The sequence below is a fragment of the Pituophis catenifer genome, unplaced genomic scaffold, assembly GCF_029215685.1.
Source record: "Pituophis catenifer annectens isolate HBS135680 unplaced genomic scaffold, rPitCat1.0.hap2 SCAF_1, whole genome shotgun sequence".
NCBI lineage: Eukaryota > Metazoa > Chordata > Lepidosauria > Squamata > Colubridae > Pituophis > Pituophis catenifer.
The window spans coordinates 43548801-43609748 of NW_027256881.1; the positions used below are offsets into that span (position 1 = coordinate 43548801).

At 38.6% G+C, this 60948-nt stretch overlaps 1 protein-coding gene and 1 non-coding gene across 2 annotated transcripts; one reads left to right on the forward strand and one right to left on the reverse strand.

Annotated features, from left to right (window-relative positions):
- Window positions 1-20574: 20574 nt before the first annotated feature.
- Window positions 20575-20668, reverse strand: TRNAI-UAU (transfer RNA isoleucine (anticodon UAU)). The gene is made up of 2 exons: window positions 20631-20668; window positions 20575-20610 (listed from the first exon to the last, which is right to left on the reverse strand). It is a non-coding gene; the product is annotated as a tRNA-Ile (tRNA).
- Window positions 20669-24301: 3633 nt separating this feature from the next.
- Window positions 24302-60175, forward strand: HAAO (3-hydroxyanthranilate 3,4-dioxygenase). The gene is made up of 10 exons (XM_070948467.1): window positions 24302-24470; window positions 27097-27175; window positions 33847-33930; window positions 41265-41371; window positions 43936-44025; window positions 44773-44816; window positions 50846-50991; window positions 54858-54926; window positions 57530-57612; window positions 60044-60175. The coding sequence occupies exons 1-10, from the start codon at window positions 24388-24390 to the stop codon at window positions 60120-60122; spliced, it is 864 nt and encodes a 287-aa protein (XP_070804568.1). The 5' UTR covers window positions 24302-24387; the 3' UTR covers window positions 60123-60175.
- The last annotated feature ends 773 nt before the right edge of the window (window positions 60176-60948 follow it).

Consider the following 60948-nt stretch of genomic DNA (forward strand, 5'->3'; position numbering starts at 1 on the left):
ATGATTAGGGGACTCGAGGATAAAACATATGAAGAACGGTTGCTGGAACATGATATGTCTAGTTTAATGAAAAGAAGGAATAGGGGTGACATGATAGCAGTGTTCCGATATCTCAGGGGTTGCCATAAAGAAAAGGGAGTCAAACTATTCTCCAAAGCACCTGAGGATAGGACAAGAAGCAGTGGGTGGAAAATAATTAAGGAAAGAAGCAACTTAGAACTAAGGAGAAATTTCCTTACAGTTAGAACAATTAATCAGTGGAACAACTTACTTCCAGAAGTTGTGAATGCTGCAACACTGGAAGTTTTTAAGAAGAAATTGGACAACCATTTGTCTGAAGTGGCATAGGATTTCCTGCCTAAGCAGAGGGTTGCACTAGAACAGTGGTCCCCAACCTTTTTATCGCCGCGGACCAATCAGCCTTTGATAATTTTACCGTGGCCCGCTGAGCGTGCGCAGGGGTGGGAGCTTTGGGCCACACGTGTGTACCTACGCGGGGCTCTCTTCCCTGGAGCCTTTGCGCACGGCCCAGGAGCTTTTGCGCACGGTCCAGGAGCTTTTGCGCACGGCCCAGGAGCCTTTGCGCTGCAGCGTTCATGTCCCCCGGCCGCTGCGCGGCCCGGTGCCAGGTACTCCATGGCCCGGCACCGGTCCGCGGACCGGGGGTTGGGGACCACTGCACTAGAAGACCTCCAAGATCCCTTCCAACTCTTGTTATTCTAAGAATAAATCGCAAACATGTATATCATCTCTAACAATGCTTTATGCAGTAAGAAAAGCCATCAAATCAGTGAAGCACCTTGAAAGACCATTTGATTCATTTTTCTGCTTTGTATGTAGTATGATTTGATCAAAATTTTAACCTTCTCTTTTAAACTGTGTACTGCTTTTATTTTTTTTTAAAAAAAGATAGCAATGAATACCATAAAAAGCATCTGGTTTGCCTTTAGCAATTTCTTCATACCAGCAGTTCTGTGGAAACTATGAAACCATATGGACTGATTACAAAACTACCATCTTAAAATTGAGTGCACTTCCATAAAGGTTTGTTTTATCACTCCAGAATCAGCTCTGTACACATTTGGTCTCACCCATTGTTTGCATTTGGCAAGTAAGTCCATTTATTACCAGCTCTGGAGCACTGTACTAGAAACTATTTTGAATCATTATCCTGTAGTGCTGTGGAATTTGTGGACAGGCTGTTTCCCAATTGGTAGAAACTCTTACCTTCTGGGTCCTAATTTTCAGCTGTCTAGCAGGTCTTCCAACGGGAAGGATAGCCTGATGGTTTATCACCTTCATGTCATGAGAACTGCTTAATTTAATCTAGTAAATCTAGTCAATTCTAGATTAATGTCAGATGCAAAGGATCAGAACATACATTAAATTACAGTTCAAAAGATTTATTGCTCAAGCCTATAAACAAAAATGTAGCCAACTAAAATTCAGTACTAAATTGATGTCAGATAAGGGTCAATGGAATTCAAGAGGGGTTGAATTTGGATCATTTGTGGGAACATAAAGACTGTAAACTGATGATGCACTTAACTCCACTCACCAGCTCTGCTTGCCCTTCCCCTACAGATACTTTGTAAAAAAACATGAGGAACATGCTATCAAAATGATGAACATTTCAGAAGCCTTGGCATAGACAATCAAAGATTTTCATAGAATAATAGGATAGGATTGTGGCAGACAAAAACAGCAGTTTGAGATGATGAGACTAATAAAATAGAAATGACAGTATAAATATCTGCTATTTGCAAAATGGTAACTTTATTACAAATATAATTCAGCTTTCCGATTCTACCTTGTCAGCCAGGCACAATGGGAAATTCAGAATCAGAATATGATTTTTGATGTCTAAGAAGGCTGAACAACCAAAACTCAGTAGGCATCACAAAATATGCAGAAAGCATGGAAAAGTAGGACCCTAAGATGAATATTTATTTTATGATTCTATAAAGTCATTTTTATGAGATACTTATGAAATATCTTAACGATATGTGGCACATGTAAAAACAGATCATCAACTTTTGTATCAACAGTATCAACTTTTTTTTCTTGTCAACCCTCTCTCTGGTATCAGACAAGATTTGCTGATCTATGAATCTTGATCAGAGGAAACCATACTGATTGTTGCATGTAATCCTTTGGTTGCAACAAAAATTTATGGTTTATATTTATTCACATGAATGAATGAATGAATGAATGAATGAATGAATGAATGAATGAATGAATGAATGAATATCCCATTGATTTTTTTTTATGGATAAGAGTGTAACCTTCATAAAATAAGAATTGTTTTCTGGCATGTTATATTGTTTTGGAGTATGTGTATTCATGAAAAAATTACTTCTATTATTCTTGTAGTGAAATTCAGTTCTAAACTCTAGTTTCCATTGTCAGTTGCTATCTCAAAATCAGAGGTTGTTCAACATTGACTGAGATTATGTTGAGTTGATATGAACACATCTCAATTCAACTCCAGTCTACCTGGACAAGGTGTGAATCAGCTGAAACTAAAAAAAAGCTTTGCTTTTCCTCATATCCTTTTGAATCATCCAGCTTCTTATTTAAAATGTTAGATTTCATATGGCCCTGTTGACACTTACTGTATATAAAGTGCTATTCCCATCTGGCCCATGAAATCTAACTTTAATCCTGTAGATATGGGAACTAAAATGGGCTTCAGGCTTAATTCAGAGAAGATAAAGCATATCTCAGTCTGATTAAAATCAGCCATCATAATAGCTGCCATCATGTTACAACTACGGTGCAACTTTAAAAAAAAAAAATAGTTCTGGGATGGATTTCTTGATTTCGGTGATATGAATTCTTTTTCAATATTTTTTCGTTTGTTTGCTTGCCTGTTAAAGTGTGAGCTCCTTTTCAAAGCAATGTTAGAAACCTTCTTGTTTTGCCTAATGAACTGAACCACCATTTGCTCTGGCAATGCCAAAAGATACTCTGATCCAATTGTCCAATCTTATGCTTGACTGTAGGGTAGCTATAAAAATGCCAGTCACCTTTTTTTCTGTGGGTTTGAGTGTCCTGGGGGCCAGGTAACTATGTCTCTACCATCTGAGGCCTTCCAAAACTCAATGGGCAGCTTGCAGATAAAAACTGATCAACGTTTTTATAAAGCAACTGCCTTTGTTCCAGTTGAGTGTCAGCCATCATACACACAATAAATATTCCTACATTTGTAGCTCATGTTTTAACCCTTCATAATTAGAACAGCATTTTCTTGGTTTTATTTTCACAATAGTATCATTAAGCAGGATAGGCTGACATATTTTAGAAAATAAGGAAGATGATCTTGATGGAAATATTCAAGAATCATTACCTAAGCAAAAGGGGGGGGTGAAACATTTTTAAGTCTGGGGAAACAAAAGAATATTCAGAAGCAGTTTAGGCAGATGTTTCCGTATTTCATAGTTCTATAGTGCAGAGGGAGGAACACTACAATCACATTTGCAAAATTCTGTTATTATAGCCAATATGAATAAAAGAAGTTCTAGGCTTCTTGTGGAGTTGATTCTGGAAACTTAGTGAGGTTGGCAATGAAATTGTCTGGCAGTCAATCAGTAGAAATTCCACAGTACTTTTCTGACTATCGCATACAATATGACTCCCTTTCTCTTTCCTTTGTCACATGGTATTTGCCATTCCCTGTCAATTTTATTCACTTGTGTTCACAGTCCTTTTCATGGCACAGAATGATTTGGTCATTTGCTACAGACCTTCATATATACAAATACATTAACTCCATGATAGCCAGTTGGTTCAGCAGAATGGTTTGGGCTATAGGATCACATCCTAAATACTGTTAAGTAACAAAAGATAGCGGCGGGCGGGGGGGGGGGAGAGATGAGAGATGTTTGTTCAGGTTCCTATTGACTCCGTGTTTTAGCTTAAGCCACCTCTTTTAACAAAACAAATCAGGGGTGGGACTGATACTTGAAAGAGCACAGAATGCAAGAAAATCTGTTCCACTAATAGGCTTTCAACTCAGCCCATTTTCTTTCACATATCATGAATAGCCTATTGACAATAAAGGGCTATTGGAACAGTCAAGGAACTGTATGAGAAACAAAATGATTTATTTTGCATTTTAATTTTAACTTGAACTTCCTGAACCCATGCATGAATACACACTTACCTTTTCATAATCACATTAAAACTGTTTTTGCAAAATGTGGACAGTTGGGAAAAAGCACACCCTGATTGTGCGTGGGTGTAAGGGAGGGAGGGAGAGAATAATATACTGAAAAACATTATGAAGAAAACTAGTCTGCTAATATATATATATTAGAAAAGGTTCATACTGAAGTCACCATTTTAGACAAAGTACACATAGAAATGTATATTGATACTGGTTTTTTTTCTTTTTTAGAAAGTACAAAAATAAGAAGAATGTCATATTTAAAAAAAAAGAGAGAAGCAGGGTGAAAGGAAACTTAGTACATTAATGCAGTGTTTCTTAACCTTGTAACTTGAAGATGTGTGGATTTCAGTTCCCAGAATTCCCCAGCTGGCATGTTGACTGAGAATTCTAAGAGTTGAAATCCACACATCTTGAAGCTGCTAAGGTTAAGATATACTGTATATTCTGATGCACATTCTGCAGGGAGTGTATCTTTGCTCTTATCACCACCAAGATCAGGGTCAATACTGCATGGACTGACTACCTAAGAACAGACTTTGTCAGTGGCACCTCGCAACTTTGGGGTGTCCTCCCAGTGAGATATGCCTGGTACTGTCTTTACCATCTTTCCAGTTTCAGAAAAGATATGATTTTTCTAGGCCTTTAAATAAGGAATTGCTTTTTACACACCTGTGATATTTTATATTTCTTTTTTTTTATAAAAAAAAATTTATTTTTCAAAAACAAAAACAAAACAGAACATAAAAAAACATTATCATTCCATACAATCAAAGACAGTGTTTCAGTCGGTGGCATTTTTTTGTGCTCCTCCTCTCTTCAATTTATCACTAAACATTTCCAAAGATTTCAACATCCATTTATATCATAATTATTTCCTATTCTTATTCTCTATCCATTGGTAAAATAAATCCCATATCAAACAATATTGTCTATCTTCCTGCTCTCTTATTTCAAATGTCAATTTACTCATCTCAGCACATTCCATCATTTTCATAATAATTTCTTCATCATTAGGTAACTTTTCTCCTTTCCAATTTTTAGCAAATACAATTCTGGCTGCTGTCAAAAGATTCACAATTAAGTATTGCAGTTCTTTATTATACGTCTCCGGTATGATCCCTAAAAAAATATCTCTGGTTTAAAGTCAATATGTCTCTTTATCATTTTTTCCAACCACGTGTGTATCTTAGTCCAATATCTCCTTGCTTCTACGTATGTCCACCACATGTGATAATAGGATCCTGGGATCTGATGACATTTCCAACATTTCTCCAATTTATTCTGGAACACTGGCTATTCTCGACGGGGATAGATGCCACCTGGATATTTTATATTTCTTGATTGTAAACTTAATTCTCTGTTGTGTTGTTAAATTTTGCATGGGCATTTTAAATAATATTTTAATTACATCTGTTTGTTTGAACTCTTGAATTTTTAGAAAACCCCTCCCCTCCAAATCCCCAATGCCCCTGAGGGTGTAGTGTTCATTTGGAATATGCTAATGACAAGCCACTAATAGCAAAGTTAAAATGATGTTTCTTCTTTGCCCGCTCTTATGTCATAATTTTATCCTTCCAGTAGATACTAATTTCCATTTGTTTGTTCTCTTTCCTGTGCTGCTTGCTGGAACTGAGAGGAACTTTTTTAAGAGCCACACCAGTGCTCCAAATTTAGCAATAGGTCTCTCCATTAGATTTACCACAATAATGCCTTGGCTCTCTGCCAGCACAGAGTTTAGAGCAGCTGTGCCCTGCCCTTAATCACCCTGCTTTCTTTTCCTTCCTTCTATCTTCAACATCTGCATCTGTAACTTGCTTTGTTTAGCTGTTTATTTAGATACAAAACCTGCCTCATCCTAAAAACATGGGTTGGGCAATCAAAAGGTGTGTGTAGGGGGTATAAATAAATCCAAATAAATAAAAAACAAAGCAAGTTTTGTCCAATGCTATAAAGCTGCCTGATTGTTTTACAATTGATGGCCATAGCAAACATGTATGAAACATGCAAAAAAAATTTAAAACGTATAGCGCAAACCAGGACATTTTATGGCTCCCGGGCCACATCTGGCCCTTTGGCTCTCCCTGTCTAACCCACATGAGGTCAATCGGAAGTTAGAAAATAAAATGTAAATAAGTGTGCTGCAGGGGGCAGGAGAAGAAGCCAAGTGTGCTCCTTTAGTTGGCTAGTGAGAGAAAGAGACCCTAACTCAGCATGTGGGCATTTGTAGCAGATTAAATTCATCCTATTGGTTCAGTTCTCCACAACAGTCCCAGGTTCTCATGTGGCCCTTGGGAAAATTAATTGCTCATCCCTGGTGTAGAACATGAGACGTTAATGATTATTATATCTGCGGTAGATATATAATATGGTCCTAAGGGAAATCCCTCTTTAGGAAGGACCCAGGCTCAGCCCTTCAGGTGGGAGGGCACTACTTCAGGTGGGAGTGCTAGTCCCCTGGCTTTCCACCCACCCATTCTTTTCTGTTGAAGGGCAGATTAATAAAAGTCATAGAACCTGATCTGGATCCCCTCAAAACCTTCAGTAGTAGTCGCATAGCTCAGCCAACTTCCACATGCAACACTATCTTGCACTTTGCCTCAGGCAAAACTCTTGGACTGGCCATGTCAGACCATGTCAAGAGATGCTGGCATGGAATTCTCCCTCTATGCTTACAATCATAGAATTGTGGCATTGGAAGGGGACATTTAGGTTCTCAAGTCCATTCCTGCCAAGCAGAACTCCACTTTGCCAGTTCCTTTTCTCCACTGCCCTCCCTCATGCCCAGTTGAAAATATTTACATTTCTTTGAATATTTATACTTCATCTCCAGTTGTGCTGCCTGGTCCTTCCGCAATAGCTACATTTATCTGATGGGAATGCAAAACTTCACTGTCAAGCAAAGTATAAAACACAACTCCCCCCCCCCTTTTTTTTTTTTCATTTTTCTGCAAACCAAGAGTTACTTTTGGGGGAGGCAGCTGTTTCAAATATTTAGCTTTTGCCTTCTATACCTAGATTTAATTTAATTACTGATTTTGCTGAAACTATAAACACGTGATTTTTGTGCAACATGTGATGATGCTACTTCTAGACTAACAGTGGATTATAATTCTTTTCCCTTCTTTCCCCAAACATTTTTCATAGTCTAAACTAATGATGAAGAACTTATGGCATGTGTGTCAAAGGTTTTGGGCCCACAATGTTTTGGGTCATATGCCATTGTTCACAGGGGTGGATTCTACTTACCTCCTGTTCATAATGGGAGCGCGCATGCACAGAAGCTTCTGCACATGTGCAGATCATTCATGATGACATCTGAGTGGGTGGGCGGAACCTCCTGCCGCCATTACTACTGGTTTGCAAGAACCGGACTGAACTGGGAGCAACCCATCACTGATTGTTCACCAATACCCAACAACTATTCTTGAATGTGCATGCTGTTCTCACATGATTTCAGAGGCTACAGAGGTGATGCAAGAATAGGTAGTGCACTTGTGCTCTCACGTGGCTCTCCAGGTTCTGTGGAAGTTGCATGGTCTCTGCAGTCTCCAAAAATTGTGCAAGAGCAAGGCATAGTTTTGCACTGTTTTTGGAGGCTGCAGAGGCCACGGAAGAACATTATGTGAACCTACTTCAAGAATCAAGGCCCATGCGGCTCAGAGCAGCCTTAGGTAGACCACAGGGATCTGTTAACAGAAAAGGGACATTGCCTGAAGATATGTGGCATGTGGCAAATCCCAGGGGACAGCACAAGGCACACTTTTTAAGTGGCAGCAGTGGTGCTACGGCTGAAGTCAAGGCTCAGCATAGGTTCTACTGTCGAGTGTTGTTGTTTAGAATGGCTTAAATAGTGGTGGGTGGAGAAAGAGATGTTTTTCTCTTTAGTTTGTGTCTCTGTGTTGGAGGGAGTGAGAGAAAGAGAGAGAGAAAGAAAGAGAGAGAGTCAAGTTAGACATTTTCAAAATTTTTGACACACTGCGCTTAAATGTTTTGCCCTAAGGGGTCCAAACATTCTAGGACAGTGGGCTTGCTAACCGGGGCATTCTGGGAGTTGAAGTCCACACATCGTAAAGTTGCTAAGGTTAAGAAACACTGTTGTAGACAAAGATAGTTAGTGATAAATCTACTTACTTCCACAATATTCAGCAAAGGAAGTGACTTGCACTCTTTCACATATGATCTTAATTTTGAATATTCACATCTATGAGAAAGCTGGAAAAGGGGAACGGCACCAGGAGGAACATTAACACTTTACAGATGAGAGTATTCTATCTAAATCTGCTATCTGCCATAGTTTCCTGTGCTCCAAGTAATTTTTCAGACTTTTCATGTGCAAACTTTGTTTTCAATTAAACTGTATGACCAATTCCAGTTTTGCTTTTTAAGACTCAAATGATGAATTTCCAAGATGACAACTGGGGAGTTTTCCCCAAGCTCCAAAAGATACAATTAGCATAATCTGTAAAAATCTGCTTTGCAAAACATTTTTCAATAAAGTTTGGATTATTTTGATTTAGCAGATTGCTGCTATTTTAAACAGTAATGGAGGAGTTAAACAAAGGGGCCTGATTTAGCCACAGGAGATAGTGCAGAGTGCAATATTGCCATCTACTGCCTCTTTTTAGATGAAACCAGATTTCCAACCCCCCTTTTTAAACAATTAACCTCCTGTTTCCCTAATTGGGTCCTTATGAGATTTGAGATTGTGGATTGCAACTCTGTTATTTCCCATGCATTTTGGTCATACAGCAAGAAGTTATGGGGTTCTAACCCAACACCTCCAAAGAGGTGGAAAAAGCCAGTCTCACTACAGTTAGACAAATATGGCTATTGGTAATCCTTGTCATTATTGTATGTCTTGCATCTTGCAAAGGAAAATTGATATATTATCGTGTTCAGCATTTTCCCATTCCCAGCAAGAGCGATCAGTGAATGCTGGACACAATGAATCACTTTCTTTTTAAATAAACGGGTGACTGAAGAATGAAATAAAGTAAGATCGTCTCTGCTCAGAAATGCAATCAGCCAATAGGTTTCTTCTCTTCTGATGCACATGGTGTTCAGAGACTAGACGGGCCTCTCCTTTCAGCATGCTAACTCTCCTGTGTTTCAGAGGGAAAGAGAAAATGGAATTATGTATCAACCACAACCTCAACCTATCTTTCAACACAGAAAGTTTTTTCAAATATAATCATTATTCCCCAAAGTTTGCAGCCAGTTTTCTTTCTGGAACAGCTATATTTTAGGAAAGTGCTAGAGATGGAACACAGTTAGCTCACCTATACTAAATTAAGTTTCAAATTTGGCCCATGCAAATTCCAGGCCAGCTTTGGCTCTAAATTGGTTTCTTGAAGAAAATGTTCCAAGCAAGAAAGAATCCAGATTAGGATTTGATGTTATAAAGCTGGGGGAAGCATTTTATGACACATTTTTTTAAAAATTCAGTTTACCTAAAGTGCTTAAGTATATTGAGGTTGGAGATATACTGTGCTTTTTCCCTGAAAACCATGTGGGAGTTGTTGCAGATGTAATTTGCTTTCTGCTAAACTTACTGTATAAGATTGAAACCCTATCTACATTTATTTTGTGAGTAACTCTTACTAAATCAGGACAGACTTTTTTTGCATATCTTCATGGATATTATCTAGTTATTCATGTAATCATGCTTAGTTGCACGTGAGACCAGACTGCATGTGAAATTATATCTATGGATTTATGTCACTGTGGTAGGGTTTCACTTTTTTTCACAGCTTCAGAAAGCAGTGATCCGGATTAAAGCAAGGTGTATAGGGAAAGGGTTCATTGGTATTTGATTTGGGAGGGCTGGTTTCATTGATAGACAGCTTCCTCCCATAGAACATGGTGAAGGTATTTTTATGAGAACCAGAACGCATAAGGAAAATGTTCAATTTCCCATTTCTAGACCCCAATGAAAACAAATTACAAACAATTGTAATGCTAGTACTGTACGACACTTTCCCCCTTTAAAACGTCCTTGAAAAGGGGTAGTGAGTTTTTTAGTAATTTTTGTGAACAGAGAGTCTTATTTGAGGTGCTTTGTTTGAGGATTCCTCTGAACACTTAATCAGTGGTCACTTAGCATACTATCTCTTCATTGGAATGTTTGGGGTCTTATATCACAGGTTCCCAAGGTTCTTCTAAAGTTGTTAGGATTTCTTCTGAGCAGATAGTTAGACTGGGAACACTATTAATATATGCATTTCTCTCAAGACAGAATAGGGTTTGTGGAATGTTTCCCATCCCACCAGTTTAGCTTCAACAAGTTGCTGTATTACCTCCAAACTGTGACCTATAATCTGGGCCTTACTCGAGAGAATTTCTCCACCAAGCACTAGCTTACACTAAACCCCATGAGGGTTTGGCTCTGCATGGAAAACAAAGGGCGTAGCTTTCTTCAAAGGAAAAAATTAATCCAAACCACTTCACCCAAGAGCTTATTGTTCTTCATCTTCTCATGTTAATCTTGTTGCTGATTTTTCTGGAGCTAACTTGCTTTTTATCTTCCATGGAAATCAGTTAAAGTAATACAATCTAAGATGACCCTCTAAATCCTTCTTGTCTAACCCCAGCTCGAGGACTTTGGGAAAAACACCTTTACACATAAAGCTTCAATTGTGTATTAATTACTCTGCATAATTTTTTAGTTTATCCTTTTATATTTTATTGCTTTTAAGTTGAGTATCATTTACTGTTGTTTGGGAAACTTGTTTTGTGCACTGCTCTAATGCTTTTGAAGGAATAGTAGGAATAAAAATAGTAACATTTGATATTGTTCATGTTTGAAAATTAACTATAGTAGAATCTTTTGCAAGATAGCTGGCATTTTACCCAATGCTGCTCTTATATTAAAATATAATTGAATATAGAGCTGCTTTAAGCCATGCATGAAAACAGGCATTTGGAAAACTATTATTTTACAGTTATAGTTCTATTATTATTATTTTTTAAAGAAGGGGGAGAAATGAATTGGTCTCCATAACATTTGGGGTGACAGGATATGTTTGTGAAAGATACTAGGAGTTTTTCTTTATTCCTGAAAGATTGTGAACAAGAGCTTAAAAGATAGCCCATCCTATCTTTTTCTATAACTTGGAAGGAAGTTCTGGTGAATACTGTATACAGTATAATTTGTTTTCCACAAAGGACATCATTATGCTGAAGAGAACAAGGGTTTGTGGTGGAGATGAATAAGATATAATTTGTAAAACACATCCATATCCAGGGTGCAAAAGTAACAACAGAAAAGTAGGTACATTCAACAAGGTGTGTGCATATAGTTTCACATATGTTCAGCACATAATTGGAAGCAGCTTTTTCTGCCTCTCTATCAGCAATTTGTAATCCAGTACATTTCATCCATGTAAAGGTCTGTTTGTATTCATTCTAGCAGGACAAAAAAGTACAATGTAAGCAAATAATAAGAATCCACAATGGTTATGAGCCAAACCTGACTTGAAATATTTTTAAAAGTTAGAGGTTGTTCTTTGTCTCTTGATCATTACTAAAAACATAGAATCATAGGGCTGGAAGGGACCTTAGAGGTCTTCTAGTCTAACCCACCTGCTCAAGACAGGAGAACTGATACCATCTTGATCAAATGATTGTCCAGTCTATTTTCGAAAACCCCCAGTGATAGGACAATTCACAATCCTGGGAAGCCAGCTATTCCACTGATTAATTGTTCTCTGTGTCAGGAAATTTCTCCTTACTTTTAAATTGAACCTCTCTTTAACAAGCTTCCACCTGTTACTTTTCCTGCCCTCAGGTGGTTTGAAGAATAAGTCAAGACTCTCTCTCTTCTCTCTTCAAACCCCTCAAATACTGGAAGACAGTTATCATATCCTTCCTAATTCTTCTCTTCAATAGGCTCCCTCAACTGTTCATCATATGATTTAGCCTCCAGTCCCCTTATCATCTTTGTCGTTCTTCTCTGCACTTGCTAGGGTGTCAGCATCTTTTTTGTATCGTGATGACCAGACTGCATTCAGTATTCTAAATATGGCCCCGAAAATAAGACTGGGTCTTATATTTTGTTTTGACCAAAAGACCCATTAGGTCTTATTTTGGGAGGTTGTCTTATTTTGCGGCTGCCCATCCGCTCCCTCCCATCATCTGCTTGCCCACAGCCACAACGGCTTACAGGGCTTCCCAGGCCAGATGCACTTTTCGCCTAGACAGAGAAATGACAGAGACTGGAAGTTTCATCTGCTTGTAAATGGGGTGCTTTGAAACGGAGCAGTTAGTTTTGTTTCAAAACACCCCATCTGCAAGCAGACGAAGCTTCCAGTCTTCCTCTGGGTGAAAAGTGTGTGGTGAAGCCAGACGGAGGCAGAGGCACTGGGGAGAGGCAGGCGATCTGGATGTGCTTATGGGAGGCTCGTAGGAGGCTTGCACTGCGGCACCAGCAGCAGGCAGAGGCAGAGGCACAAGGGGAAGCAGGCAATCCAAACGTGCTGACTCCATCCTGCTTCTTGGCTTGCCCGTGGCCGCACTGGGGCAGGCGCCTGTACGGGCGTCAGGATCGCCTCCTTCCCTCCCGTTCCTCTGCCTGCAAGCTTCTCGTGAGCCAGGTAGCCATGCAGCATATCCAGATCACCTCTCTCCCTCCCCGCCTCTGCCTCCGCACTTGGATTTATCTACGCTGCACCAAGGGGCTGGTGAGCTGAGGCTGCTGCCAGTAACCATCAGCCCCTGCGCACTCATCACCTCATGTGCTGGCCATACCCATCTCCTGGGCTTATTTTTTGGGATAGGGCTTATATTAGGCCCACCCCAAAAAAATCAGGCTAGGGCTTATTTTTGGGGTGGGTCTTATTTTCAGGGAAACATGGTGGTACAGTATAAAGTGGTATTGTCACTTCTTGATCTTCTCCCTCTGGATATCAGAATTTGCATTGGCTTTTTTGGCAGCTGCAGCATATTGCTGGCTCAGCTTAAAGTGGTAGTCCACTAGGACACCTAGATCTCTTTCAGTTACTACTGTTGAACCAGTACCATCTATTCTGTACCTATGCATTTGTTTTTTTTCTGCCTAAGTGCAGGACTTTAATTTTCTCATTACCAAACAGCATCTTGTTGCATAGGTACAAATGCTCAAATCTGTCAAGATCCTTCTGAATCTTAAGTCTATCTTAGCTATTCCCCCAGCTTCGTATCTTCTTCAAATTTGATGAGTTCCCCTTCTATCCCCTCATCTAGTTCATTTATGAAGATGTTGAAGAGCACAGGGTCCAAGATAGAACCTTGAGGTACCCCACCGGGTGCTTCCCTCCATGTAAAATAACATTGTTTTACTTAAATCTCCTTTACAAGGTACTGGCAGAAAATATGGTCAATAAAAAGCATCTATTTTACATTATAATGGTCAGAAAGGTTTTGTTATCTTACTTGTTGAACATTTAATTGCGGACATAACAATTTTCATTTCACTTCATTTTCAAGCTGGATTCATTTGCTAAATACATGCAGAAATAAAACAAATACCATTCAAAATTATAAAGCTTCCAATCTTGTTCAATTCTAACAGTTCATTTTTAAAACATTGGTTCTGGAGGATTTTTTTTCTCTCTTTCACACACAAGCATACAGGCATATACAATCCCTGTGGTCCATCCAATTATTGCTATAGTGTTTTTTTTTTCTCTAACCACTGGAACGCAGGCCTATTGTTTTTTTGCTCTGAGGAACAAACATTGTAAATGCTTGGCAAGCAGCCTGTATTATTTTTAGAAACTTTGGAACAGTTTTCTCCTTGTTTTGGGGAGGGTGGGTGGGTGGGGGGGAGGGTGAATTTCCTATCCATCCATGTGATCACACCGCCATCTATTGTCCAAATTGTAGAAAGCAGACAATATCAATTCAAATAATTGCCATGTTGAAACACAGTCCCAAGATTTATGGCAAAAGCAGGTTTTAACTCTTCAGAAGCCATACTTGCTTTGATGAATTATTAATATGCAGATGCACAATAACGTAAGGAAACTGGATAAATCGCTTTCTGTATCAGTGATGAATAAAGAAGGCAGGCCAGTTAATCCTGTGAATTCACTATTGCATATTTTTATTCTGGGCATTCAATAGAACAAAGAACTTTCCTCTCACCTTATTTGCAAGATAAACATTAAACACCACTCTGTAAATGCTCTGTAGTTCATTTCTGCTCAGGTATCAAAATTGATACCCATTTTTTCTGGGAAAAGATGAAAATACATTATTGAGGAGCGAAGAAAACACAGAAGGATACCACTCTTAACTTCTTCTGCAGTTATTTTTACCATTTTATTTCATCTATTCTTTTTAAAGAAAATTTGAGGTTGTGCTGTGGATGTCTTAAAATATTGAAAAATTAGCAAAATGCCAAGGACAAAAGAAGCAAAGCTTATACAGGTAGTCCTCAACTTATAACAGTTCACTTAGTGACTGTTCGAAGTTACAATGGATTAAAAAAAGGAATTTATGACCATTTTTCACTTAATACCTTTGCAGCATTCCCATAGTTATATGATTTTCATTCGGATGCTTGACAATTGCTTCATATTTATGACAGTTGCAGTGTCCCAGGGTCATATATCTCCTTTTGCGACCTTCTGACCAGCAAAATCAATGGGAAAGCCAAATTCACTTAACAACCGTGTCACTAATTTAACAATTGCAGTGATTCACTTAACAAATGTGGCAAGAAAAGTCGTAAAATAAGGCAAAACTCGCTTAACAAATGTGGCAAGAAAAGTCGTAAAATAGGGCAAAACTTGCTTAACAAATTTCTCACTTAGCAACATAAATTCTGGACTCAGCTTGTGGCCATAAGTCGAGGACTACCTATACTTCTGTTCCCATGTTAGAGTAATGTTATGAGCGCTATCCAATAACAATGGAACAAAAGAGCACAAGACAAGAAAAACATATAAATATTTCAAATATTAAAATTTTATCATTAACCTCTTCAAGAATGGTTATGTTTCTCACATTTCTATTGGGAAAACATAAGGATTTGTGCACAACCACCAAAAATCAGGGAATGTGTGCATAAATAACTTCAAGATAACTCACAATTTCCTTGCATGGTTTTTCTAGGGCAATGTTTCTCAACCTCAGCAACTTTAAGACGTGTGGACTTGAACTTCCAGAATTCTCCAGCCAGAGAAGACCACACTTCTTAAAGAAGTTGAGGTTGTGTTCTAACGAATACAAGTAGTCCTCAACTTACAACCCAATTGAGCCCAAAATTTATCTTGCTAAGCGAGACATTTTTAAGTGAATTTTGCCTCGTTTTACAACTTTTCTCGCCACAGTTGTTAAGTGAATCACTGAAGTTGTTAAGTTACTAACACAGTTATTAAACGAATCTGGCTTCTCCATTGACTTTGCTTATCAGAAGATTGCAAAAGCTGATCGCATCACCCCAGGACACTGCAACTGTCCTAAATATGAACTAGTTGCCAAGCTCCTGCTTTTCCCCCCGATCATGTGACCATGGGAATGCTGCAACGGTCATAAGTGTGAAAAATTGTCACCTCACTTTTCAGTGTCATTGTAACTTGGAACAGTCACTAAACGAGCTGTTTTAGGCAGAGGACCACCTATGCTAGAAAATCTGGATTCAATCAGGAGATGATGTGCGCGGCTCGCTGTTTTGTCTTAAGCATGTTGATACATATTTCTAAGCCATCCTGAAGAGTAGGCCAACCTGACCTACCTAATATTGGTAGGCGCAAATATAGCCAAGTTTGCGAATATTCAACTGGTTCTTCATTTCCCAAACTGTACAATACGAGCGCATGCAGAAAGTGTGTGAGCGGGGAGGGGGAGATAGAGAGACTGCCTTAAGCCACGAAACCCTCCGAGACCACCGAGCTCCCAGTCTCCAAGGAACCGGGGGTGGGGTGGGCGCGGGGCAGTGAGGCAAGGAGTTCCTAGCTCACGGCTCCTTTCTTTCGCCGCGCCTTGGGAAGGCTGCAAGCTGCAATGTGCAGAGGCCTGTCCAAGAAAAATGTCTGGAAACTCCCCTCCCTCCGCCTCCCGAAACTGGGCAGAAACGAATCGGAAGCACTTCCCGCCGAGGCGATGCGTTCACCCAGCCGAGCCCGGCCTGAGGATGCGAGCTGGGCGGAGGCGCAGCCCGAGAGATCATGGAGGGAAGGGCGGGTCGGGAGGTCGGTGGCAGAAAACGCGTTAGGAAGGAGGCCTACGAAGAAGGGGGAAATTGGGAGACAAGCAGGGCGAAAGAGTGAGGAGGCACAGTGGCGTTTCTCCTGTTGTCTGTTTTTCCCACTCATTTCATCGCGCGCTTTTATGAGCTGCACGTCGAAGTTCCCGGGGTTGGAAGGAAGAGCGAGGGCGGGATGAAGGCAATTCTTCATTTTAAACCAGCGGGTTTTTGACAGGAGTTGCATAGGGGAAGAAGGTGGTGACTTTTCTACCCGTGTGGGGAGCAATTCTGATAATGAAAATGTCATTGTTTCCCTAGTATCTGCCATTGTTGCATTTCATTTCGCCACTAACTTTCTGCCTGAGAAAAGTCAGAATTGTTTACAGTGACCATAAGTCCTTTATTACAATAGGTAGCCCTTTCTACAATAGGTAGCCCTTTATTTCAGAAAATTGCCCTTTAGATTTATTTGTTTTTCAAACGCTCACTTTTGTCCTTAAGTTTGGTCATTTAACTCTTATCTTAAAAATAGTGCCACTTAATGCAGGCTCACATTCGTGTGAAAAAAATATAGAAATTGAATTGCTTTTTAAAAATAAATATACATGTGCTAAATCTGTGCACTGTCCACTGTGCTATCTCATTTACTTCTGATAGTCCTCGACTTAAAACAGTTTAGTGACCATTTGAAGTTACAACGGCACTGAAAGTAATGACTTATGACTTTTTCACAGTTGTGACAGTTGCAGCCTACCCATGGTCACATGATCAAAACTCATACCCTTGGCAATTGACTCATTTATGATAGTGTCTTGGGGTCATCTGATCGATCCCCTTTTGCGACCTGACAAGCAAAGTCAATGGGGAAGCCAGATTCACTTAATGACTGTATTACTAACTTAATAACTGCAGTGATTCACTTAACTGTGGCAACAAAGGTCGTAAAATGGGGCAAAACTCAACTGTCTCACTTAGCAGCAGAAATTTTGGGCTCAATTGTGGTCGTAAGTCGAGGAATACCTGGAGTCACTTAAAAGAAAAAAAAATACATTTTCTTCTTCAGTTTTGTATTTAAAAAAAACATTGCTATGGATGATTTCTGTTTTTATTGGATGGGACTTTTTCTATCTTTAGATCCTTTAAATAAGCATTGTGTACCTTATGTTTCTTTGTGGCTCCTATGAACTATAAAGAAGTTAAGGGCATCTACGTCTGCACACCTTGTAAAGGGGAAAGAGCCATGTTGATAAATTTAAAATAATCACAGGCCACAAAAGAACAGCTAGTGCACTTAATAGCTAATAGGTGGTACAGGTAGTCTTCCATTTATGACTGGTTGTAAAATGTTGCATCCCATGATCGTAATCTGGAAGTTTGGCAACTTTTTCGCACTTACTGGCAAGACTGGCAAGTTCCCTGTGATCATGTGATGACTATTTGCAGTCTCTGCTAACTTCTTGAGAAAGTCATTAGGGAAGGTTGTATCAAACTGTTATCACCTGCCAAAATATTTCTTCATGCACCAGGCAGGGGTGGGGCAGAATTCATTATTGGACTGAAGAAATAAGGGAGGGGAGAGGATCCTATGCACTGGGCTGGATAAACAAAACAAAGTTCTTCATAATCCCTGCTTTGTTTCTCCAGCTCAGTGCAGGAGTTTCCCTTCTGCACACAAAGAGGACAGATTGAAAAAACAAGATGGAAATCCATTTCTCCAGCCCAGCATATGAATTCCTACTGCACACAGATGGAAGTTGTCTGTCCCCCTAAGGCAGGCAACTATTTCACTCCATCCGCTAAATGACAAGCACAACTGCTTAATCACATCACAACCTGGAGAATTGGGATTGTGATTGTTAATTGAAGAAGTCATGTGTTTGTTTAATGACCACTTTGCTCAAACAATTGAGATTCTGGTCCCAATCGTGGCTGTGGATTGAAAACTACCCGTATAGCAGTAATGACAGTTGGTGATGTTAGCGAGGCCTGAAGCAGGGGTGAAATGCTCCCGGTTTGGACCGGATCACTCGATCCGGTAGTGATGGCGGCAGGTGGTTCGGAGAACCAGTAGCAAAAATCCCTGCCCCCCCCCCCGCCCCACCATGCCCAGCTGAGCTGCACAATCATCAGAGGCTTTTTTTTTTTTTTTACTTTTAAAAGCATTTTTTCTACAACCTCTTCCGATGAAAAAATGCTTTTAAAAGAAAAAAAAAGCCTCTGATGATCGCACGGCTCAGCTGGGATCATCAGAGGCTTTTCAAAGCATTTTTTAGAAAGCCTCTCTGATGATCCCAGCTGAGTTGCCTGATCGGCAGAGGCTTTTCAAAGCATTAGAAAAAATGCTTTGAAAAGTAGAAAAAAAAGGGGGGGGGGAAGTTGGCCACGCCCACCCAGTCACATTACCCCACCAAGCCACGCCCACAGAACCGGTAGTAACAAATTTTACATTTCACCCCTGGCTTGAAGGTGTTGGAGATGCTCCGTCATTTGTTTTTTGAGGAAGCAGTACTGTTTGGTGGTGATAGATTTATTGAATTTTCCAAAAACACCAACAGTTTCACAAGGCTGCTTGGTAGCCACATGTTCATGTTTTTCAGGCCTGCTCTAGGCAAACTTGATTTCTGACTGCATTCACACAATTATTTTGCTACACATAATGCATATTTACATATCTTAATGAGAAGCATGTTCAGGTAGTCCTTGATTTACAACCATAAATTGCCTGGAATTATGGTCTTCAGGGGGTGGTTGTCATTAAGTGGATGACTATGCCTGAGTTTGCAATCTTTTTTGTAATGTTAAATTGTGGGTTTTTTTTTTTTTTTTTATTTATATGCCGCCCTTCTCCGGAGACTCAGGGTGGCTTACAATGCGTTAAGCAATAGCCTTCATACTTTTGTATATTTTTTATACAAAGTCAGCTTATTGCCCCCACAACCGGGTCCTCATTTTACCTACCTTAGAAAGGATGGAAGGCTGAATCAACCTTGAGCCTGGTGAGAATTGAACTCGCAGTAATTGCAGGCAGCTGGAAGCTAAATACTTTTTTAACAGTAGCATTAGTCTGCTGTGCCACTCAGGCTCTGAGTTGTTAAGTGAACGCTATGACCATTAAGCAAATGCAGTGGTTATTAGCAAATGAGGTGGTTGGTAAGCAAACCCATTTTCCCCAGTGGGCATTTTTGGTCAAAAGCCAGTAAAAAATCACAGTCACAAGACTGTGGGACACTGCAAACAACCCTAAATGCAAGCCGGTTGCCAAGCGCCCAAAATACAATTACATGACCGTGGGCAGGGGGGAAGTTGTAGCCGTTGGAACTTTGAAATCAGGTCATAAGTAGTAGCTCTGGAGAGTCCACTGTAACTTTGAATGGTTACTAAGCAACTAGTCATTAATCAAGGATTACCTGTACTTGTATCAATATTTTGAGTGAATTGGTTGACTCTGAAAAAATCCACCTACATTAATACTTGTTGCTGAAAATACCCTTTCATGATAGGCTGAAAGAAATGGTGGCAAGACCTTCAAAACTTAGATACTCTATGGATAACCATTTTTAATTTTTTTAATAATTATTTTTTAAAAAATAATTTTCCTTATTGTTAATGTTTAAGGAGACATTTATGAACATTTCTTCTTCATGAATAAAGTACTTGTTTGGCAACTGAAACTGAATGGATGCAAATCTACCAAAGGAGTAACAAGTATTTTTTCTCAAATGTTGACCATAGATTGCTTGGGAAACACTGAAGTACGTAGCTTAACCATTACTACCCTATGTTATTATTTTAACTATTCCTGTAACAATTGTAAAATGAACACACAAGGATTTCATTGGGGGAAAATGCATTATTCAATATGGGTTTAATTTTGCCATTGTCATGTTCAACCTAAAATTGTAATCTAGCTATGAGATCCTATGTAATATCTTTTTAAAAAAAAAAAACAATTAGTTATACTATGAAATCAAATCACATGAATATTTCTCCTCCAGAATAATGAAATAATGAAATACTTAAAACATACAACTACTGCACTTATACTAATGAAAAGATTCACTAACAATAAGTTGCAGTTTGATAAGCAGTTTTAAAGTTGGTGCCTCTGCAATTGTCATGACTTGTGTTCGCCTGGTAGCTCTCCGCGTAGAATGAATCCGTGATAGGACGAAGCAAGCGAGCTGCAGATAAATGCGGGGAAATATCCCAAAAGCGAACGGTCCCAAAAGACTTGTGCTCCAGGTGAGGCTCGAACTCACAACCTCGGCATTGCTCTGCTGTGTACTGCTGTATAAGTACCGCGCGCTAACCGATTGCGCCACTGGAGCCCTGACATCAACTCTTCCCGAACGCTTTATCAAGGGCTCAACTGCAGCGGACGCCATTTCAGCGCGCTTATTTTTTCGTTTCTGCCCGTTTCTTTCTTTGCTCTGGATTTCCGGGCCACAAGAAGTCCCGCACTAGAGAGGCAGAAGCAACGAGTTCTATTTGTTGCCGGCCGATCGGCTTTCTCTCTCCCCTTCCTCAGCCGTCGCGTTGTTTCAGCGGTGACGGCTGTTACTAGGCCCTGGCGCGGCCGTGACGCTGCGAGACTCCATTGCAGCGCGGGATGGGGCCTGTGATTGACCACCATCTCCCCGGTAGGGGAGAAGAGCAGGACGCGAAATAGACCCTAAGTAGCGAAGGCGCGCCGGCCGGTGGGACTGGCGCTGAAGAAAAGCCTCAGTATAGGCTCCAGGGGACTCGCGTCTTTTGGGGGAAACGGGTGGAGGTCGTGGCCGCGAAAGAAAACTCCGCTGAGGAATGGGGGAAGTTGGGCTTCTCCCCAACTGGTCGGCACGAAATCCCTAGAGGGGCGCTGCCTTTTGCCCGTGACCGGCATTGACTGCCCTCGATCCAGCGCCTTTGGGGTGGGTGCGTTAGGATCGTCCCCGGGTCTGAGCACTTTGTCGCAGGCGTTCAAAGAAGTAGGAGCAAAGGAAAGATTGAACTTTCCTCTCAGATTAGAAATTTCTTTCATTTGGAAAATAACAATGAAAACTTTTGTCCCTCAAGATGCCCAAGAAATTTAAAAAATGCATCTATGATCCACCGTCCACCCCTTATTTCTTTTAACAATACAAAACATAATATAGGCATCTTTGGCAGATAAGTGAAAGTATTCATAATTCAAACTGTTAACAGGTTATGTTCACTTTTTTTTAGAATAGAATATAATTCTTTATTGGCCAACACAAGGAATTTGTCTTTGGTGCATGTGCTCTCAGTACATTTTCAGATTCATAATTCAGCTTTTGCTCCCCACAGTAAAGGGGGGAAATCTTTCTTTGCTTAAAGACATTCAAGCCCAAACAGCTGCCAAAAAGTTTACCAAGAACCCCAACCCTTTGGCTTTGAGGGGGTTACTGAAGCACTTATGCTGATAATCTCTAGTGAAGTCAGGCTCATCACTATGCAATGATGCCATTTACTAGTTTATTTACCATTCTGGTCTATGAATGGAGGCGTGGGTTCATATCCCACTTCTGACACAATTCTTTTAAGACCACACCTAGAGTACTGCATCCAGTTTTGGTCACCACACTCTAGAAAAGTTGTTGAGACTAGAAAAAGTGCAGAGGAGCGCAACCAGGATGATTAGGGGACTGGAGACTAAAACATAAGAAGAACGGTTACATGAACTGGGCATGGCTAGTCTAGTGAAGAGAAGGACCAGGGGAGACATGATAGCAGTCTTCCAATATTTGAGGGGCTGCCACAGAGAGGAGGGGGTCAAGCTGTTTTCCAAAGCACCTGAAGACCAGATAAGGAATAATGAATGGAAACTGACCAAGGAGAGATTCAACCTAGAAATAAGGAGGAACTTTCTGACAGTGAGAACAATCAACCAATGGAACAGCTTACCCTCGGAAGTTGTGAGAGCTTCATCATTTGAGACTTTCAAGAAGAGTTTGGACTGCCATTTGTCAGAAATGGTGTAGGGTCTCCTGCTTGAGTGGGGGTTGGACTAGATGACCTATGAGGTCCCTTTCAACCAGTGGTGAAATCCAAATTTTTTTATTACCAGTTCTGTGGGCATGGCTGGGGAAGGATACTGCAAAATTTCCATTCCCACTCTACTCCAGGGGAAGGATACTGCAAAATCCCCATTCCCTCCCCACTCCTGGGGGAAGGATATTGCAAAATCTCCATTCCCATCCCATTCTGGGGCCAGCCAGAAGTGGTATTTGCCGGTTCTCCGAACTGCTCAAAATTTCTGCTACTGGTTCTCCAGAACCTGTCAGAACCTGCTGGATTTCACCCCTGCTTCCAACTCTGTTAATCTAAACTATCAACTCAAATAGCAAACTGCTCTCTGAATAGGAGTTTTACACTCAAAATTTACTGTATAAACAAAAATACTAAATTCTTAAAGCTTGATCTAAAAACAAAGTCCAGGTGACCAGACATTACTGCTATAAGATCCATTGAGCTAATAAATGAAATCAGATATTGTCAATAATCAGTGGGGAAATAGAAAAGAAATCAAATCAGTTCGAAATCAGTTCTATTTTAGAATAATTTTGGTCATATTAGATGGATGTGAGACCACTTGGGAGTATCAGATTGACTAAAAAGTTTTTAAAAATCCTAGAAGGAAAATACACTTCTATAATACGGCCCAAAAAATTGAAATTGATTTAGCCATTTGGAGTCAAGGTTGGTTTGAAAATATTTTTTTTTTTTTTTGCTGTATATGTATTTATTGCTACAGTACTAACACTTTTGTACAGCACTCCCAAGTTTTCCCAAGAGGTATAGGCCAAAGATAAGAGTATGGGAGGAATTAGTAACTCTCTCATATGCATAATGTGCCTGTCATCTTTTCACAGTGAAATGACATCTTGGTCCCCTGCCTACATCTTCATAGAAGAACAATGTATAATTTTTCTCTGAGTAATAGTTGGTCTCTTCTATAAATTTGCTTTACCTGTTATACTTGAGTAAGCTTACAACAAAAATGTGTAACTGCAGCATGTTCTGCAACTCAAACCCATCTATTTAACAATAGCATCAGTCAAAACAATAACAACATGAACTCACACTTGGATCTTTCTGCTATTCGGATTTATTAATTTAATTGTAAGAAAAAGGAATAAGGGAGGGAAGTAACCAGGAGTGAGAGGAAAAGAATAGTAAATGCAATGTGGTACTTATGGGGATTCACTTATCTATGCTCTACAAGTTATTTCTTCTGCATTTACAATCAAATGTGGCTGTTTGCAGTGTCAACCTTGAAGTTTCAAGTAACCTTGAAACCTCAAAGCAAGAATTGTAATGTTGCTCAGTTGTAATGAAAGCTTTTGGGTACATTCCAGGATGACAGAGGATCCATCATGAGAAATGAAACTATTAGTGATAATCATTATTAGTAGCTCCGAATAATTTTATCCCGTTACTTATTTAATTTCCTTTTAACTATCCAAGTTGGTGGCAATTGCTATAAATGTTTCCATAATCATGTTCTGTAAAGTCAGTTGTAAGATTTTGTAAAACAAGTTTTCTTTACTTGCATAAAATCTAAATCTGAATTGGTATGCTTTTTTATCTGAAAATGTATATTATACACACACACAAGTTCCAGAAAGCTATATTTTATAGAGATAAAAATGATTTTAAAAATACTTTATCTTGAAATGTTATGTTACACATAGGTCAGATATTAATGATATAATTATATGTGACAGTGAGTAGAGGGCACAAAAATAATTCACTCTACCAATGCATTCTCTTTATTAAAATTGAACAAATTTCTGTGAGGAAGATATCTTAGACATACGGTACTTTTTGGTGTGTGAGTTGATCATTGGCTAAACTGTGGAAAATGCCCTTCAGCTAAGTAATCAGCTAAATAACCTTTTGGATCTTAAACTCATCAGCTGAGGAGAGTGCACTGTCATACACCCATCATTCCAGTTATACAGAGACACTCATTTGCAATAGCCTATAAAACAGTTGCCAGACCTAGTAAGTTTGTGTACCAATTCCTTTGGAGCATATTGCTATCATGGAGGACACACTTGTGAATGTAAAGGAATGGGTAGAAGAAAACAAAGGTGCTTTTCTGCCTCCAGTATGCAATAAGCTTATGTAAGTGATGGGTACTATTATTATTACTACTATGACTTATTTTTCCAAGATTTGAACAAGTCAATTGCTATGTTTCTGACAAAGCAATTGATGTTTGGCTATGGTCTCTTTTGCTAAGCTAGCCTAAAGGTTGCTTTATATTTGGAAACTTGTCAATCAATAAATGACAACTCTGGATTCTAATTTAAACAAAAATCTATAGCCGTTACTCTCTAGAAGTATTGTTTTAATTCAAAAGCTGTTGGCATTTCTCATCTCAAAATAGCCTGTAAATTGTACGTTATCTTAATTTATAAGTAAAGTATGCATGCATCTAGACTTACAAATTTAGCTGTGATGATGCAAAAATTATTATTGAGGTTCCAGAGCAAAACTGCCCTTACATACTTGTATCATGACATTGCACATACTTAGGTTTCATGTATTGTATATACAGTATGTTAGTGTCTTCATCACTTCCCATTTGCCAACTCCTAAGTCTGCCTATGTGCATGTTTGCAGTAATTCTTTATCTCCAAATCTATGTCTTCTGCAACTGTTTTCCAACTATTTGTTAGAAAAGTTATAAACTAGAGTGGGGTATGGAGAAGATAATAAGATGGTATTTAAAAGGTACAAAAACAAATAGGAAATATCTGAAGTCAAAAGCCTTGAGTTACAAGCTTCTCCTGCCAAAAATTCATATGTTGTCTTCTTTTTTTCCCTACTCTTGCACAGCTTACATATTTTATTTATTTTAAACAATAAAAAAAGAGAACATCCTGTATAAAAATATAATCTTATGTACTAATCAACCTGTGTTACATTTATTGTCATATGAAGTTAGCAGTTAAATCAGTTTATTTAATGGGAGAAAAAAGTAGGAAATTAAAAGAACAAATTAGTATATATTGTCTAAAGATCTAATCAATCAATGATTCTTCCAGAACAAATGAACATGGAAAACAACTGTTTTGAAGGGAATCACTAAAGCAAACACACACAGAGAGACATTTTATGTTGCAATATTGTATTCTGATCATAGCATGTATCATTTCCTAAAAAGATATACAGTATAGGTTCCAACAACCAAAAATATTTTTTGTTGAATTAATGAACTTATAAAACTTGCCATAATAGCATTTGTGTACTACAGTCCTTACCCTTGAGCTGACAGTAACTGCTGTTTGGTTTGGACAACATGGTTAACTGTAGTTAATCAAAAACAGACACATAAGTTTTCCAAGTCCATACAATTATGCCAAAAAGTTAGTGGCATAAAAAATGCAGAAACTAGAAGAAGCATAGGAATGTTATAGCAAAAAACTATATATTTTGCATTCTATCTGAATGAGCCTCCAATGGGAATTCAATCTAGGTTGAATTTTGCTTGTAGATTATATGATTACCTCATTATCTTCACTTATTTGCTTCTGTATTCTTAATAAGGGTAATACTCCATTAATGCTCAATAGGCTAAAACAAAAGAAACAAAATAAGGTAGGTAGATCTGAAGATGTCTTTCTCCCCAAGGAACGTAAAAGCAAACGGCTGTAACCAGGGGGACCTTTTGTCAGGTTTGCCTGATTCGCCAGTTGCGGCCCTTTCTTGATCGGGATTCCCTGTGCACAGTCACTCATGCCCTCGTCACCTCTCGCCTTGACTACTGCAACGCTCTCTACATGGGGCTCCCCTTGAAGAGCACCCGGAGGCTCCAACTGGTCCAGAACACAGCAGCGCGGGTAGTGACGGGAGCAGCATGGCGCTCCCATGTAACACCGCTCCTGCGTGAGCTGCACTGGCTCCCGGTGGTCTTCCGGGTACGCTTCAAGGTGCTGGTTATCACCTTTAAAGCGCTCCATGGCATAGGGCCTAGCTATCTTCGAGACCGCCTGCTGCCACCGACGACCTCCCATTGACCCATGCGCTCCCACAGAGAGGGCCTCCTCGGGGTGCCATCAGCCAAGCAGTGCAGGCTGGTGACCCCCAGGGGGAGGGCCTTCTCTGTGGGGCACCTATCCTCTGGAATCGGCTGCCCCCAGAGATAAGGAGAATCCATGACCTCAGTGCCTTCCGCCGTGCCCTTAAAACCTTCTTTTTCCAGCAAGCTGGGCTGGCCTAATTTTTTAAGTGTTTTTAATTGTTTTGTTTATCATTTTTAATTAATGGGGCCAAATTTATATATATCTTTTAACTGTATTTTAATATTTGTATTTGATGTTTTTACTTGGCTGTTCACCGCCCTGAGTCGTCAGGGAGAAGGGCGGTATACAAATTCAAAATAAAATAAAAATAAAATAAATAAAATAAATAATTACATATTGCAAGTATTGTTTTCTTCAAGTTGTCCATGAAAATACACTTCAGGATGGAAGTTACTTCTGATTTGAATGAAGCAATGCACCATTAGTAAAACAACCCACCCACCCACATTCTTCACTTTTCTGCACAGTTTTTAAATACTTTAATCCTTTTATTCCTTAATTTTTCAGTGTTTTATGTGGTTGCTGCTGTCTACGGTTATTAACATTAAAGCAAAATACTTGTATTGTTATGTGCCACTTTTTTCTTTACTATGAGAAAGGGACAGCAATGAAATTGAATGAAGTCTTCAAAAAGTTGATGCTTAAAAAATATTGTTCTGCAGGCATCACCGACAGCTCAATATAATGTTTGTTGGTGGACCAAACCAACGGAAAGATTACCATATTGAAGAAGGAGAAGAGGTAATGAAATCATTTGGATTTATCTCTTGGTTATGCATACTTTTTAAAGCATAATATTCTTTCCTATAAGATTAGAAAAAGCTTTTTCATTAGAAAAATATAAATTAAAAAGTTCTATGGTATGAAGTACACAGTTTGAATGTGTATTCAAACTGTGTACAAACTCTGTACAGCCATTATTTTTGGCTAAAATAATTCCAAATATTTCACATTAAAGAAACAATAAGCAAATTATTTACTCAACTTCACAATGGAGATTTTATCTGGATTGGTCTGAAAGATTTGAGATAAAAAGGAAATGAGAGCAGTAGACAACTGGGAAATATAGTATGTTCAAAATGTTCAGTTCAGCAGAGCCATTCTTCAAATGACTCAGATTTTTTTAAAAAAATCATTGCCAGTTTTGCATGTTACTCTTTTGCATGTTATTCTTTTCATTGCTCTTGTAATCCTATTTCCCCATAATCCCACATACTGCCAACACCTTCACATTATTTATTATCTCTTACAGCAGCTCAGTCAGGCAGTTTATAGCTCAACAATTTTGGGGAATAAAAATAATGCAATGGTATCAGCATGCTCGTTCTCTAAATCTAAATAAGAACTTCCTATCATCTCATGTACATGTGCTTTCTAAATATGTACTTAAAATGTTTATTTTATCATCAATCATATAGTAGTAGTCCAGAAAGTGTATGAAATATAAAATAGGGTTAAAAATTAGTTAAAATTTTAGTTAAAATGCATATAATATAAATACCCATAATATCCCATGACTAAGTACATAAAATATTATAATGGCAGCCATAACTTGCATTGTATTCATCAGGAGCTCTCAGATGCTAAGGTGTCTTAAAAGGCTTAGGCCTTCAGAACATGTTTGGCTTCAGGGACAGAACGCACAAAGGGAAAGAGAGAAAGAGACAAAGCTTCAAAAGTACATGTAGGCCAGGGGTGGGTTCTACTTACCTTTACTACCTGTTCGCAACAGGGCTGTGTGCATGCGCAGATCATCATTTATGATGTCCAGGCGGGTGGGCGGAGCCTCCCGCCAATTTTACTACCGGTTCTATAGAACTGGACACAACCGGGAGCAACCCACCACTGATGTAGGCCTCCAAGATTGGCTTTGCACCCCTTTCCCATTTTGAGTGTAGAGTAGCCAAGATTGATCCTTTGTCCATCCAGGTTTCTTTGATATTGTGATAAAAAATTCTATTCCCCCCTTGTCAAATCATCATAATTGCCTTTGAACAAGGTAATCAGACCATCTTTCTCTTATGACTAATTCTAAAGATCTGTACTGGAATTTTTTTTTTTTTAATTTGATTTATATGCCGCCCTTCTCCAGAGACTCAGGGCGGCTTACAATGCGTTAAGCAATAGCCTTCATACTTTTGTATATTTATACAAAGTCAGCTTATTGCCCCCAAAAACTGGGTCCTCATTTAACCTACCTTAGAAAGGATGGAAGGCTGAGTCAACCTTGAGCCTGGTGAGATTCGAATTTACAGTAATTGCAGACAGCTGGTGTTAATCACAATGCTTTTAGTCTGCTGAGCCACCAGAACTATTGTTGTCCTCCTTCAGTTGCTGGGCAGCAATAGATAACAGTATTCGCTTGCAAACTGCCTCACCTGATTTGCAGGCAAAAGTGACTTTTCTGGCTGCTGTTTCTTAGCCCATTGTCATCAATGAGTATCTTCTTCATGTTTTTAAAAAAATAACAAAAGAAATGAATAATAGGTAAGGCCACCAGTAATATTTAGATTTGCTTGTTTTAGAATATAGAATTCAGAGACAAGCAGAAATGAGAACTATTGATTGTATATAAACTCATATGCTTTTCATGAAAATCTGAATGGCTTTTTTAGAATAAGTAGAGTTGGAGTAGATCATCTTTCCCCAATTTGGTATGACTCAGTTACATTATATACCATCTCACCAATTAGTGAGATGGGAATTATGAAATATTGTATATAAAGCAACAGATCAGTCCAAATTGGGAAAGGCTGATATATAGATAGTCCTTGACTTATTCCTTTAGTTATTCATTTAACACTGGTTCAAAGTTACGATGGCCTCAGAAAAGTGACTTATAACCCATCCTTGAAGTTATGGTTATTGCACCCGTGTACCACTCCCATAGTCACATGTTTGCAATTTGGGCATTTGGCAACCAACTTACATTTACTACGGTTGCAGAATCTTAAGGCCACAATTCACTACCTTCCCAGTTGACTTCCATCAAGCAACGACAATTGGAAAAGGAGGATTCACTTAATCACCATAGTAAAAATGGTCTTAAAGTTGGGTTGGTTGGCACATGATTACTCACTTAGCAACTGCATGTTTTAGCAACCAAAATTTCAGTCCCAGTTGTGCTCATCAGTCAAGAACTACCTGTACAGAAGATCAATTGTAGACAGATCCAGCAGGTGACTGATACATTCATCATATGTCTGTACATTAAGCACATATTTATCCCATCATTAACGATTAAACTAAAATAATGTTATTTTTATTTGTGTCAGACAGATTATTTCAGTGGTTGGGTTGCCAAAAATCTGGTAGCATTTGTTATTCATTATTGCACATTCTTAATAATTGAAGCTACTTATTTGAATAGCTGAAGCTCAGCAAAATGCTTGCCAAATCAGATTTAGTAACTCAATATGTTATCCTGACTAGCCATATGGTTAGTTATTTTTTAAGCCATAAACAAACAAACAGGAACAAGCATTTAGTATATTGCTAAAGCATGATTTGCCTGCAATTTTCTGTGTATCCCATAGATGTCAGTATATTTCTTTCTATCCCTTGAATTCTTAAAAACATAAATCAGTGCAATAATGAAATCTAAGACTAAAATCGAATGTTAAATTAAACATTTACAACGAAGACAGAACGGTATACAGGGATTTAAGAAGTATAAAGGACATAAACATCAAGGCTAATTAAATTTCATCACAAATAGGTCAATCCTCATGAAATCATAAGCAGAAAAAAAATAGATTGGTTAAGTTCAAAGTATGTTTACTTTTTCTAAAGCAGATATGAGAAGCCAACTCTTACAGCATTTCTATATAACAAAATGACCAGGATCCTGATCTTGTACACAGATTTATTTATTTATTTATTTATTCATTCACTATTTTTTATTTCTTAGATTTTTATCTCACCTTTATTATTCTTTATAAATAACTCAAGATAGCAAACTTACCTAATATTCCTTCCTTCTCCTATTTTTTTCACAACAACCCTATAGACTGAGAGAGATTGACTGCACCAAAGACATCCAGCTGGCTTTCATGCCTAAAGCAGAACTAGAATATACAATCTATGTAACATTTGATATAGTTTAGGTTTTTTTGGTCAATAACACACATCATCTGCATCCAAAAGTACAGGTGTATTCATTTCGCCAACTAATACACCCCTAATGTCATAAGGATTCCTGATACATTTATCCATAAATGCATTCAACATCCAAGAGCCATCATCCAACCTAAACAAGAAGAGACAACCATCCCCACATGGTTCTTCCTATTTTGATTTAGGAACCGATTGTCCAGATTTTAGCTTTCTTCAATGATTTTGGTTTTAAATGATAGTCTGGAATACTACATTGACACAACTATAGTTTGACCAAACTTACCTTTTTCAAATTTCTGCAGGAAACCTGGAACAAAAATGAGTAGCAGCTGGCATTCAATAATAGCTGTATTCACATATCCATTAATGTTGCATCTATTCATTTTTCCATTTATCTTAGGAAAAATCATAAATATATTATTCATAAAGAAGTGTTTTATTAAGTCCTCTATCTTATGATAGAAGGCCAAATTCAATTATCATTAAAATTAAAGTATAATACAATAAAGTATAAAACAATAAAGGTAAAGGTAAAGGTTCCCCTTCCACATATGTGCTCGTCGTTCCCGACTCTAGGGGGCGGTGCTCATCTCCGTTTCAAGGGTGTAGAGCCAGTGCTCTTCAAAGACGTCTCTGTGGTCATGTGGCTGGCATAACTAAATGCCAAAGGAGCACAGAACGCTGTTACCTTCCCACCAAAGGTGGTCCCTATTTTTCTACTTGCATTTTTTATGTGCTTTCGAACTGCTAGGTTGGCAGAAGCTGGGACAAGTAATGGGAGCTCACTCCATTATGTGGCACTAGGGAATTGAACCACTGAACTACCGACCTTTCGATCGACAAGCTCAGCATTTTAGCCACTGAGCCACCACGTCCCCTTTTAAAACAATAAAATAAAACAATAGAAAACCATTAACTACGGCAATAAAAAGCACTAAATAATAAATAGTACACCTCAACAAATTTAAGAGGAACCGTTTTAAAATATTCATGCAAACAGGTTTATACTAGACAATAAAATTTTAAAACACTGCCACCAGACATACCCAAATTTAGGTTGTTATACAACTGGGTCACCATAAGAAAAAAAAGTTCCTCTTTCTTTGTAATCCATATAATTTATTCTTCCTTTATAGACCATTTTTCCTCCAGTTATCTCTATATTAATGTTACATTTTCCTCTAAATTTGTTATCTAATTTGCCATTTTGATTAAATGAGGTTTTTGCTATAATTAATTTTACCCATTCTAGTTTTGAACAAACATTCAGAAAAATGATGGGTGTATTGACAGTGATTTAAAGGTTTGCATTCTCCTGAATTTATGTACAGTATAATTGGATTTGAACTACAATTATTAATTCCTGTGGTCTTGTTGCAACAGAAATATAAACAACATGACTAAAATACGGTAATAAATTACACTGTGGAGTTCTATGACTTGAAAGTAATCATCTTGAAAGCAAAATATACAGACTTATAATGTGTACAGTATTATTATCTGTAATAAAAATAAGACAAAACATTCACTGCCAAACATCAAGGAAGCTTGAGCATTGTCCAAGGCTTTCTTCCTTAAATGAAATGAATTTGGCACAACAAATTCATCAAGAGTTTGACACTTTGACATAAAATGAAAGTTATGCCAGGCAGGGCCGGATTTAGATGAAAAGAGGCCCTAGGCTATTCCACTTATGAGGCCCTTTCACCTATAGTGAAAGTGTAATTTTAATTTTGCTAACAATTTGAATGTAGGCCCCTCTTGATCTTGAGGCCCTAGGCTGAAGCCTAGTTAGCCTATAGGAAAATCCGGCCCTGATGCCAGGTCAGTTTTCAGTTTGGAAACAACCTTTTTTTTTTTTGAAATGTATTTACATTGCAAATTTAAAACTCAGTCCAAAAACCTCACACTGAAGAGTAAACGGGAGTTTCAGTCTGACCATCTTCTGTTCCCAAATTACACTGATTATTTTCGAAACAGTGATTCAACTATGCATAAAACATTAGCACATATATATTCTAGTTTATTATATTATAAACAGATTTTCATTCATCATGGCATCTCCATCTGAAGATATAGAGGAACTACGAAACATATTGTTAAAAGGAGTTATTTGAGTAGAACAATTGGATTACTGGCCCTGCCTCCCTTTCTATGCATCAGTGAAGTTGTATTCCTGGCTACACTTCAGCTGGTTATAAATAAATACAATATCAATAATTTATTTAGTGGAGAAAGCAAACATGCATGCAAATGTTATATTGGACTACTAAAAATGACTTCATATATATATGAAGTTCCCCTACGTAGGGAAAACCTAGCCAGGTTTTCCCTACGTAGCCAAGGTTTTTTTGTAGCTCCAGCTCAGTAGAATCACATCTACTCGGTTCTGGGCTTTTTTTCTTTTCTAACACCTAGCAAGCTCTAACTGCTAGGTGGGAGACCTAAATAGATCCATTTCTAGATCTATTTAGGTCTCCCACCTAGCAGTTAGAGCTTGCTAGATGTTAGAAAAGAAAAAAAGCCCAGAACCGTTTTTTTCTGATTTCATATATGTATAGAATAACATGTACATATTTTTTTTTATTTGATTTATATGCCGCCCTTCTCCAGAGACTCAGGGCGGCTTACAATGCGTTAAGCAATAGCCTTCATACTTTTGTATATTTTATACAAAGTCAGCTTATTTCCCCCACAATCTGGGTCCTCATTTTACCTACCTTAGAAAGGACGGAAGGCTGAGTCAACCTTGAACCTAGTGAGATTTGAACTTGCAGTAATTGCAGGCAGCTGATGTTAATAACAGTGCTTTAGTCTGCTGCGCTACCAAACACTATTTGCTACTTAACTTATCTGATCCCATAGCCCCCAGTTTCCCATTGGATCATCCTCATGTTGAAAAAAAATAGAATTGAACTCTACATGGGTATTTTGAGGGAAGACCCATCTTGCAGTTGTCTCCAGAAAGAGCACAATCTCATTTGGACTATATAACCTGCAAGGCTGCACATTTTGCTAAAGAAGCTTGATAATGCATCCACTGTTAAAAATGATTCCTATGTCACTGTGTCATAACAACTTGAAAAAAGCTCAAAGTGGCCTTTTCGTGGTATTATACAGAATGCAATATAGAATAACAAGGTAAGCCAGGTTCATAGTATAAATGATATTTCCAGGAGCTATAAAATTTTCTGTAACCATAAGAACTCCAGAAATGACTGTTCATCAACTTAGGCTACAATGTATTAAAAACACTGATATGTTTTTAATCTAACTTTTTCCTCCTTCCTACACAGTTGTTTTACCAGCTGCAGGGAGACATGTGCCTGAAGATAATAGAAAATGGAAAACACAAGGATATCCACATTAAAGAAGGAGAGGTAAAGATATGTTTGTGTATAAACTAGCAACCAAATCTCAGGCTGTAATTCTAGTATATTTCTGTTTTGGTATATATTATTTTCATATAAAAATGTATTTAATAATTACATGAGACAGTTCAGTAAATTTTCCATTTCCCAGTTTGGTAGCACATCATGCAAAAAAAAAAAAATGAAAAACCTGAAATATGTTAAAGTTTATATCATTATTGTTATTATCATTATTGTGACACTACATCACGATATAATTTTAATTAGCTATTCTAAGAACTTTTTCACAAGTGCTGTTACAAAGATAACAGAAGAGCTGAAGGTACTAAAGCTAGAATCAGTACTTAGACCATTCAGAATCATTATATAAACCCTGAGGAGATATTTTCAAGATATTTTATTTTCAAAAAAACGTTTTCAAGGTTTTCAAGTAAAAATTGGACAAGTATTTGTTCAGGATGTTATAAGGTCTCCTGCCTTGGATAGGGGTTCTACTAGAAGACCTCCATCTTCTACTGTAGTTCTATGATTCTATAATTCTGACTCTGAAGGTTGGGCAAAGTCTCTCGCCTCAACATTGAGGGAAGAAAAGAACTAAAATTTAAACCCCTGGTGAAAACATATATATTTCTAATGCAGGGTTGACATGCTACCGGTTTACTTCGGTTCGGGCAAACCGGTAGTGATAAAAACTACCGGTTCGGGTGAACCAGTAGTAAAAAAAACACTTTAAAAAGTTTTTTTAAAAAAGGTTCCAACGATCATAGCTGTGCCGCACGATCGTTGGAACCTTTTAAAAAAAAATTTAAAGCATTTTTTTACTATCGGTTTGGGCGAATAGGTAGTAAAAATATGCTTTAAAAAAGTAAAAAAAAAGGTTCCGACGATCGCACGGCACAGCTGTGATCATAGGAACCTTTTTTTTTTTAACTTTTTTAAAGCATTTCTTTACTACTGGTTTGGGCGAATAGGTAGTAAAAAATGACTTTAAAAGTTTTTTAAAAAAGTTGGCCATGCCCACCCAGTTACATGACCCCCCACACCAAGCCAAGCCCACCAAGCCATATCCACGGAACCGGTAGCAAAACTTTTTGCACTTCACCACTGTTCTAATGTATGTTCTTCAGTAGGCAGATCTCCTGTGCAGTAGTGGGTTTCACTTACCTTGCTACCGGTTCAGAACTGTGAGCGTGCGTGTGTGCTTGCTTCACTTGTGTGTGGCAGTTCTGCGCAAGCGCAGAACCTTCTGCACATGTGCAGAGCATCTGTGATGACGTCCGGGTGGGTGGACGGAGCCTCCCACCACCGCCGCTATCGGTTCACCCAAACCAGGGTGAACCAGTAGAAACCACTGCTCCTGTGTATAAATGTGTGAAATTTATCCAGCCATGTTACAGTAGTGGCCAAAATTGTGGAAACCTTTTGGGAAAAGTGTATTTTTGAGGTTTGATGGCTAACAACACCACTTTATTAATCTTGGTCTCATCATTCCAAATAACACTGTCCCATTGTTCCTCAGTCCAGGTAACATGGATTTTAGCCCAGTTTAGTCTTTTCAACCTTTGTTTGAGAGATAAAAGTGGCTTTTTTCGTGGAATTCTAAATTTTAGCTCAAATTCCTGCAATCTGCGCTGAACAGTCCTTGCACTCAACTTCACATTGCATTGTGCCATTTCATCTTGTATACACCCAGATGATTTTCTTCTGTCATGTCGGCACAGTCTCTTAATTCTTCTATCATCACTTGCCATTGTGCACCTTTTCCTGACTTTACCAGTGTGGTTTTGTAGTTACTGAGTCTCATTATACTTCTTCAAAAACTTAGAAATGCCACCTTTGGTTAAGTTTCCACCAATTTTTCTTCTAATTTCTTTATAACTGTAGCCTTGTTGACTTAATAATACTATTTTACATCGCTTTCTGGATGATCAGTCAACTCTTTGCACCATTACTTTAATTTTATTACATTTTACAAGCTCACTAAATGAAATACAAAAAAACCCAACCAACTTGATAGCAATCACATAACACACTGACAAATGTCCTCCTCTCAGCTTCAATACATGATATCAATAACTGAATCCTACTGGGATCTGATTGGCTCATTGCCAAAACAAGATGACACCTGTTTGGCTCTCTAAACACTCATGCTCATTGGCTACAATCAGATGAAGGAAAGCTACCTGATATTAACATAAGCAAGTTGTGGTTCCTTTTTCTGGTTATTTAGCTATAGCTTTTCATAGAATACAGATAATTGAACAAACTTTGTTGCATTACATTCTTGATTAGATTATCTTTCCATTGATATATAATTTTATGGTACTACTCCAAAAGAAGGGGTGTTATTAGCCATCAAACCTCAAAAATACACTTTTTCCAAAAGGTTTCCACAATTTTGGCCATTACTGTATGTCTGTGAAACATCTCCTTATAATAAAGTTCAGAACACAGGTTGAATGTCTGGAGATTTGACAGAGTTGGGAGAGGCTGAGAGAAGAATGAAATGGAGAGCAAATCTAAATAATCAAGAAATAGTAGGCAAGCCCATTGGCAACATAACCCATAAAAAGCAATTTAGCATTTCAAATTATTCAAATCTGTCCCAATGAGCTCACTATAAAAGAGAGTAGGGAATCCCTTTTACAGTTACCAGGTTTCTGTATTTTACTGTTTCCAGGTTTCTGTTTCTGTATGTACTCCAGGCTATCTTTAAATAAATCTGTATAGATTTTCTTCTTTGATCTCGTCCAACTGCTTGTGGCTTGATGGGAGAGTTGAGATTTATTGCCATGCCTGGTATGTGAACTCTTTCATCAGGTAGCCTTCCTTCTGTACCTGTGGATTTAATTTCTTTTTCCTGTGAAAATAATTTGGACATGCTGTTTCATGTCTATTATTCCAGGTGCTTATAGACTGATCTCATTATAATTTGTTCTACAGCTTCCTAATTATTGATGTCGTTCTAATATGACTCTAGATCCCCAGATTCCCACCCCCCCTTCTTATATTATATTTTCTGTCCTCCAATCATCTGGACTTTACTTAATCAGTTGCAAAGATAATATGTAAGGTTCATCCAGCCCATCAATTAATTCCCATAATACCCTCAGATGTAATTCTTCTGAATGTATGCATGGAAACTCCCCCCCACCCCCATTCTTAGTTTATTCTGACCTTTTGTTTTCCATATGCCCTCTCTACAAAGCTGGGCTACTTTTATGTATACTTTCATGGTGAACTAACTCTTTCAGTCACCTACATTTTACTTTTTCATTTTCACATCTTCACTAAACATTTTGAATTTATTTGTTGGCTTAAATGTTCTTCCGTTTTCTTCTCTTATTGGAATTTTTACAATAGTTCAACAAACATTTTCATTTGAATTAATGCTAGATGTTGGGTAGTTTATTGGACTACTTCAGAGGAGCATTTCTACCTTTCTAAGGGTACAAGTCTTATCTGAGGTTGTTACTTAAGAGATTTAGTCCTCTGAAGGACTAAAATACTGAGTCTTCTCAATATTAATTTTAAAGCCTTCCCAAGCAGTGGCATTTTACTAGTGCTTTTGAACTACAACTATTTTCATGCCAATAGCCTGTGAACTACATAATTTAATATGGTCCCAGAAACCCACTATTATCATTTTCAAAGCCTGTTATTCCCCTGCAGTATTATCTTCTTTCCCTTCTTCTTCCATATCCAACAGGATAAATGCAAATAACTGTTGAGCAGTCATGGTGTTAATTTTTAATTCTTTGTCAATATCATTTGCCCCATTTCGATTAGTAGGAAGGAATAAATCTTCAAATTGTTATGTCATGATCGTAAATGATAGATATGCCAGATACCTTTTAAAAGCTTAAGGATGAGATCAGTAGACAGTTTCTCCTGTTCCTCACAAGTTGTAAATTGCCACTGTCTTACTCTATCATTTCCAAGGGACAGGTATTCAAGGATGTACCTTCCTGTCTGCTGTTTAGCAGTTTTTCTGTTTGTATGGTCCTTGGTGCTCTCTGAGACTGGTAGTTTTCTTGCAGATGTTTCATTACCAAACTAGGTAACATCATCAGTGCTGGAAGGGAGTGGGGTTTGCTCTCTGTTTACATACAAGTGGCTTGCCCTCTCAGTGTTGATGGTAATGTTCTTAGTGGTTCCTTGATTAGGCTGTTGTTTACTGTTAGCTTGTTTGTCTGTGTTGGTAGTTCCTTGATTGAGGTATTGCTTACTTCTTGGTTGTTCTGCTCATATGGTGTTGATTGTGTGAGGAAATGTTTTGGGATTTTTGATTGTCTCTTTTGAATGGTATGTAGATATTGTTTATCTCTATGTGCCTGTTGATAACCTATTTGTCAGAGTGCCAGGGCTCCAGAATCGTTTGGCATTTTTGGACTTGGCTTGATCTAGGATGCTCACAGATTCCCAGTTGAAAATATGACTAAGTCTGTCCATGTGTTGTGAAATTAAGGAGTTTTCATCATGCCTTCTGATTGTTCTAGATGGTGTTCATGGATGTGCTCTGCTAGGCTTCTACCTGTTTGTCCTACATAGTGACTGTTACATTCCTTACATTGTATGTTGTATCTGACTCCTGGGTTTTTTTTTCTTCTGGGGCTTTTAGTTTACTTAGGATGTTTTGGAGGGATTTAGTTGGTATGTGTGCTATGGTGATGCCACATGGTTGTAATTGTCTGTTGTTGGTTTCTGATATGTTTTTGATGTATGGCAGTGTTATTTTTTTCATAACTTGTGTCAGTTGAGTGATGGTAGGTTCAATGGTTAGGCGCTTTTTGATAAAGTTGTATGGCTATCCATTTTGTTGGAACACATTGTATAGATGCTTTGTGTCAACAAGGATCTCCAGCATGGGTTTTCCTTTTGATGCTTGCTTGCTATCGGCTGTAATAGTAACAGGGAGTGGGGGCATGGCACTGGGTTTTGGGAAGTGTGCTCGTGTGATGAAGGCCCGTGTGAACGAAAAGGGAGCTTTGCTTTCCAGAACTACTGCACTGCTGAGTGGAGTTGTTTATACCCAGTCAAGGCCAACCGTCCTAGAACTCCACATGGATGAAAACACCTGAAGATGTGCCCCACACAACACTATACAAGACGTAGATTGGACCTTTAGCCTGGGTCCCTGGAGGGAGGGATTTGGAGAAACTTTCAATATGTAATTTTCACGCCTTTTGGCTTAGATCTTGCTTTTCTTTCACTACTGTCATTTCAAACTCAATAAAAGTATCTTCAGGATACTTCAGGGGGTTCTTGGGTTTTGAACAGAGGCAGGCCTGACATTCTGTTTCCATTGGTTCAGGGTGCTGCAGAGTGTTTATGGTCGTCTAAATAGTGTTCTTACACAGCTTCTCTTGTGAGAGGTTGGGTTGTTACTTTGATAATGGAGCACTTGGTGATCTGGGTAGTTTTTCAATAGACTTGTGTTTCTAATTTGCCATCACTGCCTCCACTGATGAGTATATCTAGGAAAGGGAGTGTGTTATTGTTTTCTTCTTCCGTTAGGAGAAAATAGTTTCTCTACTTCCCCAGAAGCTCAAAGCCAATATCCTCTGCAATATAATTTCCTGAGTTCTGCTTAGCAGAATATATTTTATGTTTTTTGTTATTAATTGTTACTCTTTGACAACTCTTCGTTACTTTGATTATTTTTCTTATGTAGAATTACTTCCACTGTTAGCTTTTGCTGCAGTGACTCTTGCTTGCCCTAATAAATCTTTTACTTTCTCATAAACTGCACTATGACCATTCTCTCTTCCAATTCTCAATTTTTTCTTCAAGCATTGCTACAAGTTTGTAGCTTTTGTAATATATGTCAGGCTATTTTCATGAACAAACACAAACATGGGTATATGGGAATGTATGTTAGTTATTACCTATTTGGGCTTAGGGATTCTATTTATTTCATTTATTGAGTTACTACCTTCCATTGAGGACCTGTATACTGCACGAGTCAAAAAGAGGGCTGTGAAAATATTTACAGACCCCTCACATTCTGGACATAAACTGTTTCAACTCCTTCCCTCAAAAAGACACTATAGAGCACTGCACACCAGAACAACTAGACACAAGAACAGTTTTTTCCAGAACGCCATCACTCTGCTAAACAAATAATTCCCTCAATACTGTCGAACTATTTACTAAGTCTGCACTACTATTAATCTTCTCATCGTTCCCATCACCCATCTCCTTCCACTTATGACTGTATGACTGTAACTTTGTTGCTTGTGTCCTTATGGTTTATATAGATATTGTTTCCTGATTGCTTATTTGTACCCTATGACTATCATTAAGTGTTGTACCTTATGATTCTTGATGAATGTATCTTTTCTTTTATGTACACCGAGAGCGTATGCACCAAGACAAATTCCTTGTGTGTCCAATCACACTTGGCCAATAAAAAAATCTATTCTATTCTATTGAGATGTATTTTGTGTTGGGGGGAGGCTGCACCAAGGGAGGCTCATTCAATTTCGTTGTACACATGTTGTGCATTGACAATAAAGGTTTGATTTGATTTGATTTGAACATGTCAAAAGCACTGCAAGTCACAATTATAGAGCCATGTTCTGTTTATCTTCACTTCTGTTTCTTAAGGCACTGTCATTAGAAAAGCATTTATTTCTTCTTGTACCTTTCTTAGGCCCTCAGATTAAGGTAATGTCCATTTTCCTCTTAGAAGGAAAATTTGATAGACATTCAACTCTTTTGCTAAAAACCTAAAAACTTAGCTCACTTGCTAAGTTTTCTTCTTCATAACTACCTTATATTCTTCCCACATTCTCTGTACAAGGTCTGCTTGCTCAGCAGGAAGCAGCCATTCAGTCCTACATAGTGGGCAATCAACAGCATCAGAACACACTACTTTGAGCCAGCAATTATTCAAGAGGTGAACTTTTCATTCTGTACAGCTGAGCATATAAGTCTCAGAGAAAGCATGATTCCTCTGTTTCATCCTGTTGAGCCTTTCAAGCTAGACCATATTAGGAAACAAAAGTCATGAAAGCTAATACTGTGTTTATTATGTTACAACTGGTTTGAATGTATTCCTCCCTCCTTTTATCTTCACAAGAATTAGGGAGGAGGGTCTTCTCTGCTCTAGACTTAGATTTCTTTTATCTGACTGTTATCTTGGTAGGGGCTCTTCCTGCTGTTCCTCAAGGTTGTTCTTTCTTCCCATTACATTTCCTCCTATGGCTAAACTCCTTTTCAATCACTCAAGGCATTCAAGGAAAAGTAGAATGGAAGAACAAAGGCCAACTGAGATGACAGAGAAGATGTAACCAAACTCCTGCTGTTGCTACATGTTTCAACTTTAATTTTGTTCTTAGATGTTTCTTTTACCAGCCAGGATTCCTCATTCTCCACAAAGGTATGCAAACTCTGTGGGACTGGTAATTGAAAGGAGAAGATTAGAAACAGAAACTGATGGACTGAGGTGAGATATAATTTTGTTATAAATCTGACTTTATCATTATAAGCCACTCTGACGGCTGCTAGAGTTGAAAAGTAATCTAAAATCTTTATCTCCATTAATAAATTATATGAGCATATGGACAGTGCTATGCTGAGGAAAATGCTCTGGCTTCTCTATAGAGCAGTGATAGCTATCCTTTTTGTCATCATGTGCCTGCACCCATAATGCAATGTGTGTGCAACCCCGCACGCCTGTGCACATGCCCCCCACCCTCCCCCATGCATGTACATATGCTACAAGCACTTTCCCCCCCCCCACGCATGTGTGCACAACCCACCCTGCCCCATTTTGGGCCTAGCAGGCCTCCCTGCAGCTTCCTGGGACGAAAAATGGGCCGCAGCCTGTTTTTGGTCCCAGGAGGCTGCAAGGAGGCCTGCTAAACCCAAAACAGGCTATGGGTGGGGTGCCGCACCCCCCCTGTACACCCTCAGCTCCCTGTGCATGTATGTGCATTCCCCCACCCCCCCATGCACACAGGACCCCCCCAGGATGCATGCACATCTGCTGCATTCGCCCCACCCTCTCGCATGTGCGGCAGAGACTCAAAAATCAGCTGGCAGTCAGGAGGTGTAGGCACATGTGGGGTGAAGCTGAATTGGGTGACAGCTCACATCCCACAGAGAGGGCTCTGCGTGCCACCTGTGGCACATGTGCCAGAGGTTCGCCATCACGGCTATAGAGTCTTGGGTCACTAGAATCAAGCTTTCTGTACTGTATCTTTAATTCAACAGAAGAATTAAGTATACAAACTCTGTTTGGTCACTTATGCCCTGGTCATCTTCTGTTTGGAGTTGGACTATAGCAATATGTGCTATATGGGGCTATCTTTGAAAAATATCTAGAAGCTTGCAGTTGCATGAGCAATCTTGGGCACCCAAAGAATGGCTTTTGTAACACCTTAGCTGTATGAGCTGCATTAGGTGCCAGTTTGCTTCTGGATCCAATTCAAATTGTTGGTTATGATTTTTAAAACCTTACATGGCATGGGGCCAAGTTACCTATGGTACCGTCTAATCCCGCCCCATCACCTCAGCCTATTCCCCCAGGTCAGACAGGGAAGGTATGTTGCAGACCCTGTTAAAGAATTATGACTGGTCAGGTCCAGGAAGACATTTTTCTCTACTGTTGCCTCTGCCCTTCGGAATATTCTCCCCAAAGGGTCAAGGTAGCCCCCTAATGTCATGACATTTCAAAAATATTTAAAGACTTGACTCTGCCATCTTGCTTGTGGTTGACAGAGGAGTACATAGCTGTGGGGTTGGTTAGTACTCTGAAAGCCCCTCCCTTTTAATTAACTTTTAATGTCACATTTTCTTATCCTGCTTTAAATTTTCAGTTCCGTTGTTATATTTTTAACATTTTAACATGTTTTTAACATTTTATTTATTCATCCCAGAGTCCAGGGGGATAGGCGGTTTCTAAATATGAGAAAAAAATTTAAATGAATAAAGAAGGTCTGTATGCAGTCAGAGCTCTGAAAACTATAATGTATTAGTGGATGTGGACCCAGTGTTTTATGCAATTGAATGTAGCATATTTGGATGTTTGGAGTTTATTCTCTTTCTCAAACTACAAGCATTCAGACTTTGATGGACATTATAGGGCTTAAAATATTCAGAAATCCAGTACTGGAGAAAACGGCATAGTTTTCTCGGTATGTAGTTTTTATCAATGCTGAGTTAAATATGTGGTGGCACAAAACATCATTTAATCAAATCCTTTTGATGTTAATGCAACTGGAGGGAGAAGGATTCATTATCCTCTCCCATCTGTCACTTCCTTGTATCACATTTCCTATCATGAGGAAAAATATTCATTCTTGAGATCATGGCTTTGCTGCCATATAATTATAGTTATCTAATGAGTTAAATTTAATCTAATCTAGGGAGCTGGAGACTTAAAACATATGAAGAACAGTTGCAGGAATTGGGTATGGTTACGGTTAGGGTTGAGAAGAAGGACTAGGGGGTGACATGATAGCAGTGTTCCAGTGTTCCAATATTTGAGGAGCTGCCACAAAGAAGGGGGGGGGTGTCATTCTACAAAAGACCTGAAGACAAGACAAGAAGCGATGGATAACTAAGGAGAGGAGCAACCTAGAACTAAGGAGAAATTTCCTGACAGTAAAAATAATCAACCTGTGGAATGACTTGCTTTCAGAAGTTGTAGATGCTCCACCATTGGAGGTTTTTAAGAAGAGACTGGATAGCCATTTGTCTGAAATGATATAGGGTCTCCTGCATGAGTAGTGGATTGGACTAGAAGACTTTCAAGTCCATTTCTATTCTGTTAGTCTGTTACAAATTTCTGTTCTGTTAATCTCATTTGATAGCACATAGCCAGTTTTTCCAAACTTTCAGCCTTGTCTGAATTAAATTCAAAGCATTATGCACTCATTTTTTTTCATGTTCATGACAAAATACATTATTTTAAAGAGGAAATTGTCCTCTCTTTTCTATATTAAAGATATTCTATATTTATTAAGAAATCTACAAGATTTGTATTCCCCCCCCTCCTTTTCTCAGATATTATGTTGGAGAATCAACAGATGTCCTTTTTGAAAGATGGTTTTACTGTGAAGATCTTGGTATACAACTTATTCCAATAATTCAAGAGTAAGTCTTCTTCAGGTTGAGCTTCATTCCTGGGACTTTCTGGGAAGATCTATGTGGGGTTTTTTGGCCACAACAGAAAGGGCTGGCCATTATTTTCACCCTCCCAGAATGTTTTTCCTGAAATGTCTCTGAAATTTCTGGTGTCCAAATTCTAATCAGGTTCCTCCTTGTATAAATTTTTTGAGATCATCTGTCACATAGCTGAAACCATTTCATTATGCAGATTAATAGTTGGCTTTGATTTATAGCATGACTATGTATTGGCACTTGTTTGAAAGTAGTTTGCTGTTTCAGAATTATTCGAAGGAGGTAGTTTTATTTTTCAATGATCTTCTCTAATTGTGTCCTGTATTTATTTTGTTCATAATTGTTTATACAAAGCTACTCCCTTTTTCTGTATGCCTCATTTTTATTCTAAAGCCACACTAATAAAATACCTGAACTATATCATCATATAATATCAGTATCAATGCTTTGAGAGATGTGCCTTAGATGGTCCAAATGGCACCATAAATATTCTAGAAGGTGGTATCCATAATCTTGGAAGAATCCTAAATTTTGTCAAAGTACAATAAACTTAACATGGAGCATCTTGGAAATGAGTATGAGAAATGTCCATAAAGCTTGAATATAAACTATATCCTGGGCATCAATCAAAGGGATTCCACTATTAATCAATGGTTTTTCTCTATACAATCTGAAGTAAGAGATGATGGATTTTAGAATTGTTAACCTTTTTTATTTCAGATTTTTCAGTTCAATGCAGTATCAAACTGGAAAACCCAATCCAGGTGATGTAAACTTTGAAACTAAAATAATTTTTCATCCAGCAAACAATAATAATTTTAAAAGCTTAACTAATTTTATTTTTCTTACATTCTTATCATTTGCTTGCTTTTAATATTCCTCTAAATGGAATTAACATTGCATGGGAAAAGTTGCCTTTTTTCCTCTATTCAATAATAAAATACGTGCCACAGAAAGGGAGAAGGATTAATTATTTTCCAAGCTAAACTCAGCAGGCAGATTGAGATCTCCAGTTGTCCCAAACCACAGTCATCATTATGCCTGAGTCCCAAACAGCAGGGAAATCCTCCACACTCCGTATATTTGCAAAAACAGTGATTATACCATTCCTGCAAAATTCTACTTTGATTTCTCTATCCATCACCAGAGAGAATGGGCTTTATTTTTACTCTCTTTCTATACCTTCCCTTTTTAACGTCAGTTTAAAAGAATGGTGGGTTCTCTCCCCTTTAGGTCCTTAAAGATCTGTAAGGTCCTCTTTAGATAGCCATTTTTGGGGAATGCTATAAGGGTGGTTTCGTACATTGGGCATGGAGTAACTTGGCTCATGGGTGGGCAGAGGATAAGTTGGGAACTTCTGGTTGACTTCTGAGTGATTTGAAATAGGCTGGCAAAGATTTAATTCTAAAACCATTAATGAGGGGGAAATCAAGAGACATCCTCTAATTAAAGTAGTAAGGCTATTACTATAGAGTAGCCATAACCTGCACACCCTTCCACTGTTTCTCCATAGCCACTTGTGCCTGATTCCTTCCAGATGTATTTGTACATATTTGGTGACAGGAGTCTTCTCACACTCTGAGGAGATTTTCAGCATTGCACTTTGTCCAAGGACCTCCTTAGAGAGAGATATTTGGCCTGAAGGGAAACAGATAGTGCAAGGTCTCCTGCGCTTACCAAGAATGTATCAATTGAAGGAAAGGCTTAGAGTCACAACATTGTTCTACTCTCCTAACATATCTCCTTCATATCCTTATGAAAACTTGGACAGGTGACTATATTATGAACTGGATAGGTATCAGTGGAGTACTAAAGTATCCCCAGACACTTTTCTTTGTGCTTGGAAAGTCCCCAGACACTTTCTGCCCTACCTGTCTATAAAAATGATAGACAATTTCTATCTACTGCTTTGCTTGAACGTGTTACTACTTCTGATTCCCCACAACCTCACCAAAAGAACAAAGGTACAAATGTGTACTGTAGTTTTAGCAGCCATTGTGTGTATGAACATGCTTCTCTTTTACCCAGCTGCTATTGTGAGAACACTCACAGCCTGTTCTTAGTGTTTCATATGATCGTAGCAGCCTTGGCAGTTTAAGAAAATCTGGATTCATTTTGGGAACTAGAAAATATACTTAATTTTGAGAAACAGTTGTATTTCAATGATGAACAGCATGCTTGGCTTCTAAAGATATCCAATTTTCCATAGCATCTTGAGCAAGTGTACTGCTGCCTTTTTGACAATTTATATAGTGAAAATATGAATACAGTTTAGCATTAAAAAATAGAAATCACAGAAGACATAGAATAACAGAGTTGGAAGGGACCTTTGAAGTCTAGTCAACCCTTGCTTGATCCAGGAAACCCTATACCAGTGGTAGGCAAACTTGGCCCTTTCACACCCTGTGGACTTCAACTCCCAGAATTCCTAAAACAGCCAAGCTGTTTTAGGAATTCTGGGAGTTGAAGTCCACAGGGTGTGAAAGAGCCAAGTTTGCCTACCACTGCCCTATACTATTCTGGACAAATGGTTGTCCAATCTCTTCCTGAAAGCCTCCAGTGAAGCATCTATAAGCTCCCGAGGCAAGCTGTTCCACGGATTAATTGTTCTCACTGTCAAGAAGCTTCTCCTAATTCTAGGATGGATCTCTCTTTAATAATCTTATATCCACTACATTTTGTCCTGCTTTAGATGCTTTGGATAATAGATTGAGCCCGCTTCTCTGTGACAACCCCTCAAGTATTGGAAGACTGCTATCATGTCACTCTTAGTCCTTCTCTTTGCTAGACTAGATATACCTAGTTCTCATAACCATTCATCATACAGTTTAGCCTCCAGACCAGTGGTGGTTCCTCCTGGTTCGGCCCGGTTCCGCTGAGCCAGTAGCGGTGACGATATGACATCACCGAACTGGTTCTGCCCTCCCCCACCCCCGCACCCCCATCCCCACCCCGCGTTATCCTTACCTTTTATTTGGCCCCACCCCCAATCTATTGCTGTTGCCTGAGTCCCAGCTGATGGGCTATAAGGAAAAAAAACTGTTTAAACTCTTGTGGTGGGGCTTCAAAGGGCCGCCCTACAGCTGATCAGTGGTAAAAGGCAGTTTGGTGGTAGACTAGTGCCTCCAAAAACAAATGAGTAGACCAGTGCCTGCAAAAATAAATGGGTAGACCAGTGCCTGCAAAAATACATGAGTAGACCAATGCGTGCAAAAATAAATGAGTAGACCAGTGCCTGCAAAAATAAATGGGTAGATAGGTACAGCTCTGCAAGCAGTTAAAAGCCTGATAGACCAGTACCTCTGCTAAATCCTAAATAATTGTCACATGACCATCAAGCCACACCCACAAAATAAGCCACACCCACAGAACCGATAGTAAAAAAAATTAGAACCCACCCCTGCTCCAGACCCCTAAACTGCCATATGAAAATATTTAGCATCCTAGATTAGGATGTCTACTTCTATATTTTCATTGTAAATTATTTTAGATTGTGAAGGTGTTGTAAGTGATTTTTTTCCAAATTAATCATTTTATTACAAAATACAAATAATGCATTGTAGACTACAAATAAAACTAAGTACATAAAATGAGTTTTTAGGGCATAATACTCTTCTAAAGAGTTTTGTAGACTCCCCCCCCCCCCAGCCCACCACTGGAATGAATAAAAATTCAAAATAGTAAAAATGAGAGGGTGTACCCAGCAACAGATTATTGATCTCATCACTAATGAGATGTTCATTGTGATGTGAATCATAATTCTTTGTCTTAACTTACATATATAGAGTGGTTTTTGCTTTATTTCCATCAGTTTTCAGTCACCAACCTCTTTCATTTAAAATATGTATAAGAAGTTATCATAGGAAAAACAAGTTGCAGCAATTAAGCAATGTTATTACACCATAATAGCAGAAACATCGTAATAGGCTGAAAACAAATGCAATATCATCGTTCCCACCCACCCCCCACCCCCACCTCACCCAGCCAATTATACTGCTGAAATTAGAAGCGGATGTTGTTAATGAACATTTGGGATACCACTGAGATACTCAATATTTTTCTGCATCATGTTTGGGCCATTGTTGAAAAAGCATCCCAAGGACATATTATGAAAGCACTCCCATTGCTTTTGAGGAGTAAAAAGTGGGTGGGAACTGGGATTTTATTATTGTTCTTAACAGAATGTTGCAGTTAATTTCATAAGGTATAGATCTGAAAATTTCAGAAGAGAATTTAAAACGCCCACTGATCTTTCAGACAGTTTAAATACAAACAGAAGCAGCTGCTGTGGCCTAGAGATGGAGCTCTTGCCTCACAATCAGGAGGTTGTGAGTTCAATCCTAGGTAGAGTCTCCTGCTTGGGCAGGGGGTTGGACTAGATGTCCTGCAAGGTGCCTTTCAACTCTGTTAATCTATTAAAATAGTACATTTCATTTACAAGGGTGATAACCAATTCTGTTCCACAGAGAGAAATGAGTCTCCAAAATATTGCTGAGTAGTATGGGGGAATATGGAAATGGACTGTGTTATGCAGCATGATAATTTAAAATGTTTGAAAGGGGGAGTTCCCCAATAAAGTGAATAATGGATGGAACATCTATTATAAAAATACAAGGCACAAGAGAGTGTACAGGTTTCTCTACTCTGATAAAATCAGGGAAACCAGTTAAAAGCTACTACTCATTTACATTGGTTGGGGCTCAGCTCTGTTCTAAATTGGTTCACAAATTTCTTGAAAATGTAAGATTGGCTCTCACAAGCTGGTATGAATCAGCTCCAATATACAATTGATAACAGTCCTCCCCAAGTAGCTTATAAACAATAGAAATAAGGTTCACTATGTTTAATGTTAATCGTATATAACAAATCACACTGAATCATCTATTGTTTATTAAGTGCACTTCAGAAAGAAGTGCAGTTTGTGTACAGCAGTATTTAGAGCAACAAGTTTTGGAAAATAGTATTTAATTTTTCAACCCATTCTGTTTCCCAGAGCTGTGCAATATAATAAAAGAGTCACACCAGAGGTGGGTTTCAGCAGGTTCTGACCAGTTCTAGAGAACCAGTAGCGGAAATTTTGAGTAGTTCGGAGAACTGGTAGTAAAAATTCTGACTGGTCCCACCCCATCTATTCTCTGCCTCCCAAGTCCCAGCTGATCGGAAGGAAATGGGGATGTTGCAGTATCCTTCCCCTGGAGTGGGTAGGGAATGGAGATTTTACAGTATCCTTTCCCTGCCATGCCCACCAGACCACACCCACCAAGCCAGGCCAAGCCCACCAAGCCACACCCACAGAATCGGTAATAAAAAAAATTGAGTCACACACTTGGAAAAATCATGGAATGCTAGAGTTGGAAGGAAATGGAGATTGTCTAGACCAGCTCCCTGTCCAGAGTTCAGATTCAGCCTGTTCACACCACTTCGGGAGAACCGGTTGTTAACTTTCTGAGCAGTTTGGCAAACTGGTTGTTGGAAGAAATCATTAGGGCAGAAAACCAGTTGTTAAATTACTTGAATCCCACACTGTCCCTATCCCATGCTGGAAGCCAGTATTATAGTATCCCCAAAAGGGGTTTACCCAGCCTCTGTTTAAATACTAGAGAGCCTACCAAAGACAATTTGCTTCATTGATGAACAGCTCTTATTATTAGGAAATTCTTTCTGCTGTCAAGTTGAAGTTGAAATCTGCTTCCCTGTAATGTATACATATTCCTTACATTCTGGAAAAACACTAAACAATTCTATTCTGGATTGTATTCAACCCCCTGCTTTGTCAGATATTCAGAATGAAGCATTTGTGACTGATAGTTGTTCATCTGAATATATATACACAATTATTATTTATTTATTTATTTATTTATTTATTTATTTATTTATTTATTTATTTATTTATTTATTTATTTATTTATTTATTTATATAGGCCGCCCTTCTCCGGAGACTCAGGGAGGCTTACAATGCATTAAGCAATAGCCTTCATACTTTTGTATATTTTATACAAAGTCAGCTTATTGCCCCCACAAACCGGGTCCTCATTTTACCCACCTTAGAAAGGATGGAAGGCTGAGTCAACCTTGAGCCTGGTGAGAACAATGAAGGGGAACCCACCACCCAGTGGTGGGTTCCTCCTGGTTCAGCCCAGTTCGCGAGAGCCGGTAGCAGTGACAATACGACATCACCAAACCGGTTCTCTGTCTTCGGGAGCTGGGCCCTGCCGCCCACCCCTGCGTTATACTGACCTTATATGTCTGCTTTTTTCGTCCAGCTGAGAGATGCGGCAAAGCGGATTGCTGCACCTCAGCTGGGCAGATTCGCAACGCGCTTGCGCAAAGCGCAAGTTTGGTGTGCCTGCAAGCGAACCAAGCATGCACGCGGCGATCGCACACAAAGCATGCAACCAAAGAAGCAATCGCACGCAAAGTGCGCACACAAAGAGAACTGGTAGTAAAGCCGGTTAGAACCCACCCCTGCCACCACCTCTCATACTAGATACTATCAAACTACTTTCAATGAGGGGTCCTTGGTGCTCTCTGAGCTGGGTTGTTTTCTTGCAGACATTTCATTACCCAATGAAGTCTTGGTTAATGAAACATCTGCGAGAAAATAACCCAGCTCAGAGCACACCAAGGACCCTTCATTTCAACCCTGAGCTACAAATATTCTCCTTTATTAGTACTACTTTTAGTGTTCCAATTTTCTCTTATTAGGTTTGAATCATCAAAAATAAAAAAGTATAATATAGAACATTGTCTTTTCAATATCTTTGTTCTCTTTTTATTTTTTATTTGTTTGTAGATGAAATCGTAAGAGCAATCCCTTTCCCACTCAATGATGTCATGGTCATGGATCCTTTTTCTTTGCAAGATTGGCTGAATGATTACAAAGAAAATATAGCTCTGAAACAATCCTTGAGTCTTTTTGGAGACAACTTTGAAACAGAGGTTAAAAAAATCAATTTTTAATTCTGAACTAGAAGGATCAAATAAGATTTTCTTATAATTGAAGAAATTATATCCTGTCGGGAGATTTATTTTGACCAAGATATTTTGCTTCTCTTTCTCTCTCTCCTTCTCTCTCTCACACACAAGTCTAGGTGCATAGCAGGGGTGAAATCCAGCAGGTTCTGACAGGTTCTGGAGAACCGGCAGCGGAAATTTTGAGTAGTTTGGAGAACCGGCAAATACCACCTCTGGCTGGCCCCAGAGTGGGGTGGGAATGGAGATTTTGTAATATCCTTTCCCTGGTGTGGAGTGGGAATGGAGATTTTGCAGTAGCCTTCCCCTGCCACTCCTACCAAGCCATGCCCACCAAGCCATGCCCACAGAACCTGTAGTAAAAAAAAAAATGGATTTCACCACTGGTGCATAGTATCTATAATTAGTAAATTACCTGTAGATTTTGGTACTCATGGCAAAAATTTGTTTCCCAGAAGAAAATTTTATCTTCCCATCACACTTGACATTATGTCTCCTTATGCCTAATTAAATTATAAATACTAACCCTGATGTGCAATCGAACTTCCCGGCTCACCTACTGACCCTACTCTTCTATTCATCAGACAGGACACATGGCTCTATAAAATAATTTGACTTTATTGTAAAGCTACATTAACAGAATCTTGCAAATCACCATCACTTTTACAGCCTGATAATTTAGGGAATGTCCCTCCTGAACCCTTTGCTCCATCCACTATGCAGTTGTGGGCTATGCAGCCTCTTATCTGTTGTTCCTCAGGCAGCATCTCTTTGCCTGTTTTTCAAAGTCATTCTCTCATACAATTACATCTATATAAAGGCAGAAACGGGTAAATCTATCTACTGTTGATTTGCTAATTCCCTAATCCCAATAACAAAAACACTCTCAAGGAAAATAGACTATTCTACTGCACTAAAAACACTCAGAAATCACTGCTTTTTTTCTTTTTACCTTGCATCTCTCTCCCCTTCTTGACTTTTCCCCTTTTCTTTCTGATCTTTGTTTCTATTGTATTTTATATCACAATAAATTCTAACAAAAACAAAGAAAAATACAGAAAAAAATCAACTACACGGGTTAGAATTTGAAATCTGGAGCAGCTCAATCTTCAGATTCTTCCTGAGTGCAAGCAGGGGTGATGCCAGCCTGAACATTACCGAGAGAGAGAGACCCCAGGTGCTACAACCTCCTGGCTTCTTCCCTACTTACAAGTGGAGAACTAGGAGTAGTTTTTCTCTAGATGACATGATAGGTTGGTCTAGTCTGGATAGGTTGGAGCAGGTAGTCCTGTAGATATCCAGGTGTCAAACCATAAGCCATACAATATTTTATAGATCATAACCAGCACTTTAAATTTCCCACAGAAACTAATCAGTAACTAGCACTTTGGTATATTGCAATTTTCCCAGGATTGGTGCCAGTTAGCACACTGGCCACTGCATTTAAACTCAGTGCTGCTCCTAATATTCTTTAAAGATAGCCCAAGGAAAAGCACATTGCAGTAGTCTAAATAGGTTGTAATGAAGGAATGTGTTGCTGTATTGAGATGCTCTTGTATCTCAATATCCGTGTATCTCTTATATCCGCGTATAGGGAATGTGCTAGGCCAAGAATATAGTTCCACCCGGACTAGATGGTCTACCCCGGTGAGGAGAACGGTAATGAGCATATATGGGTGTCAGGTGAAAGGTAGAGAAAAAAAGGACAACCGGGGTGGAGCGAGCATACATGATAAGAACATGAGGGTGAATGTACCAATATAAAGGGTGCGACCAAATGCCTCTTAAAAAGCAAGTTGGGCAGGGTGGTTCCAGACCATTCAGATGATCTTGAGAGTGTAACCAGCAGCCTTGGAAAAAATAGGTTTTAGTCTAAATAGGTTGTAATGAAGGAATGTGTTGCTGTATTGAGATGCTCTTATATCTGGTTAAAAAACTATGTACTGTATTAACTAAAGCTGGGCAAAGATCTCTCTAATTACAATTTATACCTGTGCCAGCAGGAGCTATGTATTAAGAAGGATGCCCAGACTGTAAACTTGCTCCTTCAGAGTAGTATTTGGCAGAAACAACACTATTTCAATAGAAAGCCTTGATAGGGATTAGCCTTCATCTGTTCTGCCTCATCCAGACTCAAGGCACTGGATAAACATCAGTTGCATCTCCAAGGTGGAAATGTGTATGGATGATACTTTGTTCCTTTTATTAAATCATGTCCAATTCTCAGGGACCGCCTAGACAAGTCCCTTTAGTTTTCTTGGCAAGACTCTTCAGAAGTGGTTTGCCATTGCCTATTTCTTAGGGCTGGGAGAAAGTGACTGGCCCAAGGTCATCCAACCAGCTTTGTGCCAATGTGGGATTAGAACTCATGGCCTTAACCCTTACACAAAGCTTGCTTTCTAATCTGGATAATGCTACACCACAAATATTTTTGTATTATTGTACTTGCTGATAAAACTTAGCTAGGAGTTGAAAGATCAGTAAAATAAAACTTTATTTCAAGATTTTTTAAAAACTAGGAGAAAGGAGTTTTACAGCCATTGGAGTAAAGTCAAAATAAAATCCATAGATCTGTTATCTGGCCACAGTTTTGGTTTGAAAAATATATATATGTAAAATAATTTTAGTTTGAAAGAATTGAAACATAATCTCTCTTAAGGAAAGATATAATTACAATGGAGTTGTTGCATGATTTAGATCTCCAATTCTTAACGCACCCTTTAGTGCTGTATTTGGTACATTTTTATCTTATTTTCTATTTGTACTAAAAACAGTACCAGATGTGACTTCAGATCCACCAAAGAGGCAAGTTACGGTATGTTCTTTGTTAGTTTTCCAACAATGTTCTTGGAAATTTTCCATTGTGCCAGGGCCACCTGTGCTGAAAACTTCCTTGTTGCAGCAAGAGAAATTAAGGAAATGAAGCAATGGAAAATATCCAATGATTACATCAACCTCTTGAAGGGGGAGCCGTGTCAATTCACCTTTAAACAAATCCGAAGCCATATTTGGGAATTCCCAAACTTAGAACTGTCTAAATCGGGACTTTCTATTCTGAACAAACTCTCTTAGCTAATAAAGCTGTGAAGATCAGTTGGGAATATTTTGCATGAAACCAGGTCTTGTGCCATGAACTGGGTGTTATTTTCAGCCTCCATGCACAATGGGAGTGATAATACTCCTCACAGTAAGCGTAGTTACTGGGGAAAATGAAATGGTGTGAAAACCATTATTTCAAAAACAGATGCTGCAAAAGCTAATCCTTTGAATCTTTGAAAGGAGAAAATTTTGGATATAATAGGTTGAGTTCATAATTCAAGAATAGTCAAAAATAAACTGTGTACTAACTGAACTAAGAGAGGTGTGTCACAAGGGTATATGGCATATTCCTTTTTTACTTTCTACTATATGATGAAAGAGTTTCTTATTTCTAAGAAATATGATATATTTCAGTTATATTATGAACAAGTGTGATGTGTTTCCTCACATATTACATTATATATATATATAAACACAAACTATTCTAAAAATATGAGTTCCAGGTATATTTGTAAACAAAGAAGCAGCGATTGATTCTTTGTTTATAAATTGATTAATGGCATATAAAGACAGAATCTCTGTAATGGTAGTTTAATACTCTGACGATGTCAGCAGATGGCTGACGAAAGCTTAGTAGAATAAAATTTTAATTATTTTAGTTCCGGAACTCGCAGAATGTCTACTTCTTATACACACACATAGTTATTCCATTAAAATAAAGTAGATACTGTAATAAAGTAGATACACTAACCCTAATCTTAAAATAAAAACATATTTTCTTGGTTGTCTCTTAGGTTATAATATTCGGACCAGGAATAACTGAAGAGGGAGGAAAGAATGCAGATATATGGATATGGCAGATGGTATATACACTTTATTTCTTACTTGCTATGTACAGGATTGTGTTAAAAAAACCAAACAAACTTTCAGAACCAACACATGCATTGTTCTTATTGATCTTTCCCTTACAGTACAAAGTAATGGAGGATCACTACAAAAATAATCACTCTTCACAGTGTCCCTTCTACCACAGTGGTCCATATCCTATATAAACCCCCCTTATTTATTTTCTCTTTATTACGGCTTTTGTTTTACCATTAGGATCTGAGATCTTGGCAGTAATCTGTTTATTGCTGCAAAGTTAACTTTCCTCTTTTTTAAAAAAAATCATTTTAAAACATTCCTGAAAAGTAACTAGAAACTAAGGATATTTCCTCAATTTTTTTTTAAAAAAGGGGGGGGTCTGCATCCACCCATTGTTGAGTCAGCAGAAAACTGGACCGACATGAAATTTGTTGCAAATTTTATTCATTGCTACCCTGTTTCTGTGGCCTGTCTTTCATAGTTTCTGTCCATTCTTGGTCTGAGAAGGGGGTGGGGGCAACATTAGACAGGAGCAGTCATTCCCAGCTTCTTCCCTTTTGTATCTCTGATAATGATGTTTTAGAGAATGTTTTTTTAAGGATTGTTTCGAACTCAGCTTTCCCCATCCCACCAAATTTCATCTAATTCAGTTCCAGGTTTAAAGAACTTTCTAGTCCTATCTTATATATCATGTCTTTCCAAACTTCCATTGAAATAACATGATAAAGAGCAGCATAACAATGCGTACCAAGAATGACTTCTAGAATTTGTTCCAACCCCTTAATAGTAGCACTACTTTGGATCATGTGATCTGAAGGAAGCAGAGGCTTAAGAATGGAACAATGGGCAGCATTCTGTTCATAGTGGAGGTATTGGGGAGATTTTTTGGGGGGGATTTCCCCACCTCCACTCCCTGACCAGATATGGCCCATTTTGAATGTGAATATCTGATAGTTAGATTCTCACACCACAGTAAATTAGATCCTATTCTGTTCTGCTTCCAGAGAGTTATCCTGCTAACAAATGGAGAAGCAGATGGAAGAATTCTGAGCATATTTACATAATTTATTTCCAAAATTCTGTTATGTTGTAAAGAATTAAAATAGCTTTTATTCACAAAAAGTGGAAGCCCCTGAGTTGCATTTGCAGCCCTTTGGCTGCTCTTTGAGTTTTCCTGCTCACAGAGCAAAACCTATTCCTCTCCTTTCCTTCTCCCAGTAACTTGTGCATCCTGATGTGCAATAAAGTATGGGTGTACTTGTTTGGTTTGTCTACCTGTGGGTAAGTACTTAGGCAAACCTCAATGCCTTAATTTTGAATGAGGCCCTTAAACCCAGAAAAGTCACTCTTGTTTGCCTAAAGCCAAAAAATCTCTATAATAGTAAAAGTAATAACAATAAATGAATAAACGGAGGCAGTAGCTAAAAAAACTTGGCAAAAGAATGCAAATGGTGGAGTTTTCTAGAAAAGTTACTGCAAAAACTACCGTAAATTCATCCATGAATAGATGTGTTTGACTCAAGATAGCAGCAGTCTTCTAATCTAAAGTACTTGAGTTCCCCTGCTTGATGATCACTTTGGAGTCTGAACCAGCAATTTACAAATGGCTGAAAGACTCTTTGAAAAACCAAAATGGGGGAAAAACAGGAAGCCTGAAGGCTGACAGCATTGAGTGTGCAATCAGTTCTCTCCTTTTGAAGGAATGCAATTACCCTGCAAAAAAGTAGGAAAAAGGGAAGGTAGCCAGACACAAACTCTGTCTCTCTGAATGCTTGGCAGGGGCCTGAGCATCTACTGATGATGAGCCTCCTTCCCTTCAGGTACAGCTTTCTTCAGGCCAGACTTCTTTTAGTTCTTGCAGAAGTGAATTAGCTTGACACGACATCTCTCTGATGAGATAAAGATGGCCTTTTCCCACACTAATGGTTCCCTCTTAGTAATGTCTGCACCGTCGCTGTGGGTTTAGAGAACTTTTTCTTTAGTCTGAAAAGCTTTTCAAATAACAGATGAGAAATGTAGAAAAGGAAATGTAGAAAAGGAAAGGGGGTGGGGTGGGGTAATCCCTTCCATTTTCAGGCAGACCAACCAATCTATGTACTGCAAACTTAGTTTATTAGTGAGTCACCTGGTTTGATTGTTTCTGCTCAGTGCCAGTTAATAGACATATCTTTTTGGCTAGCTTTATTATGGAGCAGGGAAGGTTACACTTAATCTTTTGAATTTTTTCCCCCCAAATTTAAAAATCATGACAGCATCCTAAATGGGAAAGAGGAAGTATTTAATGTTGTAGATAACTGACAGAAATATACTAACAAATTTACTAGCATTTTTTCCAAACTTTTTATCCACATTATTGTAAGCAGTAGACATTGGGAAAGCAGTGAGAATGTGTCTATGTTGCCAAAGCAACCAGCTTAAGTGTGTATCTATAATTAACCTACTGTCATTGATGAAGTAGAGCAAAGATGAGTACAAGACAGGCAAGATTTGTTTATTCAGATATACTGATGAATTTTTAAATTTACATTTTAAATTTTATCTCCGTTTCCATTTTAAAACCAGAAAGAATTAAAAGTCTGTCTCTTTTCCCCCACCATTTTAGGAAGGTGCATCTTTTGTTACTATTGATAGAGAAATCCTGATTTTAAGGGCTGGAGACAGCCTTCTTGTCCCAGTGCAAACTAAGTAAGTAAAATATTGTTATCTATCTATTGTTGCCCACATTTGACTAAAGCATTTTTATACTCTCAAGTATGCCTGCTTTCCATTTTCTATTAATGTATGGTTAAAATGAACAGAGTCTTCAGGTGCAGACTTACAGGTTCCTAATGTATAAAGTTCTGTAGATTATCGCTCTCTCCAGGGTAGCAGCAATTTTGGCAGGAACTTCAACAATCTTCCTAGCTGAGACCTTGTTCCTCAAGGAAGCAAAAAATACTTAGAGGTCTTTGACCCCCAGTAAATGCCAAGTCTCTAATGCTTAGCTTGATCTGGTTTACATAATTTCTTTGCAGGTTTGCAGAATTTGTGGCTTTAAATTTGTGGCTTTCTGGACATAGATGATCTATAATTCACAGCCTAATCACTTAGCATGACCAGAGGCAAACATTGCCAGAAGTTAGTTTAGCAAAATCTATTGGAATAAATTGGTTATATTTTTCCCCCTGAAGCTGAATAAGTATTTATCTTTTAGAAACTGCAATAATGTTAAAATGATCTCTGAATATTTTGTTTCCTCTAGATCCGTGATGGTGAACCTATGGCATGTGTGCCACAGGTGGCACGCGGAGCCATATCTGTGGGCACACGAGCATTGCCCTAGCTCAGCTCCAGTGTGCATACACTCACCAGCCAGCTGATTTTTGGGCCTTCCAGGCCCACCGGAAATTGGGAAACGGGCTGTTTCCGGCCTCCAGAGGGCCTCCGGGGGGGGAGGGGGGAAGCCCGTTTTAACCCTCCCCAGGCTCCAAGAAAGCCTCTGGAGCCTGGGAAAGGCGAAAAAAGGGCCTACTGGGCCCTCCATGCCACCGCATGCCAAAAGCGGGGGAAATGCAGGGGGTCGCGCGCGAATGCGCGGGGCAGGGTGCATTGAATTATGGGTGTATAGAGCAATGATGGCTAACCTTTTTGCTGTCATGTGCCAAAAGCAAGGGGAAACAGCCCCCCTCCCCCCTGGTGCTCCCCTTGCTTTTGGCATGCGACAGCAAAAAGGTTAGCCATGACTGCTCTAGATCAATAAAGCACTGATTTTAACAAGCTACCTTTGGAAAATGTGCCATGAATCAAATTCAATATATATTATTCTTTTGGTGAATAATTTCCAGAAAAAATAATTCGTGCTGACTTTTTAATTTCCTGAAATACCTGTTCTGTGCTATTAATCTAAGCTTGATTCATCCAAGAGATTTTTTTGCTTTTAATTACTTAACTGGGAAGCATGCAACAGTACCATTGAAAAAAAAATAGGCAGACTATGAACATTATGTATATTCAGGACACATGAGTCCCAAAAGATGCCTCTTGTCACCTATGTCATATCTCCCCTGAATTGCTTACATATTGTACTGCTCTCATGAACCACATTCTTTATCTGAGATTACTCTTGAGCAGTCCTGCAAGATCTAGCTATGTCTTGGCATAAGTCAGCAAATCTGAGATCCTTTAACTATGATCCTTTAACTCCTTTATCTTCTGATATTGGCATCCCCAAGACCTCAACGGAGGAGGCACCTGGTACAAGGCAGAAATAGTGAGACTGATTGCTGGCTCAGCATTAAGATAGGGCTTGATAGCACAGAATCTGATTCTTGACATGCCTCCTCCTGGCTCTATTCCTTGTTTTAGACTCTTGAAACTAGCCCATGATGTATACATATAGTCCACTGAATATGCTTTGATGTTGGTAGAAGCAATCGTAGGAATGGAAAATTAACACTGAGATCACAGTTAAGTTAAACCAAGTTAAATCTGGCTAAATATTTAATTCAGCCAAGCTTCCCGGTGGGATCCATTCATCTTTGGCATTGCAATTTGCTCTAATTATTTCAATACAATGTTTCCATATCTTTTGGAAACTTTCTATGTACTTAAAGTAATGATATTTTCCCAGAGCACCCAAATTATTTGGTTTTATTGCTTCAATTACTTGTAATTAAATTTGGAGGAGGAACAGGAGGAGCAGTTTGAAGTTACACTATAAAATTTGTAGCATCTTCAAAATAATACTAAGCTTCTTTTTAACTGATAATAATTCTTGGAATTGTACTGAAAAAAAATATGATTTTTAATGGGTTAGGTGCATCAGTATTTTAGGATATTCAGATTTTACACTTGTTAGACAACCTTCCCAACCTTGTTTATCCAGATGTGTCTAGATCAGGAATCTCCAACTTTGGCAACTTTAAGACTTGTGGACTTCAACTCCATTCTAGGAGTTGAAGTCCACAAGTCTTAAAGTTGCCAAGATTGGAGACCCCTGATCTAGATTGTGATTCTCAGAATTCCCAGCTAAGAGATAGGAGGGAGCTAGTTGGGAAAGGTACTATGCCATGGCTCATAATTAAAATTCTGACAACTATGCATCATTCTTTACTTTTGTTTGGTGTTTTTTTTCAAGGTTTCACTGGAAGAGAGATGAAGGATCCATTGCTCTTTCTGTTGTTCAGAATCCAGAGAGGAAAAGACCCTATGTCTGAGTTTGGTATCCATATCCTGCTCTCAAGAATTATTAATACAATTCTCTTTAAATACCAAAAGTGTCTATGTTCTGCTTGTTTTAGAACTTTGAAAATATAATGTAAATGTACTTCCCGGAACTGAGTGCAACTTGAGGGGTGTGTGTGTGTGTGTGTGTGTGTGTGTAAATGCTGCCGAATCTAAAAGGCAAGTATGTTCATAAATATGTCAGGACATAACTATGAATAATTTGTAGTTATGAAGGTTATATATTATGCACAGAATCAGATGTTCATTAGCAATATCAGCATCTTAGTATAAACAGGAAGCAGTGCTAGTACGTCATATCTCACTTCTGGTCTCCTTGCTGATGTCTGGTTGGTTATTAGATGTAAAGATTGTTCTGCTCCAGCAAAATCTTTCTTAGATTTCTGTCAAGGTTGACTCAGCTTCCATCCTTTTGAGATCAGTAAAACGAGGACCCAGATTGTTGCAGCAATATGCTGACTTTGAAAACTGCTTAGAGAGGGTTGTAAAGCACTGTGAAGCAGTATATAAGTCTAAGTGCTATTATTATCCTGGCTTTTGCAGCTGCTTGCATCCAGAACATTTGCTTTGCAGTTCAGAGTTACAGACTTTTAAAAATGTGCCCAGTCCACAGTGAAACTCTTTGCCATTACAGGGGCATAAAGAAAATATTATCACTATTGGTAGTGTTTTCGTTAGTTAAACCTTAGGAAGAAATGGGAAATTCAGACCATTCTTTGAATAACTGAGTGAATAATGAAAGGTGCTGTTCTAAGACACATTCATGGCCACTTGTTTGGGAAGCTATAAATGGGGATT

Excerpts from the sequence above, each read along its gene's own strand:
- HAAO (XM_070948467.1), top strand. The coding sequence starts at position 24,388 with ATGGAGGACACACTTGTGAATGTAAAGGAATGGGTAGAAGAAAACAAA. Across the intron at positions 44,026-44,772 it reads CTTATTCCAATAATTCAAGA|ATTTTTCAGTTCAATGCAGT; the intron begins GTAAGTCTTCTT and ends TTTTTATTTCAG. Across the intron at positions 44,817-50,845 it reads AACTGGAAAACCCAATCCAG|ATGAAATCGTAAGAGCAATC; the intron begins GTGATGTAAACT and ends ATTTGTTTGTAG.